The sequence below is a fragment of the Rutidosis leptorrhynchoides genome, chromosome 2, assembly GCF_046630445.1.
Source record: "Rutidosis leptorrhynchoides isolate AG116_Rl617_1_P2 chromosome 2, CSIRO_AGI_Rlap_v1, whole genome shotgun sequence".
Classification (NCBI taxonomy): Eukaryota; Viridiplantae; Streptophyta; class Magnoliopsida; order Asterales; family Asteraceae; genus Rutidosis; species Rutidosis leptorrhynchoides.
The window spans coordinates 80589982-80662070 of record NC_092334.1 but is presented as its reverse complement, the minus strand read 5'-3'; the positions used below and the strand labels follow the sequence as shown (position 1 = coordinate 80662070).

Sequence of the window (72089 nt, the reverse complement as noted above, 5' to 3'; positions counted from 1 at the left end):
TAATTGTGGCCTAGGGTGGTCCTTGTTATGACAACCCGGAAATTTCTGACCAAATTTAAACTTTAATCTTAATATATTCCCGACACGATAAGCAAAGTTGTAAGTTGAATCTCAAAGATTTTTAAATTGTGTTCATACATTCATTTAAACCGCGACCAAGTTTCTATGATTCACGAACCATTATATGAACGAACATGATTATATATGTGTATGTGTATATATTATAACTTGAAAACATTAACAAAGTATTAGACGTATAATACTTTATATAAACGTATTTGTTTCAAAATATATTCTAATAGTTATCAATGAAATTAAAAGATGATATCAAATGATTGAATTATTAGATACATTGAATTACGATTACGAGTCTCTGTAAGGAGGTCCACTTTATTTTGGAAAACATTTTTTTTAACGGTATTCGGAATAATTGGTAAAGTGATTTATTAGAAAGAACAAAAGTGTCAATTAACGGGAACTAGACAAGGGTTAGTGGAGATTCCCGTTTGATTTTCAATTTATGCTGTACAATAATTGTCTCGTGACTTTTGATAAGTTAAACTATTAAACTTATATATTAATTGACATGGAAGTAAAACTGTAGAATATAGATAACTTAGAAGATGGATTTTGACAAGTTAAATAGATCGACATTTTACATTAAGATGATTCCTTACGTTTGATTTTTCCTTTAGACTTAATCCTACGAGTCATGATTAAAATGAAAATTAAAACCTTGAAACCTGATATGATTCATATATGATTTTACTTTCTTAAACGAAAACGTCTTTTCGATATAATAGACTTTTATTATTAAAAACGTCTTATGACATAACAACTTCTACTATTATAACCTTTGTAATAAAATGATTTTTGAATATAAAATAATTTGGTTATTAAAATGTTTTATGAACGATTATATATAAATGAACTATATCAATTTTAAACTTTAAAATACAAATGTTACGAAATAGTAATTCTTAACATTTAAAAGATTTCTAAATATATAAGTTTTGAATGACATTAGTTTTGAAAAACTATATTAAGTAAATAGTTCAAATTTATATTCCGAAATGAAAATAAAAATATATATAACTTAGTCATAAAACGTCCTGATTTAAAATAATACATTTTGATAAACAACGAGTCACTGATTTATAGAAGCAAATGACCACGACGCTCAAATTTTATAAGATACATTTTCATAAATTAAATTTTTGATAAATAAGTCAAATTATTATTAAAGGTACACGTCGCGTAACGTAAAAGGCTAGTTTTCTAAACGTACGAAAGTGCGCTCGAAAAACCGAAAGTGGTATATGAGTCGAGTGACAACATACGAGTCATTTGAGTAAAAATTACATTTTTACGATGCACGTAAATATAATATAATATATAATTAATTATATAGATTAAATATTAATTTATATATAATATTAACTAATAATAAATACTACGTTGGAAAAACCATGTTCCAAAACCATGTTCCAGTATTTAATCATACGTACGCATAATATCTATAAAATCAACTCAATCGAGGTTCCAGTTTTCACTCTTTATCTCTCTCACGATATATACACATATATTTATATTATAAATATTATTATCAAGATTAATATTTTTATTAATCTAATTATTATCACTAGAAGTATTATTATTAGTATTAATATACATAAAATACTACGACGAGGTCATGAGCGGGTCATTTCAAGACAAGTTTTGCAAGTAGGATAGGGTTAAGGAAATTATGGGTTATAGCTATGGAGGTGATGAGTAATGTTCATGGGTAGGCTCGCGAGGTCAATCTAGTGATTTTCATATCCGTTGCGTTTACGTACCTTTCCTGCAATATTGAATCTCAATATTGATACGTGAGTACTCGTAAATAAATTTTTACATACTAATAGTGTATCCCTGACTAGTGCTCGAGAATATAGGATTGTGCATGCTTGTATTTTTTGATATTGCTCTTAGATAGGTTATGTTGAATCTTGAATTAGTTACACCTGCGATTGAGATAAGGTATAAGATATGAATGTCCTTGGAAAGCTAGCGAAAAATTAAGAACTTTTCCTTTAGAGGTCGAATGGATTCGATAAACAGATTAGAAGTTATAGTCAATTGAACTTTTGATATTATTATTGAAAATGATTATTATCATCGTCGTTATTATCCTCATTCTAGTTTTTATCAAATTATTATTATTATTATTATCAATAAAAAAAATACTATCATTAAAAATTGTTATTTTTATTATTATTACTATTGTTAAAGTTATAATTAGTATTATTATTATTATTATTATTAGTCATTACTATAGTTATTAGTAATATCATAACAATTAATATTATTAGTATTATAATATTAAGTAACACTTAATTATTATAACTACTATTATTATCATTAAAATGAACGCGATATAAAAGATGATTTAAAAGCTACTAACAAATCGATTAGGAAATAATGAGTATGAGTATCATGATGAAATTTAAAATATTGCAAGACATTGATTTAGATAAAATTATCGTTTTTCATTATTTTTATCACTATTATTATTAAAAGTATTATTAATATTAAAAATATTATTTTTACAAAAGTTATTATTTTTAATAGGAATGTCATTGTTAATATAAATTTCATTAATATCATGAATTAGGATTATCATTTTATCATAATATCATTTTTTTTAGTAAATACAAAAGTTAATATTTTTATTAATAGGATAATAATTATTACTACAAAATAATACAACTTTTACTTATTATTATTATCAATGTTATTTTATTAAATAAATATGTAACACAAATAAGATAATTACCTTAATAAAACCTATCATAATATTTTATGATATTAAATGAACTTTATAAATTTTATTAATTAAGATATATAAAAGTATATTTTTATTATAATAAATAAATTATATTATTTACTCTAATAAAATCTTTTAAAAATATTTAAAAATATAAAACGACGATATTTAAACTATATAATAATCATGTATAAAATTCGAAAATCATTTTTTTGAGTCAAATTGACTTTTGTTGACTTTTGTATATTAGTCTCGAGCATTAGGATTAGGGTACACTATGACTTAACCTAAATTGTTAGACAAATTTTGATCAACATATAAATATATATAATTAATATAGGTTCGTGAATCCGAGGCCAACCTTGCACTTGTTCAATGACGTTATATGTATTTTTACTACGAAATACAATAGGTGAGTTTCATTTGCCTTTTTATCCTTTATATTTTTGAGCTGAGAATACATGCGCAATTTTTATAAATGTTTTACGAAATAGACACAAGTAATTGAAACTGCATTATATGGGTGAATGATCGAAGTCGAATATGCCCCTTTTGCTTGGTAACCTAAGAATTAGTAAACCGATCTACTAATTGACGTGAATCCTAAAGATAGATCTATTGGGCCTAACGAACCCCATCCAAAGTACCGGATGCTTTAGTACTTCGAATTCGTTTATATCATGTCTGAAGGATTTCCCGGAATGATAGGGGATATTCTTATATGCATCTTGTTAATGTCGGTTACCAGGTGTTCACCATATGAATGTTTTTTGTCTCTATGCATGGGACGTATATTATGAGAACTGGAAATGAAATTCTTGTGGTCTATTAAAATGATGAAAATGAATGATTATGATAAACTAATGAACTCACCAACCTTTTGGTTGACACTTTAAAGCATGTTTATTATCAGGTGATAAAGAAATCTTCCGCTGTGCATTTTCTCATTTTAAAGATATTACTTGGAGTCATTCATGGCATATTTCAAAAGACATTGCATTCAAGTCGTTGAGTTCAATAGAGATTATTATTAAGTAAATGACAGACTAGGTCATTTATAGTTGGATATTATGAAATGGTATGCATGCCTGTAAATTTTCGATGTAAAGAAAGTTGTCTTTTAAAAACGAATGCAATGTTTATAAAATGTATCATATAGAGGTCAAATACCTCGCGATGTAATCAACTATTGAGAATCGTTTATAATGTATATGAACGGGTCCTTTCACTTGTTGCCTTATGGGAACCGCTTGTGGATTTCGAATGCCATGACTTAGATTCTGGTCAAGAATCCTGGCGCCTGGTAACAACAGATCATTCAAGTGACTTTCATGATAGCAACGAAGTTTGGGCAAGATTGTACAACATCTTTGTGAAGAATTATAACCCGAACTTCTTTAAACTAAGAGCTTACTATAAGTGGAAGCTTTCCATAAATAGTAGGTTTCCAAAAATAGAAACTTTTGAGAAATAGGAACTTTCCTCAAAAACCGTCACTGTTAATATAGTTTGCTATATTAATAAACAAACTTTATGTCTGTTAGACATTAACTAATCAAACGTTATATCTCTAGGTTGAGATCTCCGATTACATACTCCGTTCATACTACTTGCGTGGATTAACTTACTTGCTACTAAGGTGAACTTCATAGCTCCACTTTTTAACTTGCTTTATATACTTATTTTGAACTTTTAGGGTGAGACACATGCTTGCTTTCAAACTGTTTTACGCTTAGATACAAGTACCCGAAAACTGTTTAACTGTGCTGACATGCTTTGTTTCATGCTAAATCCCTGCCATGATATCGTTAATTGCTACGTATAAACGCAAACTTAGTTATTGTGAGTAGGCCTATTGAGAGCGACGTCTCTAACCAGTTAACCGTTGGTCTTTGGTTACATAATAATGATTAAACGACACTGACAGTTCAAGGTGTCATGGGGTAACTTTGTTTAGTTCGATATCATAACTTCAGCACTACTTTTGATAACTAAATCTTGTGGTCTAAAACAATTATAAACCTATGTTGTTCACTCAACCATTTTTGGTTGAGACTTTAAGCATGTTTTGTCTCAGGTGAAGGTTGCTAAAGATTGTTTGCTATTTGGACTTTGCTGCTTTTGGAGTCCGCATTTTACATTCATATTATTGCATTAAAACATTTAAGTTTACATTCACATTTTGGATTTACATTTGTAATGACTTATTACTTTCCGCTGCTTTAAATACATTGGTTTTTAATAAAAACATCTCATTTAGAGTCGTCTTCTCGCTTTACACTTGTGTTATGATATTGGTTAGTCACATATGACCCTCAGTACCATTTAGGGGGTGTGACATTAGGATCGTTATCAAGTCCCAACTAAGAGTTGCTCTTTCCCTGTACATGTGTTTGACATTAATGTATACTTATACATTAATCTTGCAATTGCCACTTTGCAAGTAAAACTTACATAGTCTTAGTTTAATGCTATGGTATCACTATATGTATAATCCTAGAATAATTAGTGATCTCTTGCTAGTCATTAAATGAATATTACTTGACTACTAGCTATTAATACATGAGTATTATTTGACTATGTGCTAAATGTAACTTGCTAAGTAGTTAATATGTATATGTATGAACCTTGTCTTGCTATGTGTTACAAGTTAGAAACCCATCAACTTGTATTTGGACTACTTCAATATATGCTTATGATACTTGGATAATACTTAATATGTCATAATCTAGTAATCTTAAAAGGATAAAGAATGATTAACACACATATGTTTGCTTAAGTCTAAAATCAAGTTTAAGATTGGTTTTGACTTGATTAACTTGATGTCTTATAACATGCTTAATTGATACTACTTGCTTAAATTGTTAAGACATCATGAACACATTAATTAATTCACAAACAACTTTGAAATTGAATACTAATGTGTTTTGTGATTAAAGTGGATTGTTGTCATCAATGACATGTAGACCAACCAATAGGGCTTTAGCAAATGTGTTAATTACAAACAAGAGAGATTATGACAAAACTGAGATTGCCTCAAATGATTATCATGACTTGTATCCAAGAATGTTAGACTTTCCACTTTGAACATGCAAAGTCACTATCAAGGCAATATATCAAAGGTAAATGAATACTTTATGCATATAGTACTTGTATAGGATGTTGGATATCAGAGGCGGTGCTTTGTTGGGACAAGGGAGGGTTGTCGCCATCCCATATTTTTACGTCATAAGTATAACTTTCATACTATTCTAAGTGTAAAAGATATATATAGTGTATTAGCCCTCCTAATCTTGTGTTTATTGGTACAACTCTTTGAAGTTGGACCAAAAAGACTTTAAAGTTGGACCCAAAGATAGAAATACAGAGTATAATAAGCCCAATAAAGTGGCAGCTTTTTTTTCCCTATCAATAAATTCAACCGTCGCTTTCATTCTTTCTTCACAAAAGGGTCTCTCGTTTGTTCCTTGTTTATTCTTTACATCAAAAAAGTGAAAAACAAGAGTGACATGCATAGAAGCACAGGTCTGTCAACATTTAACAAACCCCTAAATAGAAAAAGGTATGTTTATTATTTTATTTACTATTATTTTGTTTCTATTGGAATTTTGGATCTAATATTGCTTAAGGCATATTGTTTTAATCTTTTTGTTGGTTTTCTAGAAAACTTGTATTGTTAGATTTCTATGTTTAATCTTCTTAAGTACTTTTTTTCGCCCTCCTAACCATAAACTTCAAGTTCCACCACTGTTGGGTATCTTTTGCAGGTATTAAATGAAGTAAAGAGTTCAAAGATTAAAGTTCAAAACTGATTTAAACGGCTATACAACGGATAGAAGTTTTGGACTAGACCGCGTGCGATCGACCCACAGTCGACCATGGTCCCAGCCACAGCAACGACTACTTTTTATCTCTCTCCATATAAATAGCAAGACTTGGATAACTTTGAAGACTTGGACCTCTTGCATGCTACAACTTAAAATCATCAGATAATCATAAGAACATAACACATATACATATGTTTGTGATTAGTAAGAGAAGTTCTATAATCTCATAGATTATATAAGGGGTTGTAAACTTACTATCAGATTACTATCATTGTGAGTTTACATAGTGTTGTATTAATCATTAGAATTGTCTTAGGATTATCATCACTTGAAAGGGTGAGTCTTGTACTTTGTAACTAGAAGCATATGCTAGCTTAGCTATCATATTCCTTAAAGGGAACTAGGGAGTTAATTAATTTCATTGAGGATTAATATTTGTCCAAGGTGAAGACACGTTGATCTAAGTTAAAGGTAATTTTTTAAAGGGATAGAAGGATTATGTTTGTTGTCTAAGAAGAAGTACAAGGCTTGTAAATCGGATCTCCACGGGATTTGAAGAAAGGTGCCTAGTGAAGCAAAACTCCCGATTAGTGAATCGGGGAGTGGATTAAGGTGGATTAGTTAACATCCAACCGAACCACTATAAATTCTTGTGTTTATGTTCTTTACTTTACATTCCTCATTACTACAAACATAAATATGAAAAACATTAGTTTGAGTTGATTATGAAATGTCCCGTTCATATTGATTATAAACGTTCCATATTAATTGATTTCGTCGTGAGGTTTTGACCTCTATATGAGACGTTTTTCAAAGACTGCATTCATTTTTAAACAACCATAACCTTTATTTTATCGATAAAGGTTTAAAAGCATTACGTAGATTATCAAATAATGATAATCTAAAATATACCGTTTACACATGACCATTACATAATGGTTTACAATAAGAATATATTACATCAAAAATAAGTTTCTTGAATGCAGTTTTTACATAATATCATACAAGCATGGACTCCAAATCTTGTCCTTATTTTAGTATGCAACAGCGGAAGCTCTTAATAATCACCTGAGAATAAACATGCTTAAAACGTCAACAAAAATATTGGTGAGTTATAGGTTTAACCTATATCTATCAAATCGTAACAATAGACCACAAGATTTTATATTTCAATACACATCCCATACATAGAAATAAAAATCATTCATATGGTGAACACCTGGTAATCGACATTAACAAGATGCATATATAAGAATATCCCCATCATTCCGGGACACCCTTCGGATATGATATAAATTTCGAAGTACTAAAGCATCCGGTACTTTGGATGGGGTTTGTTAGGCCCAATAGATCTATCTTTAGGATTCGCGTCAATTAGGGTGTCTGTTCCCTAATTCTTAGATTACCAGACTTAATAAAAAGGGGCATATTCGATTTCGATAATTCAACCATAGAATGTAGTTTCACGTACTTGTGTCTATTTTGTAAATCATTTATAAAACCTGCATGTATTCTCATCCCAAAAATATTAGATTTTAAAAGTGGGACTATAACTCACTTTCACAGATATTTCCTTCCTCGGAAATAAGACTTGGCCACAGGTCGATTCATGAACCTATACAAATATGTACATATATATCAAAGTATGATCAAAATATAATTACAACCATTTTTATTATGTTTTAAAGATTTGAGTGTATTAAGTCAGCTGTCCTCGTTAGTAACCTACAACTAGTTGTCCACAGTTAGATGTACAGAAATAAATCGATATATATTATCTTGAATCAATCCACGACCCAGTGTATACACGTCTTAGGCTAGATCACAACTCAAAGTATATATATTTTTGGAATCAACATCAACCCTATATAGCTAACTCCAACATTACTGCATATAGAGTGTCTATGGTTGTTCCAAATAATATATATACATGGGTCGATATGATATGTCAAAACATTTGAATACGTGTGTATGGTATCCCAAGATTACATAATATATTAGAATACATGTATAATACAATATAAGTTAGCTAGGATATGATTTGTATAGATTTGTTAAACATTTCCCGTAGCTAAAAAGATCAAAAATATCCAATCTTGTTTTACCCATAACTTCTTCATTTTAAATCCGTTTTGAGTGAATCAAATTGCTATGATTTTATATTGAACTCTATTTTATGAATCTAAACAGAAAAAGTATAGGTTTATAGTCGGAAATATAAGTTACAAGTCATTTTTGTAAAGGTAGTCATTTCAGTCGAAAGAACGACGTCTAGATGCCCATTTTAGAAAACATACTTTCACTTTGAGTTTAACCTTGATTTTTGGATATAGTTTCATGTTCATATGAAAAATCATTTCCCAGAAGAACAACTTTTAAATCAAAGTTTATCATAGTTTTTAATTATCCAAACCAAAACAGCCCCCGATTTCACTACGACGGCGTATATCCGATTTTATGGTGTTCATCGTGTTTCCAGGTTTTAAATCATTAAGTTAGCATATCATATAGATATAGAACATGTGTTTAGTTGATTTTAAAAGTCAAGTTAGAAGAATTAACTTTTGTTTGCGAACAAGTTTAGAATTAACTAAACTATGTTCTAGTGATTACAAGTTTAAACCTTCGAATAAGATAGCTTTATATGTATGAATCGAATGATGTTATGAACATCATTACTACCTCAAGTTTTCTGGATAAAACTACTGGAAATGATAAAAATGGATCTAGCTTCAAAGGATCCTTAGATGGCTTGAAAGTTCTTGAAACAGAATCATGACACAAAAACAGTTCAAGTAAGATTTTCACTCGAAATAAGATTGTTATAGTTTTAGAAATTGAATCAAAGTTTGAATATGAATATTACCTTAAATTAGAAAGATAATCTACTGTAAATAACAAAGGTTCCTTGATCTTAGATGATTACTTGGAATGGATTAGAAAGCTTGGAAGTAGACTTGCAAACTTGGAAGTATTCTTGATTTTTATGAAACTATACTTATGGAATTTATGAAGAACACTTAGAACTTGAAGATGGAACTTGAGAGAGATCAATTAGATGAAGAAAATTTAAGAATGAAAGTTTTTTTAGGTGTTTTTGGTCGTTGGTATATGGATTAGATATAAAGGATATGTAATTTTGTTTTCATGTAAATAAGTCATGAATGATTACTCATATTTTTGTAATTTTATGAGATATTTCATGCTAGTTGCCAAATGATGGTTCCCATATGTGTTAGGTGACTCACATGGGCTGCTAAGAGCTGATCATTGGAGTGTATATACCAATAGTACATACATCTAAAAGCTGTGTATTGTACGAGTACGAATACGGGTGCATACTAGTAGAATTGTTGATGAAACTGAACGAGGATGTAATTGTAAGCATTTTTGTTAAGTAGAAGTATTTTGATAAGTGTCTTGAAGTCTTTCAAAAGTGTATGAATACATATTAAAACACTACATGTATATACATTTTAACTGAGTCGTTAAGTCATCGTTAGTCGTTACATGTAAATGTTGTTTTGAAACCTTTAGGTTAACGATCTTGTTAAATGTTGTTAACCCATTGTTTATTATATCAAATGAGATGTTAAATTGTTACATTATCATGATATTATGATATATAATATATCTTAGTATGATATATATACAGTTAAATGTCGTTACAACGATAATCGTTACATATATGTCTCGTTTCGAAATCATTAAGTTAGTAGTCTTATTTTTACATATGTAGTTCATTGTTAATACACTTAAAGATATATTTACTTATCATTTAACATAATTAACCAAGTGTATCAATATCTTAATATGATTCATATGTACCTAGTAAGACGTTGTTATAACGATAATCGTTATATATATCGTTTTCGAGTTTCTTAATTTAATAGTCTCATTTTTATGTATATAACTCATTGTTAAAATACCTAATGAGATACTTACTTATAATAAAATCATGCTAACTATATATATAACCATATATATGTCATCGTATAGTTTTTACAAGTTTTAACATTCGTGAATCACCGGTCAACTTGGGTGGTTAATTGTCTATATGAAACCTATTTCAATTAATCAAGTCTTAACAAGTTTGATTGCTTAACACATTGGAAACATTTAGTCATGTAAATATCAATCTCAATTAATATATATAAACATGGAAAAGTTCGGGTCACTACTGATTAAAGTTATCAATGATTGTTCAAATCTTGTTGATCATCGAAAAAGTATTAAGTAACTATTCACCCCCTCTAGTTACTTACAGCGTGTGATGTGAATTACCAGATAACTTATTATCTGGCTAATGAGATTTATCTTGCACGGACAGCTTTCATTAAAGAGTTTCTAAGTGTTGTTGATTGAAAGCGGGTGATTGTACAAGAGAAAAAGTTTTTGCTCACAAAAATGTTGAGAAGACTTTTAGTATCTGATATGATTATTAACATATACACAACATACCGGCAAAGAGTTTATAGTGTCAACGCTATAAGAAGAACCATGTGTGTGACTAAAATACCATCATGTGCGTGACGAATGATAAGAATTTAATAGAATTTTTTTAACGGCCATTTAATAAGCGACTAACTTATGCAAATCACAATAAAAATGTACAAGGATCACCTGCTAGTTTCTACTTTCTAAACATGTAATGACATTTTCACTTCATATTTTAATAAAGCTACAATTATGAATTAGTGTACAACTTATGATTTTAGTAGAACTTGCGGGCATAGTCCAACGGTTTCCCCTATGTACTTTGTGTCATGAGATACGAGCATTCCATCGAACCTTAACAATCGGTATCTTGTTTCGCTTTAGTCTCTTAACCTCACGATCAATTATTTCGATGGGTTCTTCAATGAACTGAAGTTTTTCATTGATTTGGATTTCGTCCAACGGAATAGTGAGATCTTCTTTAGCAAAATATTTCTTCAAATTCGAGACGTGGAAAGTGTTATGTACAGCCGCGAGTTGTTGAGGTAGCTCCAGTTGGTGAGCTACTTGTCCGACACGATCTATAATCTTGAATGATCCAATGTACCTTGGATTTAGTTTCCTCCGTTTACCAAATCGAACAACGCCTTTCCAAGGTGAAACCTTAAGCATGACCATTTCTCCAATTTCAAACTCTATATATTTTCTTTTACTGTCCGCGTAGCTCTTTTGTCGACTCTGGGCGGTTTTCAATCGTTGTTGAATTTGGATGATTTTCTCGGTAGTTTCTTGTATTATCTCCGGACCCGTAATCTGTCTATCCCCCACTTCATTCCAACAAATCGGAGACCTGCACTTTCTACCATAAAGTGCCTCAAATGGCGCCATCTCAATACTAGAATGATAACTGTTGTTGTAGGAAAATTCTGCTAACGGTAGGTGTCGATCCCAACTGTCTCCGAAATCAATAACACATGCTCGTAGCATGTCTTCAAGCGTTTGTATCGTCCTTTCTCTCTGCCCATCAGTTTGTGGATGATAGGCAGTACTCATGTCTAGACGAGTTCCTAATGCTTGCTGTAATGTCTGCCAGAATCTTGAAATAAATCTGCCATCCCTATCAGAGATAATAGAGATTGGTATTCCATGTCTGGAGACAACTTCCTTCAAATACAGTCGTGCTAACTTCTCCATCTTGTCATCTTCTCTTATTGACAGGAAGTGTGCTGATTTGGTGAGACGATCAACTATTACCCAAATAGTATCAAAACCACTTGCAGTCCTTGGCAATTTAGTGATGAAATCCATGGTAATGTTTTCCCATTTCCATTCCGGGATTTTGGGTTGTTGAAGTAGACCTGATGGTTTCTGATGCTCGCTTTGACCTTAGAACACGTCAAACATTCCCCTACGTATTTAGCAACATCGGCTTTCATACCTGGCCACCAAAAATGTTTCTTGAGATCCTTGTACATCTTCTCCGTTCCAGGATGTATTGAGTATCTGGTTTTATGAGCTTCTCTAAGTACCATTTCTCTCATATCTCCAAATTTTGGTACCCAAATTCTTTCAGCCCTATACCGGGTTTCGTCTTCCCGAATATTAAGATGCTTCTCTGATCCTTTGGGTATTTCATCCTTTAAATTTCCTTCTTTTAAAACTCCTTGTTGCGCCTCCTTTATTTGAGTAGTAAGGTTATTGTGAATCATTATATTCATAGATTTTACTCGAATGAGTTCTCTGTCCTTTCTGCTCAAGGCGTCGGCTACCACATTTGCCTTCCCGGGTGGTAACGAATCTCAAAGTCGTAATCATTCAACAATTCAATCCACCTACGCTGCCTCATATTCAGTTATTTCTGATTAAATATGTGTTGAAGACTTTTGTGGTCGGTATATATAATACTTTTGACCCCATATAAGTAGTGCCTCCAAGTCTTTAATGCAAAAACAACTGCGCCTAATTCCAAATCATGCGTCGTATAATTTTGTTCGTGAATCTTCAATTGTCTAGACGCATAAGCAATTACTTTCGTTCGTTGCATTAATACACAACCGAGACCTTGCTTTGAGGCATCACAATATATCACAAAATCATCATTCCCTTCGGGTAATGACAATATAGGTGCCGTAGTTAACTTTTTCTTTAACAATTGAAACGCTTTCTCTTGTTCATCTCTCCATTCAAATTTCTTCCCTTTATGCGTTAATGCAGTCAAGGGTTTAGCTATTCTGGAAAAGTCTTGGATGAACCTTCTGTAGTAACCAGCTAGTCCTAAAAACTGGCGTATGTGTTTCGGAGTTTTCGGGGTTTCCCACTTTTTAACGGTTTCGATCTTTGCCAGGTCCACCTGGATACCTTCTTTGTTCACTATGTGACTGAGGAGTTGAACTTCTTCCAACCAAAATGCACACTTTGAAAACTTAGCGTACAGTTTTTCTTTCCTCAATACTTCTAGCACTTTTCTCAAATGTTCTTCGTGCTCTTGATCATTCTTTGAGTAAATAAGTATGTCATCGATGAAAACAATGACAAACTTGTCAAGATATAGCCCACACACTCGGTTCATAAGGTCCATGAACACAGCTGGTGCGTTAGTCAATCCAAACGGCATAACCATAAACTCGTAATGACCATAACGCGTCCTAAAAGCAGTTTTTGGATTATCATCCTCCTTTACTCGCATTTGATGATATCCAGAACATAAACCGATTTTCGAATAAACCGACGAGCCTTGTAGTTGATCAAATAAGTCGTCAATTCTCGGCAGTGGATAACGGTTTTTGATGGTAAGTTTGTTCAACTCTCTGTAGTCAATACACAACCTAAATGTACCATCCTTCTTCTTGACAAACAAAACAGGAGCTCCCCATGATGATGTGCTTGGTTGAATGAAACCACGTTCTAATAGTTCTTGCAGTTGGCTTTGCAGTTCTTTCATCTCGCTGGATGCGAGTCTGTAAGAAGCACGAGCTATTGGTGCAGCTCCTGGTACAAGATCTATATGAAATTCAACAGATCGATGTGGAGGTAGTCCCAGTAATTCTTTCGGAAATACATCGGGAAATTCTTTTGCGACGGGAACATCATTGATGCTCTTTTCTTCAGTTTGTACTTTCTCGACGTGTGCTAGAACAGCATAGCAACCTTTTCTTATTAGTTTTTGTGCCTTCAAATTACTAATAAGATGTAGCTTCGTGTTGCCCTTTTCTCCGTACACCATTAAGGGTTCTCCTTCTTCTCGTACAATGCGAATTGTATTTTTGTAACATACGATCTCTGCTTTCATCTCCTTCAGCCAGTCCATGTCAACTATTACATCAAAACTCCCTAACTCTACTGGTATCAAATCAGTCTTAAATATTTCGTTACCCAGTTTAATTTCTCGATTCCAGCAAATATAATCTGCTGAAATTAATTTACCGTTTGCTAATTCGAGTAAAAATTTACTATCCAACGGCGTCAATGGACAACTTAATTTAGCACAAAAATCTCTACTCATATAGCTTCTATCTGCACCCGAATCAAATAAAACTTAAGCAGATTTATTGTCAATAAGAAACGTACCTGTAACAAGTTCCGGGTCTTCCTGTGCCTCTGCCGCATTAATATTGAAAACTCTTCCGCGGCCTTGTCCATTCGTGTTCTCCTGGTTGGGCAATTTCTAATAATGTGGCCCGGTTTTCCACATTTATAACAAACTACATTGGCATAACTTGCTCCGACACTACTTGCTCCGCCATTACTCGTTCCGACACCATTTGTTCCTTTCGTTCTGTTAACCCCTGGTCCGTAGACCTCACACTTCACCGCGCTATGACCATTTCTTTTACACTTGTTGCAAAATTTGGTGCAGAACCCCGAGTGATACTTTTCACACCTTTGGCATAGCTGCTTCTGATTGTTGTTGTTGTTGTGGTTGTTATTGTTGTTGGAATGATTGTTGTAGTTGTTGTTGTTGTTGTTGTTGTTGTTGTTGTTGTTGTGCCGTTTGTTGTTGTAGTGATTGATGTTGCGATTGTTGGGATAGTTGTTGTTGTTTTGGTGACTCTTATCACCGTTTTCCTCCCACTTTCTTTTAACTAACTTCACGTTGGCCTCTTCGGTATCCTGTTCTTTAATTCTTCCCTCAATCTGGTTCACTAGTTTGTGAGCCATTCTACATGCCTTTTGTATGGAGGCAGGCTCGTGTGAACTTATATCTTCTTGGATTCTCTCCGGTAACCCTTTCACAAACGCGTCGATCTTCTCTTCCTCATCTTCGAACGCTCTCGGATACAATAGGCACAATTCTGTGAATCGTATTTTGTACGAAGTAATATCGAATCCCTGTGTTCGTAACCCTCTAAGTTCTGACTTGAGCTTATTGACCTCGGTTCTGGGACGGTACTTCTCGTTCATCAAGTGCTTGAATGCTGACCACGGTAGTGCGTAAGCAACATCTTGTCCCACTTGCTCTAGATAGGTATTCCACCATGTAAACGCAATACCTGTGAAGGTATGCGTAGCGTACTTAACTTTGTCCTCTTCAGTATACTTACTTATGGCAAACACCGATTCGACTTTCTCGGTCCACCGTTTCAATCCAATTGGTCCTTCGGTTCCATCAAATTCCAAAGGTTTGCAGGCAGTGAATTATTTGTAGGAGCATCCTACACGATTTCTTTTGCCGTTAGCTGTATTGCTAGATTCCGAGTTATTGTTGATATGTAGCGCGGCCTGTACTGCGGCTATGTTTGAAGCAAGAAAGGCACAAAATTCCTCTTCGCTCATATTCAAGGTGTGTCGAGTAGTCGGTGCCATTTCCTTCAAAATAGTCAAATGAAACAATTTAATCATACAGAATATTAAGAGTAGTCAATAGTATCTCGTAGCATAATATGAACTCATTTATAAAAGCTTTTTCTTCATATTAGCGTTTTATAAGTTTAAATTCGGGTACTACCTACCTGTTAAGTTCATACTTAGTAGCTAATATACAATTCAACTACTACAATTTCATATGAAAAAACTGATTATAATAATATATCACATACAAATATTCTTCAAACTTACAACTTCGCTATATTACATATAACATGAAATATAGTACACTATGATACAGGACAGTTTTGAAGATAAATCTAGTTAATACGCAAGTTGTTCAGCAAAGAAAATAAAGACACGTAATTCATAAGTCCAGAAACAAGTCATGCATTCTGGTTTTACTAAGACGACTTCCCATCCTTGGTATTGTGGAAAATAACCGTATGACCATTAGCTAGGCAGCATGTTGTAATGTCGTCAAAAGGACAAGGGTTTCGTAATGTCCAACAGCCTCGTAATAATCTAAAAACCTTGTTTCTCACCCCAACTACTGAATCCGTCACTTGTGGGAAGGTTTTATTTAAAAGTTGCAATCCGATGTTCTTTTTCTCACTTTGGTAAGAAGTGAACATCACTAACTCGTAAGCATAACATGCTTCTTTATGTTGCATGTTAGAAGCTCTTTCTAATTCACGAAATCCTATGTTGGGATATGTTGAGGCAAAATAGGTTCTTAACCCGTAGCGTAAAATAGCATTTGGGTTCCCCGCATTTAACGCTTTAAAGAAAACACGGCGTAACTTACGATCTCCCCAATGTGATATACCCCACCTATCAAAGGAAAGCCTTTTATAAACTAAGGCATTTCTGGAAAGTCTTTCAAATATTTGACAAGTTAATTTCGCCATAACTAAATGTGCTGATGAATTCTGACCGACTCTAGACAAGATTTCCTCAATCATATCCTCTGGTAGGTCTTCTAAAATATTCGGTTGTCTACCCTTAACGTCCATTTTGTTTTTATACTGTAAAATAGACAAGGATTAGATTCGTAATAATAAACAATACAAGCAATTTTTACATAGAACATAAAAGTACAAGCACAATATAATACATTTATTACACAACATGCTCACACCCCTCTAATCTGAATCACTGGTTTCTTCTTCTTCGGACTTGGTTCTTTTTCCTAATCTTCTAGGGATATATGATGTTCCTCTAATACGAGTCATCGTTTTCCACATTGGTTTAGAAAAACCTGGTGGTTTAGAGGTTCCCGGGTTATTGTCACGATATTGAAAATACGGGTGTTGACGGTACATATAAAGTTCATCGGGGTCGAAATCAGATTTCTCAATTTTGATGCCTTTTACCTTATTATTTTCTTTTGCCTCATTAAATTGGGTCGGAGTAATTTCTATAACATCATCGGAATCCTCATCAGGATCCGATTCATCGGAAAATTGGTAATTTTCCCAATATTTTGCTTCCTTAGCGGAAACACCATTGACCATTATTAACTTTGGTCCATTAGTTGAGGATTTTCTTTTATTTGACCGGTTTTCTGTGGTTCCTACTATTCCCCCCTCCGGAACCTCTTCTTCTTCCGGTTCCTCTTCTTCTGGTTCCTCTTCTTCCGGTTCCGTTTCCTCTTCTTCCGGTTCTTCGGGAACTTGTGAATCTTGCCAATATATATTCGACTCTTCGTTATTATTAGGTGAGTCAATGGGATTTGTGCTAGAGGTAGACATCTATCACACAATATCAAACATGTTAAGAGATTAATATATCACATAATATTTACATGTTAATAATATATAGTTTCCAACAAAAATGTTAAGCAATCATTTTTAAAGAAAACACGGTCGAAGTCCAAACTCACTAATGCATCCTAACAAACTCGATAAGACACACTAATGCAAATTTTCTGGTTCTCTAAGACCAACGCTCGGATACCAACTGAAATGTCCCGTTCATATTGATTATAAACGTTCCATATTAATTGATTTCGTCGCGAGGTTTTGACCTCTATATGAGACGTTTTTCAAAGACTGCATTCATTTTTAAAACAACCATAACCTTTATTTTATCGATAAAGGTTTAAAAGCATTACGTAGATTATCAAATAATGATAATGTGATGCCCCGTACAAAACCATCGTGTACAAATCATCAACAACAGGATCATTACAAGGTTAAGTACTATATGCGTTTTCAAAAAGAGTTTGCATTCATTAATAAAGTGATGTCTAAACCAACATTGAATGTTTTACAATCCAAAAGCACGCTTCACTAAGTAGATGCAAATAATAAGCGTATGTGACCACAATGGTCGTTACAAGTCATAGTTCAAAAGTACTAAAGCTTGAATGCAAGGTAAAGTAGTTCATGCGATGACAACTCTAAGCAGCGGGTGTCTACAGCACGACTAGTACACAGCGGAAGCTAACCTCACGCACCTGAGAAAAACATGCTTAAAAACATCAACACAAAGGTTGGTGAGCTATAGTTTAAGTATAACAGTAAGTAAGGTAGGCCACGAGATTTCAGTGTTATAAAGAGCGTTTCAAAACAGTATGATAAAGTATATGTTAACCGTGGGCACTTGGTAACTAACTTAATGTTTATACCCCCTGAAAGTACACTTGGCAAGTGCGTATGTTTACGAAGTATTAAACATTCGTTAAATGCTAGCGCTACTAGCCCAAGTGGGGATGTCAAACCCTATGGATCCATATCTAAGATTCGCGTTCACCGGTTCAAAAACCAATGACTAAACGTTACCGAGCTAAAGGGAATGTTTCTGCCGTTATATAACCCACACATATATAAAGTTTAAGTACTCGTGCCTAGTATGTAAAACATAAAATCCGCATGTATTCTCAGTTCCCAAAATAAGTTAAAGTAAAAAGGGAATGCTATAACTCACAATGATAATGTAGTCGTAAAGTCGAGTCTGGAAAAGTGTGCAAGTAATCGGTCCAAAAGTCCTCAACCTTGGTTAAATAGTAATAAGTCAGTAAATCATCCGAAAAGGTTTAAAAGTATGTAAATAAGGTCTTAAAGGTCATCATCATTCATCATCAAACAAAAGGCATAAAGTAAGTTTCGTTTATGAAAGTAGTTTAAAACAAAGGCTGACTTCGATCAGTCACCACGGCCTCTACCCTTACTGAATTAAGGTGAGACCAGTGTCCATAGCTCCGTATATGAGTCCTTTAAGTGTGGTGAAATTTACAGAAGCAAACTCATCTTCGTTTGACCGTGGCAACGGTCTAAGTGCGAGTAGGTCAGAAATTTCTGCACAACGTTAAAGGACATAGTGACGATCGGAGGGCCATAATTCCTAAACCGTAACTCGGATTAAGACGAGTCCTATATGAAAAGTTATCTACTCGAAAAGAGCTATTTGAAAATGATAATCACAACAGTCCAGTTCTACTGGTCTGTTACAGAAACCAGAAAACAGTAGGTAGAAGACAGAAAGCAGAAAAATAATGGGTTCCGGTGAGTTTGGTGCTTGATGTTCATCATGGTTCTCATCCTTGATGCCTATAGCTTCAAGTGTACAACTCATTGATGTGTTTACATCATATTTACCATGGTTTGACCATCATAACCCAAGTTTAAGTCTAAGACATGAAGCACAACTCACTTAAGTGTTGCATGTGTTTTGATGAACCAAAATTACATCAAAGTCTTAGATCTAACACATACATGAACTTTAAGACTAATAATAAGTTACAAACTTGAAAATGAACTTATGAAATCAAGATCTTAAGTTGTAGAACATAGTTCTTAGTTTGATCTTGAAGATCCAAGACTCAAAAGTCTAGATCAAGCATAAGTATACAAAGTTATAATTAAAAAGTTTCATTTACATGTTCTTGAACTAGTAAAGTTAACTTTTAGTTCAAGAGAAATGAGATCAAGACTAACTTGTAGTACTTGACCAACAACAACCAAAATCACAAAATTAAAGTGCAAGTAAATGAAGAAATGGGTTAGATAAACAAGTAATTAGTTCATGGTTGTTCATACTTTAAAGATTCAAACCAAAGTTTGATCTTTAAGAAAGTAAACTTGAAGTTTACGTCATGAATCACCAGTATGATTTTTAATCAACACATGAACTTGCAATCTTTAAAGAAAGTACATGTAGAACATAACTAGTGAGTTATGTTCTTGAGTGTTCTTGTAAATACAAGATAAATGAAGAATCAAATTAAAGAGTTGATTCTTGAAACTAGTATGTAACAACAACAAGTAAGTAAATAATTATCAAACAAGTAATCAAACAACAAGTAACAAAAGATGATGATGATCTTGGTAGCCAAAGGCTACGGTTTTAAGAGAGAAGAAAGGGAAGAACTCAAGCTTTGTTACTTACAAAATGTAGAGAAAGATGAGAGAAAAAAATGAAGCAAGTTGAAGTGTGTGTTTTGAATGAGAGAAGTGGTGAAGGATACTAGGAGATATGATAGCAAAATTTGAAACAAAAACCCTCTCACTAGCCATAAAGGCCGACGGCCAAAACAAAGGGAATGGGAAGGAAATTACACTCTAGTCTCTTGCATGCATGTGGCATAAAAGTTGGTTAATAAGTGGCCTAGCATGGGGAAGATGTGTAACAGGATTCTATAAGTCTTTAACTAACTAGTTGTAACCTAAATGATACTTACATGCAAGCATGGGCTTAAGAGTCCATGAATGAAGTAGGGTGGGCTCTTTAAGTCCACTAACATTAATTAAAGCCCAAGTTTCAAGTAGTAACAAGTTAATCCAATTAAAAGTCCATTAACACTACTAAAGGCCCAAGTAATTAACTAATAACCATAGTTAATCAAAATGATTAATAAAATTAATCATGAATGTAAATAATACTTGAAAATATTATTCGTGCAAGTTTCGTGTGTCACAAAGACGTTTCGGGCAAATAAAGTCAAGTACGTTTAGTCATGGCAACATGTAAATGTAATAACATACATTTATTTAATCGTACGTGTTAATAATAATAATTATTAATAAATAAACGTTGGAAAATCCAGGGTCGTTACATTACCCACCTGTTAAAGAAAATTTAGTCCCAAAATTTAAGCTGAAGTAGATGGAGGAGTCGGGAAAAGGTGAGGATACTTTCGTATCATTTGATCCTCTCGTTCCCAAGTAAATTCAGGTCCTCGTTTGGCATTCCATCGTACTCGGACGATCGGGATTTTGTTGCGTTTCAAAGTTTTGATCTCACGATCCATAATTTCAACAGGTTCTTCCACAAAGTGAAGTTTGTCGTCAATCGTAAGTTCTTCCAGTGGTATGATAAGTTCCGGTGCCGCAAGGCACTTCTTCAAGTTTGACATGTGGAAGGTAGGATGAACTGAGCTCAATTGTGCTGGTAGATCCAAACGGTAAGCAACGGGTCCAACGCGTTCCAAGATTTCAAAAGGACCAATGTATCGTGGGTTCAACTTTTCACGTTTTCCAAAACGGATCACACATTTCCAAGGTGCAACCTTTAACATTACACGGTCACCAACATTAAATTCAAAGTCTTTACATTTAAGATCGGCATAACTCTTTTGGCGGTCACGAGCAGTCTTAAGTCTAGCTTGAATCTGAGCAATCTTCTCCGTGATTTCGTGGACTACCTCGGGTTCGGTGATTTGCTTTTCACCTACTTCGGCCCAGCAAATAGGAGATCAGCACTTACGGCCATACAATGCTTCGAAAGGTGCAGCATTAATGCTTGAGTGATAACTGTTGTTGTGCGAGAATTCGGCTAATGGTAAATGCCTTTCCCAGGCTTTTCCAAAGTCAATGACACATGCACGTAACATGTCCTCCAAGGTCTGAATCGTTCGTTCACTTTGCCCATTAGTCTGAGGGTGATAAGCAGTACTCATGTCGAGACGGGTTCCCATGGCTTCTTGCAAAGAACGCCAAAATCTAGAAGCAAAACGGGGATCGCGATCGGAGATGATCGATAAAGGTACACCATGACGAGATACAACCTCTTTGATGTATAATTGACAAAGTCTCTCCATCGTATCCGTTTCTTTCATCACTAAGAAATGTGCAGATTTGGTGAGGCGGTCAACAATAACCCAAATAGTATCGTGTCCGTCCACCGTCTTTGGTAGCTTGGTGATGAAATCCATCGTTATACTTTCCCACTTCCATTGTGGGATCTCCGGTTGTTGAAGTAAACCAGAAGGTCTCTGATGCTCTCCTTTAACCTTCGAGCAAGTTAAACACTTCCCAACATAAGTTGCAACGTCTTTATTAAGATTCGGCTACCAATACTGTTCTTTAAGGTCGTGGTACATTTTGCCCGCTCCAGGATGAATCGAATATCTCGACTTGTGGGCTTCATCAAGTATAAGGTTCCGTAGATCTCCATAATAAGGTACCCAAATTCTCCTGGCATAACATCAGAGTCCAGACTCCCTAACCTCGAATCGAGAGACAAGTATGTTCAAATGTTCGTGAGATATATTCTCCTCCTTGAGAGCCTCATCTTGGGCTACTCTGATCTGACTGTTGAGGTTCGAATGAATGGTGATGTTCAGAGCCCTAACACGAAGAGGTGCCGTCCTCTCCTTTCGGCTTAAAGCGTCAGCTACAACATTGGCCTTGCCAGGATGATAACGAAGTTCACAATCGTAGTCGTTGAGCGTCTCGATCCATCGACGCTGTCTCATATTCAGTTGCTTCTGATCGAAGATGTGCTGGAGACTCTTGTGATCGGTGAAGATAGTACTCTTAGTTCCATACAAATAGTGTCTCCACAATTTGAGCGCAAAGACAACGGCTCCAAGTTCAAGATCGTGAGTAGTGTAATTCCGATCGTGAATCTTCAGTTGTCGGGAGGCATAAGCAATAACTTTTGATCGTTGCATCAGTACACAACCAAAACCACTTTTCGATGCATCACAATAAACAACAAAGTCATCACTACCCTCAGGAAGTGATAGGATAAGTGCGGTGGTCAACTTCTTCTTTAAAGTTTGAAATGCTGATTCGTGTGTGGGTTCCCAAATGAACTTCTTACCCTTGTGAGTCAGTGCGGTAAAAGGACGCGCAATCATAGAAAATCCTTCAATGAACCTTTGGTAATAACCGGCGAGACCTAGGAATTGGCGAATATGCGTCGGAGTAGTGGGGATCTCCCACTTGCTGATGGCTTCAATCTTGGCGGGATCAACTTTGATACCCTGGTCGCTCACAACATGACCCAGAAATTGAACTTCCTTCAACCAAAATTCACACTTGGAGAATTTGGCGTAAAGTTACTCTTGTCTCAAGAGTTCAAGTACTAGTCGGAGGTGTTGTTCATGCTCGTCTTCGCTCTTAGAGTAGATGAGGATATCATCTATGAAGATGATAACAAACTTATCCAAGTACGGCTTGCAGACACGATTCATGAGGTCCATGAACATGGCAGGTGCATTTGTCAAACCGAATGGCATCACGAGAAACTCATAATGACCATAACGGGTCCTGAATGCAGTTTTCATCACGTCACTTTCCTTCACCCTCAACTGGTGATAACCGGATCTCAAATCGATCTTTAAGTAAATGCTCGATCCTTGTAGTTGATCAAAAAGATCGTCAATTCGTGGAAGAGGATACCGATTCTTGATTGTCAATTTGTTGAGTTCACGGTAGTCGATACACATACGGAAGGATCCATCCTTCTTCTTCACAAACAACACAGGTGTGCCCCAAGGCAAGAAACTTGGTTGGATAAATCCTCGGTCAAGTAGTTCTTGTAGTTGACTCTGTAATTCTTGCATCTCGGAAGGTGCGAGTCTATAAGGTGCGCGAGCTACTGGTGCAGCTCCTGGCACTAAATCAATCTGAAACTCTACTGCTCTCTGCGGCGGCAATCCAGGCAATTCCTCTGGGAAGACATCGGAAAATTCGTTCACAATTCGAACGTCGTTCACGCTTTTCACTTCAGTTTCTACTGCTTTCACATGTGCTAGGACAGCAAAACGTCCCTTCTTCATAATCTTTTGCGCTTTCACGCAACTAATGAGGTTCAACTTCGAGGTACATCTCTCTCCATAGATAACCAGTGGTTCGCCATCTCCTTGTGGTATGCGAAGTGCTTTATCTCCACAGATAATATCGGCCTTTATCTTGCTCAACCAATCCATACCAATGATCACGTCAAAGTTTCCCAGTTTGATAGGTATCAAATCAATTTCGAAATCTGCACCAGCTATGTTAATAATAGCTCCTCAACTAATATGGTCAACTTTCTCAAGTTTTCCATTGGCGACCTCGACAAGCATACTCTCTTTTAACGGGACTAATGACCAATTAATCTTATCGCAAAAATGTCTACATACATAACTTCTATCCGCACCAGTATCAAATAAGACAGAAGCTAAAAGATTGTTGATTTTGAATATACCTGTCACCAAGTCGGGGTTTTCGCGTGCGTCCCTTGCATTAACATTGAAAGCTCTAGCGCGGGGTGGTCCGCCATCTTTTCGCTTATTTGGACACGCATTTCTGAAATGGCCCGTCTGCCCGCATTCATAACATTTCTTCGGCCCGTTGGTGTTTGGCTTCCCATTCAAGGTGGTGACCTTGCAGTCCTTGCCAACATGCCCAGACCGTTGGCACTTCTCACAGACAACATTGCAATACCCAGTGTGGTGTTTGTAACACCTCTTGCATTGAGGTAGGGTTCCCTTGTAGTTTGGGTTGGAGTTGGTGTTGTTGTTAGGGTTGGGGTTTCCACTGTTGTTGTTTCCTCTAAAACCCTCATGTCGTTTCGCTGGGTTCTGTTCATAGTTCCTTCCCCTGTTGTTGTGGTTATCCCATTTGCGCTTCTCACTAGTACCCGCTTCAGACTTAGTTTTCTCCGGTTCATCGATGGTTATTTGATTCATTAAAGTATGCGCCATGCGCATCGCTTCGGGAACATTCGGTGACTTGGACAAGGTAACATTTCCCTTAATGCTCTTAGGGAGTCCCCAGAAGTATCTCTCCATTCGCTTGAATTCTGGGGTGACCATTGTCGGACACATCAGGGCTAGTTCCAAAAATCTCCTGTTGTAACCATCAAGGTCATTCCCAACAGCCTTTAACTGCATGAATTTCATTTCCATCTTTTGTATCTCGGTTCTCGGACAATACTCCTCAATCATGGCACACTTAAATTCTTCCCATAGCGTAGCATACGCCTCATCAATGCCTTGTGCCTGTGCCATTGTGTTCCACCATGTGAGCGCGCCGTTAGACAGCGTGCAAGAAGCAAATTTGGTTTTGTTGTCCTCCGAACAGTTGCTAACTCGGAATACTGATTCAAGTTTCTCGAACCATCTGGTGAGACCAACTGGTCCCTCAGTGCCGCTGAAGTTATGTGGTTTATAGCTCTGGAATTCCTTGTAAGTACACCCATTTCTAACAGATTGAATAACCGGTGGTGGTGGCGGTGGCGGTGGAGCTTGGGGTTACATTTTCGCAATGGCTGCGGCTACACGTTCTTGGATCATCTCTTCAATTTGAGCAGCAGTAGGTGTGGATCGACCGTTAGCCATGGTGTTCTATACAAACATATTGACTCAAGTCAAAATTCAGCATTCAATATATAATAATATAGTATATAACAACCAGCACAACACATGTTAATTAAGTAACGCAAGTTGATACAAGTACCGCAAAACACCATACAGTAACGTAAATAGAACACTTGTGCAAAAAGTAACATCTCAAAGTTTCCATTCATTAATAATAAGTTTCATACATCATGATAGATTCGTACAATACATAAGTGAAATATGAAACTACAACTAGATTACATAACGAAATCTAAATACAAGAGTCCTACGGTGAAGGTGGGTGTAGGATGTCTAAAACCTGAGCCAACTGCTCCTCGAGCTCAGTAACCCGAGCTCGGAGGATTCCCACCTCCCTTGTCAATTCCTCGACAGTGGGAGCTGGTGGGGCGGGCGGTGCTGGTGGTGCAGGTGGGGCCGGTGGGGCGGATGGTGCAGACCGCACGAAACGGGGTGCAGATGTCCCGGCTCCAGAAATAGTCAGTACGTAACGGGGTACCTTACGTATCTGTGGGTCGGCAGGGTACAGCACAAGCCATTTACGAGCAGTAACCCTACGACGCCGACCAAATGCGTCAGTGAAAGCACGACCTCCATTCACCCCTGGAATGACGGTGCCATCAGGACGGTACCGCTTCTTCGGCGGGGTGGAGGGTGCCTGTATAGGTACGTCATCAAGGTTCTCTTCGTCGGAGTCACTGGAGTCATCTGTAGAGGAGTCATCGGATGAAGGATCATCAGAACCATGTGGTGGTGACACGGGTGGCTGAACTGGTCGTCCATGAGCGGCCATCATCTGTCTGTATCTGAATGGCGGAATCGACACTAAACGTCCATCTGGAGCGCGTCGGCACGGCATGCGCATATGGTTACGGAATGGCCCTTCCCCGAACTCCGCGGGAATCACAACACCACCGATGCGGGGCTGTGACCCTGAGGGTCGGGGAGCAGACGGAGCTGGAATCTCCGTAGGGTCTACGTGTCCGTCAATAGTAGCCACTGGTGCCGGCGCACTACTACTGGCTCCGAAAGACGAAGCGCCGGGGTCACTGGTGCGTATCGGGATCGGTGTGTAGGCAGCAGCAGCAGGTGGGGTGGCTGACGAGTCTAAACTGCCCAAAACGATAGCAGGTGGAACATCTGACATCTGAACAAGGAAAAATAAATTTTCCATGTCAGTAAGTCATAAAGCAAGCACGTATTAGGCCAACAGTTTAAATCATGTATAACAATAAGTAGCATGGCAATAATAACGAATCGTACAGAAGTAGCATGCAATCGAAAGCAAGTAATATCATACAGTAGTGAAATCATATAGTAGCATATGGCATATAGCAGCAAAAGCAAGCAGCAGCATGCAGTAAGTTCAGCGGAAACAAGTAAACTAGCAAGTTGTAGATTAGTCTTATTAGTGAATCCTACTCGGGTCGGTCTTAGACTCACTAATGCAACCTAATTCCCTACAACCAATGCTCTGATACCAAATGTGATGCCCCGTACAAAACCATCGTGTACAAATCATCAACAACAGGATCATTACAAGGTTAAGTACTATATGCGTTTTCAAAAAGAGTTTGCATTCATTAATAAAGTGATGTCTAAACCAACATCGAATGTTTTACAATCCAAAAGCACGCTTCACTAAGTAGATGCAAATAATAAGTGTATGTGACCACAATGGTCGTTACAAGTCACAGTTCAAAAGTACTAAATTTTGAATGCAAGGTAAAGTAGTTCATGCGATGACAACTCTAAGCAGCGGGTGTCTACAGCACGACTAGTACACAGCGGAAGCTAACCTCAAGCACCTGAGAAAAACATGCTTAAAAACGTCAACACAAAGGTTGGTAAGCTATAGTTTAAGTATAACAGTAAGTAAGGTAGGCCACGAGATTTCAGTGCTACAAAGAGCATTTCAAAACAGTATGATAAAGTATATGTTAACCGTGGGCACTTGGTAACTAACTTAACGTTTATACCCCCTGAAAGTACACTTGGCAAGTGCGTATGTTTACGAAGTATTAAACACTCGTTAAATGCTAGCACTACTAGCCCGAGTGGGGATATCAAACCCTATGGATCCATATCTAAGATTCGCGTTCACCGGTTCAAAAACCAATGACTAAACGTTACCGAGCTAAAGGGAATGTTTCTGCCGTTATATAACCCACACATATATAAAGTTTAAGTACTCGTTCCTAGTATGTAAAACATAAAATCCGCATGTATTCTCAGTTCCCAAAATAAGTTAAAGTAAAAAGGGAATGCTATAACTCACAATGATAATGTAGTCGTAAAGTCGAGTCGGGAAAAGTGTGCAAGTAATCGGTCCGAAAGTCCTCAACCTAAGTCAAATAGTACTAAGTCAGTAAATCGTCCGAAAATGTTTAAAAGTATGTAAATAAGGTCTTAAAGGTCATCATCATTCATCATCAAACAAAAGGCATAAAGTAAGTTTCGTTTATGAAAGTAGTTTAAAACAAAGGCTGAATTCGATTAGTCACCACGGCCTCTACCCTTACTGAATTAAGGTGAGACCAGTGGCCATGGCTCCATATATGAGTCCTTTAAGTGTGATAAAATTTATAGAAGCAAACTCATCTTCGTTTGACCGTGGCGACGATCTAAGTGCGAGTAGGTCAGAAATTTCTGCACAACGTTAAAAGACATAGTGACGATCGGAGGGCCATAATTCCTAAACCGTAACTCGGATTAAGACGAGTCCTATATGAAAAGTTATCTACTCGAACAGAGATATTTGAAAATCATAATCACAACAGTCCAGGTCTACTGGTCTGTTACAGAAACCAGAAAACAGTAGGTAGAAGACAGAAAGCAGAAAAATAATGGGTTCCGGTGAGTTTGGTGCTTGATGTTCATCATGGTTCTCATCCTTGATGCCTATAGCTTCAAGTGTACAACTCATTGATGTGTTTACATAATCTTTACCATGGTTTGACCATCATAACCCAAGTGTAAGTCTAAGACATGAAGCACAACTCACTTAAGTGTTACAAGTGTTTTGATGAACCAAAGTTACATCAAAGTCTTAGATCTAACACATACATGAACTTTAAGACTAATAATAAGTTACAAATTTGAAAATGAACTTATGAAATCAAGATCTTAAGTTGTAGAACATAGTTCTTAGTTTGATCTTGAAGATCCAAGACTCAAAAGTCTAGATCAAGCATAAGTATACAAAGTTATAATTAAAAAGTTTCATTTACATGTTCTTGAACTAGAAAAGTTAACTTTTAGTTCAAGAGAAATGAGATCAAGACTAACTTGTAGTACTTGACCAACAACAACCAAAATCACAAAATTAAAGTGCAAGTAAATGAAGAAATAAGTTAGATAAACAAGTAATTAGTTTATGGTTGTTCATACTTTAAAGATTCAAACCAAAGTTTGATCTTTAAGAAAGTAAACTTGAAGTTTACTTCATGAATCACAAGTATGATTTTTAATCAACACATGAACTTGCAATCTTTAAAGAAAGTACATGTAGAACATAACTAGTGAGTTATGTTCTTGAGTGTTCTTGTAAATACAAGATAAATGAAGAATCAAACTAAAGAGTTGATTCTTGAAACTAGTATGTAACAACAACAAGTAAGTAAATAATTATCAAACAAGTAATCAAACAACAAGTAACAAAAGATGATGATGATCTTGGTAGCCAAAGGCTACGGTTTTAAGAGAGAAGAAAGGGAAGAACTCAAGCTTTGTTACTTACAAAATGTAGAGAAAGATGAGAGAAAAAAATGAAGCAAGTTGAAGCGTGTGTTTTGAATGAGAGAAGTGGTGAAGGATACTAGGAGATATGATAGCAAAATTTGAGACAAAAACCCTCTCACTAGCCATAAAGGCTGATGGCCAAAACAAAGGGAAGGGGAAGGAAATTACACTCTAGTCTCTTGCATGCATGTGGCATAAAAGTTGGTTAATAAGTGGCCTAGCATGGGGAAGATGTGTAACAAGATTCTATAAGTCTTTAACTAACTAGTTGTAACCTAAATGATACTTACATGCAAGTATGGGCTTAAGAGTCCATGAATGAAGTAGGGTGGGCTCTTTAAGTCCACTAACATTAATTAAAGCCCAAGTTTCAAGTAGTAACAAGTTAATCCAATTGAAAGTCCATTAACACTACTAAAGGCCCAAGTAATTAACTAATAACCATAGTTAATCAAAATGATTAATAAAATTAATCATGAATGTAAATAATACTTGAAAATATTATTCGTGCAAGTTTCGTGTGTCACAAAGACGTTTCGGGCAATTAAAGTCAAGTACGTTTAGTCATGGCAACATGTAAATGTAATAACATACATTCGTTTAATCGTACGTGTTAATAATAATAATTATTAATAAATAAACGTTGGAAAATCCAGGGTCGTTACAGATAATCTAAAATATACCGTTTACACACGACCATTACATAATGGTTTACAATAAGAATATATTACATCAAAAATAAGTTTCTTGAATGCAGTTTTTACATAATATCATACAAGCATGGACTCCAAATCTTGTCCTTATTTTAGTATGCAACAGCGGAAGCTCTTAATAATCACCTGAGAATAAACATGCTTAAAGCGTCAACAAAAATGTTGGTGAGTTATAGGTATAACCTATATATATCAAATCGTAACAATAGACCACAAGATTTCATATTTCAATACACATCCCATACATAGAGATAAAAATTATTCATATGGTGAACACTTGGTAATCGACATTAACAAGATGCATATATAAGAATATCCCCATCATTCCGGGACACCCTTCGGATATGATATAAATTTCGAAGTACTAAAGCATCCGGTACTTTGGATGGGGTTTGTTAGGCCCAATAGATCTATCTTTAGGATTCGCGTCAATTAGGGTGTCTGTTCCCTAATTCTTAGATTACCAGACTTAATAAAAAGGGGCATATTCGATTTCGATAATTCAACCATAGAATGTAGTTTCACGTACTTGTGTCTATTTTGTAAATCATTTATAAAACCTGCATGTATTCTCATCCCAAAAATATTAGATTTTAAAAGTGGGACTATAACTCACTTTCACAGATATTTCCTTCCTCAGAAATAAGACTTGGCCACGGATCGATTCACGAACCTATACAAATATGTACATATATATCAAAGTATGATCAAAATATAATTACAACCATTTTTATTATGTTTTAAAGATTTGAGTGTATTAAGTCAGCTGTCCTCGTTAGTAACCTACAACTAGTTGTCCACAGTTAGATGTACAGAAATAAATCAATATATATTATCTTGAATCAATCCATGACCCAGTTATACACGTCTCAGGCTAGATCACAACTCAAAGTATATATATTTTTGGAATCAACCTCAACCCTGTATAGCTAACTCCAACATTACTGCATATAGAGTGTCTATGGTTGTTCCAAATAATATATATACATGGGTCGATATGATATGTCAAAACATTTGCATACGTGTCTATGGTATCCCAAGATTACATAATATATTAGAATACATGTATAATACAATATAAGTTAGCTAGGATATGATTTGTATAGATTTGTTAAACATTTCCCGTAGCTAAAAAGATAAAAAATATCCAATCTTGTTTTACCCATAACTTCTTCATTTTAAATCCGTTTTGAGTGAATCAAATTGCTATGATTTCATATTGAACTCTATTTTATGAATCTAAACAGAAAAAGTATAGGTTTATAGTCGAAAATATAAGTTACAAGTCATTTTTATAAAGGTAGTCATTTCAGTCGAAAGAACGACGTCTAGATGACCATTTTAGAAAACATACTTCCACTTTGAGTTTAAACTTGATTTTTGAATATAGTTTCATGTTCATATGAAAAATCATTTTTTCAGAAGAACAATTTTTAAATCAAATTTTATCATAGTTTTTAATTATCCAAACCAAAACAGCCCCCGATTTCACTACGACTGCGTATATCCGATTTTATGGTGTTCATCGTGTTTCCAGGTTTTAAATCATTAAGTTAGCATATCATATAGATATAGAACATGTGTTTAGTTGATTTTAAAAGTCAAGTTAGAAGGATTAACTTTTGTTTGTGAACAAGTTTAGAATTAACTAAACTATGTTCTAGTGATTACAAGTTTAAACCTTCGAATAAGATAGCTTTATATGTATGAATCGAATGATGTTATGAACATCATTACTACCTCAAGTTTTCTGGATAAAACTACTGGAAATGTGAAAAATGGATCTAGCTTCAAAGGATCCTTGGATGGCTTGAAAGTTCTTGAAACATAATCATGACACGAAAACAGTTCAAGTAAGATTTTCACTCGAAATAAGATTGTTATAATTGTAGAAATTGAATCAAAGTTTGAATATGAATATTACTTTGAATTACAAAGATAACCTACTATAAATAACAAAGGTTCCTTGATCTTAGATGATTACTTGGAATGGATTAGAAAGCTTGGAAGTAGACTTGCAAACTTGGAAGTATTCTTGATTTTTATGAAACTATACTTATGGAATTTATGAAGAACACTTAGAACTTGAAGATGGAACTTGAGAGAGATCCATTAGATGAAGAAAATTGAAGAATGAAAGTGTTTGTAGGTGTTTTTGGTCGTTGGTATATGGATTAGATATAAAGGATATGTAATTTTGTTTTCATGTAAATAAGTCATGAATGATTACTCATATTTTTGTAATTTTATGAGATATTTAATGCTAGTTGTCAAATGATGGTTCCCACATGTGTTAGGTGACTCACATGGGCTGCTAAGAGCTGATCATTGGAGTGTATATACCAATAGTACATACATCTAAAAGTTGTGTATTGTACGAGTACGAATACGGGTGCATACGAGTAGAATTGTTGATGAAACTGAACGAGGATGTAATTGTAAGCATTTTTGTTAAGTAGAAGTATTTTGATAAGTGTCTTGAAGTCTTTCAAAAGTGTATGAATACATATTAAAACACTACATGTATATACATTTTAACTGAGTCGTTAAGTCATCGTTAGTCGTTACATGTAAATGTTGTTTTGAAACCTTTAGGTTAACGATCTTGTTAAATGTTGTTAACCCATTGTTTATTATATCAAATGAGATGTTAAATTGTTACATTATCATGATATTATGATATATAATATATCTTAGTATGATATATATACAGTTAAATGTCGTTACAACGATAATCGTTACATATATGTCTCGTTTCGAAATCATTAAGTTAGTAGTCTTATTTTTACATATGTAGTTCATTGTTAATACACTTAAAGATATATTTACTTATCATTTAACATAATTAACCAAGTGTATCAATATCTTAATATGATTCATATGTACCTAGTAAGACGTTGTTATAACGATAATCGTTATATATATCGTTTTCGAGTTTCTTAATTTAATAGTCTCATTTTTATGTATATAACTCATTGTTAAAATACCTAATGAGATACTTACTTATAATAAAATCATGTTAACTATATATATAACCATATATATGTCATCGTATAGTTTTTACAAGTTTTAACGTTCGTGAATCACCGGTCAACTTGGGTGGTCAATTGTCTATATGAAACCTATTTCAATTAATCAAGTCTTAACAAGTTTGATTGCTTAACACGTTGGAAACATTTAGTCATGTAAATATCAATCTCAATTAATATATATAAACATGGAAAAGTTCGGGTCACTACAGATTAAAGTGATCAATGATTGTTCAAATCTTGTTGATCATCGAAAAAGTATTAAGTAACTATTCACCCCCTCTAGTTACTTACAGCGTGTGATGTGAATTACCAGATAAGTTATTATCTGGCTAATGAGATTTATCTTGCACGGACAGCTTTCATTAAAGAGTTTCTAAGTGTTGTTGATTGAAAGCGGGTGATTTTACAAGAGAACAAGTTTTTGCTCACAAAAATGTTGAGAAGACTTTTAGTATCTGATATGATTATTAACATATACACAACATACCGGCAAAGAGTTTATAGTGTCAACGCTATAAGAAGAACCATGTGTGTGACTAAAATACCATCATGTGCGTGACGAATGATAAGAATTTAATAGAATTTTTTTAACGGCCATTTAATAAGTGACTAACTTATGCAAATCACAATAAAAAATGTACAAGGATCACATGCTAGTTTCTACTTTCTAAACATGTAATGACATTTTCACTTCATATTTTAATAAAGCAACAATTATGAATTAGTGTACGACTTATGATTTTAGTAGAACTTGCGGGCATAGTCCAACGGTTTTTCCTATGTACTTTGTGTCATGAGATAGGGAGAGGTCATGGGTTCGATTATTAGGAATGACATGATTTTCTTTAAATCAATTGAACACTAATAATGGTGGTATATATTGACCATATAGGGAGGTTTTACCGAATTTGTTCACAGATCTCTACCCGGACCACTGCCCGAATTGATGTGTTCCCGGATGCTATCGATCGGATTCGGTTCTCGCCCGAACGTGTGTGTTATGTGCAAATGATGATGGTCGTTGAAATAAATGATCTACTGATGTCAAAAAATCGCAGATAAAAAAAAAACTTATGATTTTAGTAAAAACTCAAGAATGCTGCTCATACTTTTTGTATTTTTTAATTAATTTTGCTTCTTTTCCATTCCATGTCCTCCCTTGAAAACCCTAATTTTGATATCCATTTCTGATGGATCCATATCTGGAACAAAAATTAAGAGACGAAGTGCTTTACCTCCATTCCCTATGGCACCATTCCCCTGTTTCAACCTCACAACAACCAACCATCAATTTACAACCTTTCAATTCCACCCATTTCAAAAAACCCAGGAAAAAGAAGCCCAAAAAGAAACACCCCAAAAAAGTCGGCAACTTTTCCGGCAAAGAATGGCCGGTAAAACCTCCTTCGGCCGACCCTCCGTTAACCCAATCCGGTTGGCCGGAATTGAAACTTAAACCTAACCCACAACCAAGTCGTGTACTCACAGCACAAGAATTAGAAAAATACAATTGGAAACAAGTTCAAATTAAGGCACTGAATGCTGCTAAAGACTTCTTTTCAGCCAATTGTGAAGAAAGTGACGATGATGATGATGATGCTATGGATGATAATGAAAATGGGGATACAAAGTTTGAATTTTTTTGGAATTTGTTTAATGGGGATGAAGATTTTAAGGGTTATTATGTGAAACATTGTGGTGGTGGAGGTGAATTTACATGTTTGGTATGTGGTGGAGCTGAGAAAAAGCAGAAAATGTTTAAAGATTGCATTGCATTGGTTCAACATTGCGTTTCGATAATGAAAACGAAGAAAAAGTGGTCTCATAGAGCTTATGGAACAGTTATTTGTAAAGTTCTTGAGTGGGATATTGATAGGCTTCCTTCTTCCATTGTTGCAGAACATAAAGCTACTGATTTACAGGTGCAATATGATAAATTTTAAATTTTTATGACCAAGTTCTACAATTGATTAATAAAGTTATGGCATGTTTTTAGGGAAGTGATGTTAATGGTGATAAAGATGTTGACATTGAAGCTTGCAATGAGGCTATAAACAAGAATTTGGATAATGAGGATTTGAATGGTAAAGTTAATGATGCTACAGAAACGGTTGATGGTGATTCTATGGTTTGCGAGGTTAGTGATATTGGTAAAATGCTAAATCATAACAATCAGGGATTCATATATTTTGAATTGTTCTTATGAATTAATCGTGTTAGTAAGCTTTTATGGTGGAAAAATTACATTAAATTATGTCTGATTATTGATATTGTGGATTTGGATGCATTTGAATGTGTTAATTTTGATCTGTCCATGGTTCTATCATGGTTATATGTCCTTAGTGATGTTCAAATATCTACAGGACGGTTAAGTTTCAGTGATGTTAACAGTGATAGGATTAGGATGATCCAAATGCATCTAAATCTCTACATGATGAAATCTTTAAGTATGTGATTTTATAACTATAACATAACTAGACAATCTGTATGCGTCTAAAATGGATAATACCTTGGCGTGTTGTTGATTGTTTGTTTGATTTAGTGATTATGGTTGTTAGTGTGGGAAGTCATATACATGGTCTATCATGTATATGTACCTAATCTTTCGTGTTCCTGTAGAGCATATATGGCTTCTTAAGGGTCATTTTTGCTTGTCAAAATTTTCTGTAATTGCAAATAGGGTGATTTTCACTTGTTCATAATTAGTTGTGTTTAGTTTCTTCTATTATGTCATCTAGATGCGGCATAAGCAACATATCATCAAGAAAATGTCATGTAACATGCAACATCTATGCCTAAGTCATATGGACGCCATAAGGCAGACTTGCAGATACTTTGAATCAAAATGCCAAATTTAATACTTAAGTTCAATTCAAACATTGATGATCTCAACAATGTTTGGAAGTTTCAAACGATACAAATATAAATATAATCTTGTGTGTGTATATAACTATATATGGTCCGTTTCAAGTTTCAACTAAAAAGACACTTAGTCTAAAAATGGTAAAACATCTTATATTGAATTTTGATCTTACAAAAAATGTATCAACTTTATAGTATGAATAAAAAAGTTGTTAATTGTTAGATTAAGTTTATGTCGTATATACCCATTTACCCATACCGGACCGTTTGCATAGGCCAGCTGAAATTAACAGATCCTCATGTTTTCAGAAGCAACTATTGCTACAAGAACTGGAAATGATCCCGTTTTTCGCCTGTCACTGTTATGTCATTAAATGCTTATTGATTGAACCATATAAATCTTCGTGTTTTGTTTATGATCGTTCGTCTTGTGCTTGCCATCTACAATACGTACAGACAAATTTGTCCCATCGTCTCATGGTAATGAACTCATTGTTTTTTTTTTTTTTGCAGGAGGTGGTTTCAGTAGTAGCAAATGTAGAAGAAGAAAGTAGCGGGAATCAAGTCTTGAATGAAGCTGAAGGGAACACAAGGGGTGCTGTCATAAATCTTGTGAGGATTTTATCAACTTTTATCAGAATGATAAATTTTTATTCAAATATCTTTCATCCTTTTTACTTTGTTACATAATTTCATGTTTCGGGTGTGGCAAGGTCGACCTAGTTACTTGTTGATGGTCGATTAGCTTCACGTTATAGCTCTAATGGGTCAAATGGAAAGTGATTTGTGCACCACCAATATATATTCATTCACCAATCACCACCAAACATGCTTTGTATTGGTATGATATACAACGCCATAAAACATGTTTGGTGGTGAATGGACAAAATGCGGGTGTTGTACAGATTATCACAAAAGAAAAAAAATAATAAACAACTTTGATGGTTTGAAAGTTAAAAGTGTAAAACCAATGGTTGTAAAAGCCGCGAGTCGGGGACGAGTTTGTTGGGACCTTGGAGGGATGCCGGTCTGGACAGGCGTTGATAAACGTTGATTTTTAGTAATAAATATATTATAGAATAGATTAAACATATATATAGTACACATAAATATATAAATGCAAATATATATATTACAAACATAGATGTATGGTATAAAATCTAATTATAAAAAATATAAAAATTTTAATCTAACTTTGACTTTCACCGACTTTGGCCGACTCAAACCCGACTCGGCCGACTATGCCCGACTTTGACCCGACTTTTTTTTAGCGTTGACCAACTTTTAATGCGTTTTTGGGCGAGTCGGGACGTGCTATTTCCAAAACCGATGCGTCGGTCGAATTTTACACAGGTAAAATCATATTTGATATTTTGGATTAAAAAATATAATCAGTTAAGAAATTTTTGACGAATGATAATTTTGTATACATTTAACTCGGCTCAGCCCATATAAAGAAAGTACCCATTTGACCCGTCACCCAACATGCTTGACTACACATTGAGTCGTCTATAATACTTTAGGTTGCTTAACTAGTTTTTTTTTAAAGATATAAACGTATAATGTTTATACCTATTTCCAGCTAGTGGTGACAAGTACAAGTACAAGTTGTAAAGTCCTAGCAGTGTCTATTTTTCGATTGATTGTTTTCCCTCCGAACAGTCTCCGTGCAAACCCGCATCACGATCGAAGAATCGTCGGGTGGCTTAAGTCAATCTACGGATCCATACTGTGAGTTGGTCTGTCTAGCGTGTTGCTGCTATGATCTTGAGTTATATAGAGAAAGTACTATGTGAGAGAGAAGTTGTGTTATCTGACACTAGTCAGAGTGTCTAAAAAGTGATGGCCCGGGTGTCTTATCTATAGGTGTTGAGAGCTTCCAAGAAGCATCTAGAAGGTTCTTCTACATGTCGTACCGTCATTGGTTGATTTATCTTTAAAATGTGTAACCGAATTTCCACTTTATGTTGACGTGACACATGTGTCGCTGACGTGTTTTATGCTTTAATATATAGGGCTTATGCATAAAAAGCGGCATGCGGGGCTTACGCTATGCGATGACGGCCCGATTTATCCTTTATATATTATCTTGCCGGAAGGCGCTAGACGTCTTTATAATAATAATGCCTATAACCCAGTTTCTTGTAACTTTCGAGCATGCCTTTCGTCTTCTAAGAGTTATTTCGTCTTCCTTTATGCGTGTAGACTCTAGGGTGCACCATTATATAATGTTTTCTGGTTCAGGCTCCTTCCTATTGTAGTATTGCGCAAAAGGGTCTTTGACAAGAAGTTTTGTTTATATAGTGCAGGAACTTGTCATCAACAATGGTTTTGGAAGCAGCAGCAGCGTTTAGGAAATTAGATGATGTCGAGGAACCAATGTAGTTTCGGATTAACTGATGAGAACCAAGATTCATGACCAATTATGTGTAAATATGTGGTTTTCGAATGAATCAATAAGTTACTGTTGAGAATTTAATTATGCATCGAGGGGCTGCTTAGCGTTAGATTTCGGATATACAGTCACTCAATTGCCATTCTACAAGTGATCATTTAAGTTTAAAGTGAACGTGTTTGTGATCTCTTTATGTTGATTGCAATTCATATGAATTGGGAAAGCATAATTGACTAAATGAATGAATGACTAATTGTTGTGCGCGTGAGGAATTTGTTTTAAGTGAACTTGTTTAATTTGATCTTTTTAAGTTTTACAGTTAGCTACTGTCTTATTTGCAGAATTATGTGTAATTGTTTTTAGCTGAAGGTAACACAAATTGCTGAGTTGGCCACTGGCTGTAGTGATACACGTGCAACATTAGGCTTATGCCATGTGCTTTCTTGCATGTGTGCCACTTGTTTTATGCATGCGTGCCACATGAAATAATTATGTCCATGTTTTTTACGGTTCAATTTCCCATTTTTCCATCGTTATAGTTGTAGGTTGGTTGCATTACTATTTTAGGCTCTGTGCATTACTATTTTAGTCTTTTAGCTAACAAAACACGACATAACATATATAAGATGTATGTAATTTAAGCAAACGAATCTTGGGGTGAGACTCATATTGCGTTATCGTTCTTCACCTTTTATTTTATTGATATTTCTTATTCTTATTATGAACAATCATATCATATTTACATTTATTTATTAACTTTCTCCTTCTTGTAATTGAGGTTTCTAATCAATTTCAATTTTTAGCCTTAATTCGGTTCCTTTTTTTTTTACCAAGTCATACAGTATTATTTATTTTTCAAATACACGCGTATTATAAAACGCAACTTTTCTTATGTTTTATCATAAGTTCTAGTAATGGTAATAACCTTTCTTAAAAGTGTTTATTTATATAGTTAATTGTTCCTTGTTAGTTTTTTAAAAGCTTGTATGGATCATTTATGGTCTCGGTTGCTTTATTTTGTTATAACTTTATTTGGTGGACGTTTAGGATGTGGCTCGGTTAGAGTTAACGTCGACATGTGACGTTTTTTAGTTTCGAGCCCGTCCAATTCTTCCTTTGTTTGTTTCGGTTTGGATCTTCATCTTTCGATGGAGGTCCCGTTTAATATAGTTATCTATTTTTTTCCAAAAAAAAAAAAAAAAAAATCGTAAGTTCTAGTAAGTTCGAACATTAGTGTGACGTATGACTTCTAGTTAATAGGTAGATAGATATCAAAATCTTGAGTATCATATCATCACTTAAAATAATAACATAACGTATAACGTATATTTAAAAGCTTGTGCTCCTCGATGTATATTAGTATATGTACATGTAGGTCCAAAATAGTTATAGCTGGAGAGCAGCTAAATCTGCAATTAGTTACGGAGGTACACTGAATCTTGTATCTCAACTTTTAATTGGACTCTTCCATAAAATATTTTTTATTCTCGTGCTCGTGTTTGTCTTATTTGATTTTCTTTAGAAAAAATATAAATAAAATAAAATTTGAAATATCTAATAATTTTATAAGCGAGAAGTTGTGATGGCCTGTGTTCTTTGGGAGATGTCAGGAGTTCGATAACCCGTTGGCTACATTTTAAAAAAATACAATTTCATCTCTGCCATGAAGTATCCACCCATGACACCTTTCCCATATTGTTTGGGGGTAAAGGGGAGGGGATTTTTACTTGGCCGTGCCTTTGGATCGGTTTCAAGGTTTTCTCCCGGGCAGTGATGAGGGCGGAGTTATTATCGCTGCATCGGCATAGTCGAAATGTGAGATGATCGCAACAGGTGGTTTAGTCCCCCTCAGGTGATCCAATCGCTATCCAAAAAATAATTTTATAAGTGATGTAGATCTTGTGATCTGCTTTAATTGATCCAATGATATTCTTGCTTGCACAACCTATGGTGCTTATCAACTAATATGAATACATACAACCCTATTACAACAAAGAACAATGCACATTGATCCAACGGTCTACTTGCTTGCACGACCTACATTGTCTATCAACTAATACGAATCCATACAACCCTATTACAACATAGAACAATGCACAAATAAACTAATGCATGTTTTTTTTTGGATACCCAGTTAGTTGAAGGTTGTGGGACTTAACCATCCACGCGATCATCTTCTGCAGGTGTTATACCCGCCCCCAACTAAGTGTCTAGGAGGAAACCCGCACAATCTCATACGGGCCATGGACGGTAAAACCCCATCCCCTTTACTCTCCTAACGTGATGTGAAAAATGTATCATGGGTACGTGGTACTTCATAACAGGATGAAATCGTGAGTTATCCTAATGCATGTACCTCTTTTAACCATTATCAAGATGATATACAAGACTCGTATATTTTTTATAAGTCTCAAGTTCAAACTTCGTTATATAAATATTTTGAGGTTAACGTAAAAAAAATGTCAGAAAACAGTTATATGATCTTTTAAGACAAATAGACAAATATTACCGATTGAGTGAATGTTCAAGTTAACCATTCTATCTCTAATCAAGTCCCTTCATTTTGTCCATACCCGTACGATATCACGATATCTTGTCGTTTTTAAAACTTCCAAAAGCTCTTGTTACTTATTTTTTAGGTTTTATCCGACATACACCTTGTTTGGGGACCAATAACTTGTTATCTTTTATCCCCTCAGCCGTGACAATGACATGCAGTTAAATTTTGCACATTTTAAAGATAACGTATTTTTTGAATGTGATGTTGACAATAACAAATTTTAAAGGTAAATAATGGCGATTGTTAGATTTGAGTGTTCGATTTCATCGTTAAAGTTAAGTGAAAAAGTATTGAGTGCTAATTTTTCATATTATAACGTACTATTCATACATAAATTGAGAGTCTAAATAATTCATGAAAGCGCTAAGCTTTAAATGAAAAATATTTATAAATTTAGAAGGCTTAACCACTTCCTTAAAGGTTATGGTCAAGGTTGCAAAATTCGCTATTCGGGGATTAATCGGTCGGGACTTTAGAAAGATTAATCGACAATTCGGGGATTAATCGGAGATTAATCGGAGATTAATCGGAGATTAATCGGATTGTACTGTATACAATTAAATATTAAATTTTAAAAATTATATGTGTAACTATAGAAAAAAATCATAAATATAAAGAAAATTTTTAACATAATTGTCTAAAATTGTTCATTTTGCTTCAAAACTATAAAATTCAAATTTAAATTCATCTTAAAATGTTAATCATTTTTTACTTTGACTGACTTTGATTACCAAATTTGATTTTGGTCTATCAATTGACGTTGACCGTTTAATTAAACGGATTTTTGAAAATCAGAACGGATTGTTCCTAAAAATGATTAATCGGGGATTAATCGGCGAGTAATCGGGTGTTTTACAACACTGGTTATGGTTATCATTCTCAGATTTTTTTTTAAATGGTAATAATTTTGATCCCACTTTCAAAAATGGAAAAAAAGGAAATTTCGTTGCAAAAATGGTAAAACCGAAGTTTGGAACTTCGGTTTTGCCATTACCGAAGTTTCAAACTTCGGTTTTGGGTGGTCCGTCAGCAGAAACCCTAATCTGAAGTTTGAAACTTCGGTTTTGACCAAATCTGAAGTTCCAAACTTCGGTTTTGGTTATTATTATTTTTTTAAACACTAATTTTACAAATAACTTGGTTTTGATAGTTAATTTACAGTTTCATACGCTAATATTACTTTAAAAATATATAATAACATTACAAACAATAAAATATTACTATTAGTAAGATGCAAATACAAATTTTTTGAACAACACTTTTATTAATATCAGAATCACGGTTACATTTTTTTGAAAATAAAAATACATAATTTAAAACAACACATAGAAATTTAACACATAATTAAATTAGATGCAATGGAAGAGGTTGGTTTTTCACAATTGCTTCGTTTTTTTATCATAATCCATTCATCTTCCTCACAAAGATGCTCGAATTTTCCTTTACCTTCATTCCAAAACATCACGCCCAAATGTTCAACCGTAATGTTTTCTTTGAGCCACTCAAACACCTTCGAAATTGTTGTCATCTGACTAACATCCACATTTTGAAAGTACTTATATTTGTACCCATAGTAAAACTTTTTTTGTGTTGAAAACTGTCCATTCCAATAGACATTAATTTGAACAGGAATTGGTGACATGTTTACAAAATTAATATTTATGTTTGGAGAAGGGAGAATAGAGTGATACATCCGTTTGTTGTAATAGATGTCGGTTTATATAGTGTAGTTAAAATTGAAAAACCGACATTTTAAAGTTCGGTTTCAGAAAAAGCTGCCGAACAGTAAAAGGTAACAGTAAAAGGTAACAGTAACATTTCTTTAATTGCTTTTTATGACATGCCTAGTACCTGACAAACCGAAGTTTCAAACATCGGTTTTGCATGTTTTTTTCTGATAGGTGTGAAACCGAACTTTAAAACTTCGGTTATTTGTAGATTCGGGCTTATAAAAGTGATTTGTGATTGTTTCATAAATACATAACAAAAAATGAATCCGAAATGCGTATCAATTGACGTGTATCATGGTTGTGATTTTGAATGAAATGATGGTAAAACGGAACTCTCTAAAGGGCCTAAAATGACGTCTGATAACGTAGATGTTTGGGGCTTTAATATGGAGAAGTTGAATGAGTTTCTTCGAGAAAAGCTACCAAAGAATCCATGTTCAATGGACATATACTACTACAAACCAGGAGCAAGTGAAGCCGAAGCAATGTGCTATGATGAAAAATGGTATACATTAGTAGGGAAAGCGTGTATACTTTCAGAAAATATCGAGTTGTATGTTTTATTTGGAGTTTTTGAAGATGCACTAGAGTTCGATACGATGTATGATAGTCATGGTGAATACTATTATGCACCTAGACCTTTTATAAATTAAAGTTACTTGTAATAGATTAGTAACTTGAATAAGATTAGTAACATGGCAATTTTATTATTTCAACAACACTTTTTTATTCATAAACAGAATTAGCGATTACAAGAAACAAACTACAAGAAACAAAGTACAACAAACTAAATACAACAAATTACTAATGAAAACCTATGGCATTCTAGTAGTTGGACAAGTGTTCCTGTTGTGACCTTCAGTCCTGCATATACCACACTTTGGTTTTTGCTTTTCACGTTCATCCATCTGGTTCTTCATACGTTTTGATTACTTCCGCCCCCTGTGCTTAATCAATCTTGATGGATCGGCCATAATTTTCCATTCTATATGTGTCCAGTAGCTCGCATCTCTTAATGGATTAAAATGATCGCTATATTGCTCTCTCCATGTAGGAGTTGTATACTTTTTACTGATTTGTTTATTTATATCCTCGTTTAGATGGCTACATACGGAAATGGCATGAGAGCAAGGTAATCTTTGGTGTTGCCAAATACCACATGAACACCTTTTCTTTTTAAACTCCACTGTGTAATCGGTGCCACCTTCATCACTTCTTTGATAAGTTGAATGAACCTTGTAGATACCTTGTTCTTCGTGATAACATGTTGTTTTGTAACGTTGAGCTCTTTTTGCCCGTTCGTTAAAGATGTTAAACATGTTCTTCGAAAGTGGTGAATTACATAGCCTTGCTTCTCGACTTTGATCGTAGAAGTGTTGTCTGGTGTAATCAAATGTATATTCAATACACGCTTTGATCGGCATCATACGGGCATGAAGGAACACATTGTTGAGGGACTCAGCAATATTTGTCGTTGTGTTACCCCAACGACTCCTCTGACTGTCCCTATACATAGTCCATTTGCCTACATCAGCATCTTGCAAATATTTCCAAGCCTCAACACTAGCTTGTTTGATGGCTCTGAAAGCATTCTTGTACAATATTTGATTTGTTGTTGAACCGACTGTCCAACACAAGTGTTTGAGCGATTTCACTTTAGTGTATTTTCCCAACAAGTTGCTACGAATGTGGCACAAGCAGTACCTATGTTCCCTGTAACGACCCACCAAAATCGCCATTGACGGAGCCGTTAACTTAGGTCTCGTTACGTGGTCATAGTCCCTATATGAGACGCGTTTGACCAAAATTATGTCGCATTCATTTGAAACGTGTATGAATTGCAAAGTTTAGTTTACTAAACGGATCGACAACGAGTTTAAGTTTAGAAAAGTTATAAAGTATAAATGAAATAACTTGCGACATAATTAGTTTAAAATCACGGTTACTATAAATAGCGTAAGTATGTATGCTTTAAGTTTGAATCCAAAGGTGCTATCACTAGCGTATGCATGTATGCTTGATCCCAAGCAAGTATTCAAAGTATGCAGAAGCATGTATCAAGTAGCCAAGTATGAACCTGAGAAAACATATAGAAAACTCTCAACGAAAAACGTTGGTGAAATCATAGGTGTATTTGTAAAAGAATGTTTTTGAACCACAAGATTTAGTATAAACCGATTATCAAGCGTATACATCTCAAAAGATGTGTTTGTATCACGAGCATCCAATTATCAAAGCTTAACTGAATCTTACCTCTGCATATAGTGTTAGAACCTACACTATTTCCCGAAAATACGTTTCATTCATCCGAATGAGGGTTCGTCAAACCCGTATGGCCACACAACATAAGTTCACGCTTACACCCTACAAGTGTAAATGATGATCATTGGACTTGAGAATTTTTGTTCTAAATCGTACGTATCTTTGCTTTCGTATTTGTGTTCAAAGTATAAGAGTATAAACCGTATAAAATGTATACAAAGTATATGTTTCTCAGCCCACGATTTAAAAGTATAAAAGTTATTGAAAAGGTGGGACTATGATCTCACCTCGAGTGCACGAGTATAAAAGTACTTCACAAAGTAAACGTGTGCATGAAAGTTGCTTAGTCTTGACCTAAACAAGTAAGTTATATCAATTAACCAGTTACGACACAAGGTCGGGCGAAATGTGTTCAATTTGTCCTATGGCTCGTTACGACTCGATTATATAGCATGTGAATCACGTTGTCAAGTTTCATGCAAGAATCAAGTATAAAATGTAACGACCCGAATAAATGTTGATTGACGGCGCCGTTAACTTAGGTCCCGTTGCGTGGTCATAGTCCCTATATGAGACGCGTTTGACCAAAATTATGTCACATTCATTTGAAACGTACAAGACTTACAAAGTTTAGTTTACCAAATGGTTCGACAACCAGTTTAAGTTTACAAAAGTTGTAAAGTATAAATGAAATAACTTGCGATATAATAAGTTGAAAATCACGGTTGTTATAAATAGCGTAAGTATGTATGCTATAAGTTTGAATCCAAAGTTCCTATCACTAGCGTATGCATGTATGCTTGACCCCAAACAAGTAATCAAAGTGTGCGGAAGCATGTATCAAGTAGCCAAGTATGAACCTGAGAAACATATAGAAAACTGTCAACAAAAAACGTTGGTGAAATCATAGGTGTATTTGTAAACGTTGTTTTTGAACCACAAGAATTTGTATTTCCATAACGTTGATTATCTAAATCGTTTGCATTCCAAAAGTATGTTCGCGAGCACCCAATTATCAAGACTTAACGTTTCCTTCCATAGAACCCCATTACAATAGTGTTAGAACATACACTGTTTCTCGAAAATATATTTCATCCTCATAACGGTAGCGAACCGTCCGAATGAGGGTTTGTCAAACCCGTATGGCCACACAATATAAGTTCTCGCTTACACCCTGCAAGTTTAACTAATGATAATCGAATTGAGGATTTTTGTTCTAACTCGCTGTGGAATGTTTGTTTCCGTACTTGTGTTCAAAGTATAAAAGTATGTAGTATAAAACTGTATATGTTTCTCATCCTATGATTTAAAAGTATAAAAGTTGTTGAAAGATGGGACTATGATCTCACCTTGAGTGCACGAGTATAATGTACTTCACAAAGTAAACGTGTGCATGAAAGTTGTTTAGCCTTGACCTAAATAAGTAAGTTGTATCAATTAACCGGTTACGATACAAGGTCGGGCGAAATGTGTTCAATTAGTCCTATGGCTCGTTACGACTCGAATATATAGCATGTGAATCATGTTGTCAAGTTTCATGCAAGAAACAAGTATAAAAGCATGTTAGAACGATCGCCTAATCGTTTGGTTAAGTTTTACTAAAATTCAAACTTGGTCAAAGTCAAAGTCAACAAAAAAGTCAACACGTTCGGGTCGGGTCCCGAACTATTTTCCTAAGCTTAAAAATCATATATGAGCATGTTGGCCAAGTTTCATGTCAATCGGGGGTGCGTAGCATAGCTTGAATTAAACGAAAACGGACATTTTTGGGCAGTATTCCTCAGAAGCGCCGCATCCAAGGCAGATGCGCCGCATCTGTGTCTGGTTCAGCAATTCTGGGCAGTTTTAAACACTTAAACGATTTCAACTTCAAACAACCATAACTTATGAACCGTAAACATTCAAAACACGTATCTTATATCGTTGGAAATGTATTTTGACGAGGAATACAACTAAACACATTTCATCAAACAAAAACATCATTTACAAAAACAAAAACCTTGTCGAATGATCGTTAAACGTTCAAAATCAAAGTTTCAAGTTCATAAAATGCATTTCTTGACTCGGGAATCCAATCTACACATACGATATGTAACGACCCGTCAAAATCATCATTGACGGCGCCGTTAACTTAGGTCCCGTTGCGTGGTCATAGTCCCTATATGAGACGCATTTGACCAAAATTATGTCGCATTCATTTGAAACGTATGACTTACAAAGTTTAGTTTACCAAACAGATCGACAACAAGTTTAAGTTTACAAAAGTAGTGATGTATAAATGAAATAACTTGCGACATAATAAGTTTAAAATCACAGTTGCTATAAATAGCGTATGCATATAAACAATATGTTTAAGTTTGAATCCAAAAGTGCTATCGCTAGCGTATGCATGTATGCTTGACTCCAAGCAAGTAATCAAAGTGTGCGGAAGCATGTATCAAGTAACCAAGTATGAACCTGAGAAACATATAGAAAACTGTCAACGAAAAACGTTGGTGAAATCATAGATGTGGTAATAAACATTATTTTTGAATCACAAGATTTAGTATTTCCATAAAATTGATCATCCAAAAGTTACATTCCAAAAGTTTGTTCGCGAGCACCCAATTATCAATGCTTAACATTCCTCCCATAGAACCCCATCACAATAGTGTTAGAACATACACTGTTTCTCGAAAATATATTTCATTCGTAAACGGTAGCGAACCGTTTGAATGAGGGTTTGTCAAACCCATATGGATCCATACAACATAAGTTCTCGCTTACACCCGGCAAGTGTAACTAATGATAATCGAATTGAGGATTTTGTTCTAAACTCGCTGTAGAATGTTTGTTTCATCGGACTAATGTTCAAAACATAAAAGTAAGTAGTACAAGATGTAAAAAAAAAGTATATGCTTCTCAACCCATGATTTAAAAGTATAAAAGTTGTTGAAAAGGTGGGACTATGATCTCACCTTGAGTGCACGAGTATAAATGTACTTCACAAAGTAAACGTGTGCATGATAGTTGCTTAGCCTTGACCTAAACAAGTAAGTTGTATCAATTAACCGGTTACGACACAAGGTCGAGCGAAATGTGTTCAATTAGTCCTATGGCTCGTTACGACTCGATTAAATATAGCATGTGAATCACGTTGTCAAGTTTTATGCAAGAATCAAGTATAAAATAAGATTTGAACTATTGCATAAGTGTTTGGTTAAGTTTGACTAAAAGTCAAACTCGGTCAAGTCAAAGTCAATGAAAAAGTCAACACATTCGGGCCTGGTGCCTGGTCTGTTTCAAAAGTTCAAGTCTCAACCAAACCTCAATTTAGCACAAATCACAAATCGTAAACACTTAGAATACGTATCTTATATCGTTGAAAAGCTCTTTTGACAAGGGATACAACTAAACACGTTTCATCAATCGAAAACATTATTTGAAATAACCGAATTCTCGTCAAGTGATCATTAAAGGTTCGTTATCAAGGTTTCGAGTTCATAAAACGTATTTTATGATTCGGGAATCCAATTTACACATACGATATGCCGTTTCGAAGGTAATTAAACATACATTGCATCTAAACACTTACTAACAACATTAACGAGCATTCAATGCATCAAAAGTTCATTTTAAAGTCTATCAAACCCTAACCAAAATTCACAAAAATCAATAATCATGTGTTTGAAGTTTTCTTAATCAACCTACGCATCAAAAAGAAGCTAGTGGTACTAGTAACACAATTAAAACATGAACTTAAACAATTTAACAACATTAACTCATCCAAAATCAAAGATGAAGCACACCCATTTTCAAGTTCATGCTAGTTACTCCAAAACAACAAATCGAGCAAACAAAACATATATTCATGTTATACTTGAGCCATAGACACTAACTAACACCATTTCAAGTATATAAAACGAATTTAGAGAAATCTAGTATTTTAGAAATGTTACCCAAACGAGATGAAATTGGTATCAAATTGTAGAGGATGAAGAGAGGATTTCAAATATGTAATTTGTTTTGTTGTAAGCCTCCTAGATCGAATTTAGATGATGAATGAATGACTTGGGTGGTTGAGATCAAAAATGGAAGAGAGAAAAGAGAGAAAGAGATGAGGGAAGAATGAGTGGTGGTAGTGGTGGGTTGACTAGTTGACCTAGTCAACTAGTTTTCCCACTTGACGCCAATAGTCCCTCGAGTTTAAAAGCGGGTGCGTGAATTTACCAAACGAATTATTTTAAAATGCTAGATTAAACGAGAGATGTTATAATTAAATAACGGAAATATTATGAACATTAGTCAACGAAAGGTACGAATTTAGATAACGGAAGATATTATCTAAATAAAAAAAAAGACGGTGTTAAAATAAACTTAACGGAAAAATGCGGGATGTTACATTACCTACACCTTAAAAGAAATTTCGTCCCGAAATTTAGTTGGAAGTAGTAGTCGTTGTTTCTTCCTCGAGATCTTGCGTTGCAAATTCTACGAATAAGTGAAAGTTCTTCCTTGGTTATTCCAATGAACTTGACGGTCGGGAGTTTACGTTGTTCCAGAGTTTGGTTTCACGATCCATAATTTCAATCGGTTCTCCTATGAAGTAGAGTTTGTCATCGATAGTAAGTTCATCAAAAGAAATAACAAGTTCTTGCTCGGCAAGACACTTCTTTAAGTTTGATACGTGGATTGAAGGATGAACGGAGACTCAAACGAGTCGGAGAATCTAAACGGCTAGCAACGGGTCCAAAACGCCCCAAGATTTTATAAGGATCAAAATATCGCGGATTTAGCTTTCTACGTTTCTCGAAACGGATTACACCTCCTCAAGGTGCGACTTTTAATGTTACGCGGTTTCCCACTTGGAATTCGAGAGGTTTACGTCTAACATTTGCATGACTCTTTTGGGCCTCTCTTGAATTTGAATAATTTTTCGGTTGTTTCATGAATGAGTTCGGGTCCGGTGGTTTGCTTGTCACCTACTTCGGGTCAACAATTTGCAAAATGATAATTGCGGACATATAAAGTTTCGAAAAGGTGCGGCGTTAATACACGAAAGAAAATTTTGTAGTAAGAGAATTTGACTTAAGGCAAGTACTTTTTCTCAAGTAAATTTGAAGTCGATAACACGAACTCATATTATGGTTTCCAAAGTTTGAATCGTATGTTTGTTTGGTCCTTCGGGATGTGGTTGATGTGTTGTACTCATGTTTAAACGTGGTCCCAAGACTTTTTGTAAGGCACTTCAAAATCTAGAAGTGAAACGAGGATCTCGATCCGAAACGAGGTACATCTCTTTAAGGTATATTGAACAAGTTCGTTGGGACTTGCAAAAGTTAGTTAGAACAAATTTCTCAAGAAATTCGCGCCGCGAAAGATTTATCGGTTTTCGAAAACGTTCGTTAGGAATATTCTCCCTCGTGGCGAATACTAGTATAATGTGAAGAGTCTCTCTCTCCATTGAGAATTTAGATAGAAGATTTCCTTATACGGAAGTACGAGTGTAAAGCGAGAGAAGTTTCCGCCTTGATGTGAGCATATCAATCATGTTGTAGTTCGTCGATATAACTGTGCGATAACGAGATAGTATACACGTGTAACATACATCTGATGTTGAAAGAATTTTCCATTCATTTGGAAGCATAAATATTGTTCGACAATAATCGAAGATGTGTCCCGGGTATGGGTGTTATCAGTATTCTCGGAGTTTTCGGATGTTCAAACAAGAAAAATGATGTCATGTACATGGCACATGGCACATGGCACATGGTGGTGATTAGGTTGATCGAGTCCAATCACCATCACGAGTCATTAGAACTTTGGTATGACTTACCGTAATATAACCACGTTGATCGAGTGTCGTTATATTACGCTAACTCATACCTCCATTCCCACATCACTCCATAGATTCAAGTTCGTATAATAGTGAAGTTTTAAAATGAACAAAGTGTAACGACGTCTCTAATGTGACTCGTATTGAATCGAAAGAATTAGTGCAACTCTAAAGAAGCGTTCCCCGAGGGAAGTGTATAAATGATTGTTCACGTCAATGCGGTTCAAGTCAAACAATAATATATTTCGGTACGAGAAGTGTAACGAATCATGATAACGAATAGTATGCAACCGTAGTGATAAATGATGATGACGATACTCACCTCGAGTAGTGATGGTAGTAACAAGAAGTGGTAGATAGTAAGGAACAGCGGTGTAACACCGATAGTAAGTTGAAACGGTGGCGAATCATAAACTGGGAGACAGGGTTCCCGAACAAGTGTGACTAATGAAGTCGTCGTCATCCTTACGCGTATGAATCGTGAATTTACGTGTATTACCAGAAAGTGGCAGAATACGGATTCGTATGATGAAAACTTGGTACCATTAAGAAGTTTGCCTAAGAATTAAGTAGTCAAATAAGTGCTATCAATAGCAAATGTATGTCAGAATGCAATGGCTAACTATCCGGTTGTAGTCTAGATTCACTAATGCGTCCTAACGACTCTGTCAGACACACTAACGCATATCCTAGTTCCCTACAGCCAACGCTCTGATACCATCTGTAACGACCCGTCAAAATCGTCATTGACGGCGCCGTTAACTTAGGTCCCGTTGCGTGGTCATAGTCCCTATATGAGACGCGTTTGACCAAAATTATGTCGCATTCATTTGAAACGTATGACTTGCAAAGTTTAGTTTACCGAACAGATCGACAACAAGTTTAAGTTTACAAAAGTAGTGATGTATAAATGAAATAACTTGCGAAATAATAAGTTTAAAATTACAGTTGCTATAAATAGCGTATGCATATAAACAATATGTTTAAGTTTGAATCCAAAAGTGCTATCGCTAGCGTATGCATGTATGCTTGACTCCAAGCAAGTAATCAAAGTGTGCGGAAGCATGTATCAAGTAGCCAAGTATAAACCTGAGAAACATATAGAAAACTGTCAACGAAAAAAGTTGGTGAAATCATAGATGTGGTAATAAACGTTATTTTTGAATCACAAGATTTAGTATTTCCATAAAATTGATCATCCAAAAGTTACTTTCCAAAAGTTTGTTCGCGAGCACCCAATTATCAATGCTTAACATTCCTCCCATAGAACTCCATCACAATAGTATTAGAACATACACTGTTTCTCGAAAATATATTTCATTCGTAAACGGTAGTGAACTGTTTGAATGAGGGTTTGTCAAACCCATATGGATCCATACAACATAAGTTCTCGCTTACACCCGGCAAGTGTAACTAATGATAATCGAATTGAGGATTTTGTTCTAAAATCGCTGTAGAATGTTTGTTTCATCGGACTTGTGTTCAAAACATAAAAGTAAGTAGTACAAGATGTAACAAAGTATATGTTTCTCAGCCCACGATTTAAAAGTATAAAAGTTGTTGAAAAGGTGGGACTATGATCTCACCTCGAGTGCACGAGTATAAATGTACTTCACAAAGTAAACGTGTGCATGATAGTTGCTTAGCCTTGACCTAAACAAGTAAGTTGTATCAATTAACCGGTTACGACACAAGGTCGGGCAAAATGTGTTCAATTAGTCCTATGGCTCGTTACTACTCGATTAAATATAGCATGTGAATCACGTTGTCAAGTTTCATGCAAGAATCAAGTATAAAATAAGATTTGAATGATTGCATAAGTGTTTGGTTAAGTTTGACTAAAAGTCAAACTCGGTCAAGTCAAAGTCAATGAAAAAGTCAACACGTTCGGGTCGGGTCCCGAATTATTTTTCTGAGGTTTTTAATCATATATAAGCATGTTAGAACAAGTTACATGTGAATCGAAGGTGTGTAGCATAGCAAACATTTTTCGAAATTTGACAAAGTAGGTCAGAAGCCAAACACGGCAAATGCCGCGCCGCGGCCCCTGGTGTCGCGCCGCGCCAAAAGGCGTGGCCTAGTGCCTGGTCTGTTTCAAAAGTTCAAGTCTCAACCAAATCTCAATTTAGCACAAATCACAAACCGTAAACACTTAGAATACGTATCTTATATCGTTGGAAAGCTCTTTTGATAAGGGATACAACTAAACACGTTTCATCAATCGAAAACATTATTTGAAATAACCGAATTCTCATCAAGTGATCATTAAAGGTTCGTTATCAAGGTTTCGAGTTCGTAAAACGTATTTTATGATTCGGGAATCCAATTTACACATACGATATGCCGTTTCGAAGGTAATTAAACATACATTGCATCTAAATACTTACTAACAACATTAACAAGCATTCAATGCATCAAAAGTTCATTTTAAAGTCTATCAAACCCTAACCAAAATTCACAAAAATCAATAATCATGTGTTTGAAGTTTTCTTAATCAACCTACGCATCAAAACGAAGCTAGTGGTACTAGTAACACAATTAAAACATGAACTTAAACAATTTAACAACATTAACTCATCCAAAATCAAAGATGAAGCACACCCATTTTCAAGTTCATGCTAGTTACTCCAAAACAACAAATCGAGAAATCTAGTGTTTTAGAAACGTTACCCAAACGAGATGAAATTGGTATCAAATTGTAGAGGATGAAGAGAGGATTCCAAATATGTAATTTGTTTTGTTGTAAGCCTCCTAGATCGAATTTAGATGATGAATGAATGATTTGGGTGGTTGAGATCAAAAATGGAAGAGAGAAAAGAGAGAAAGAGATGAGGGAAGAATGAGTGGTGGTAGTGGTGGGTTGACTAGTTGACCTAGTCAACTAGTTTGCCCACTTGACGCCAATAGTCCCTCGAGTTTAAAAGCGGGTGCGTGAATTTACCAAACGAATTATTTTAAAATGCTAGATTAAACGAGAGATGTTATAATTAAATAACGGGAATATTATGAACGTTAGTCAACGAAATGTGCGAATTTAGATAACGGAAGATATTATCTAAATAAAAAAAAAAGATGGTGTTAAAATAAACTTAACGAAAAAATGCGGGATGTTATACGATATGCCGTTTCAAAGGTAATTAAACATAACATACAATTAAACACTTACTAACCACATTTCATAGCATTCAACGCATCAAAAGTTCATTTCAAAGTTCATCAAACCCTAACCAAAATCATGAATTCAATCATTTTGTAAATGGAGCTTTTCTAAATCAACCTACACATCAAAATGAAGCTAATGATGCTAGTAACACATTTAATACATGAACTTTAACATTTAAACAACATTTAATCACCCAAAATTCAAGATTAAGCACACCCATTTCAAGTGTTCATGCTAGTTACTCAAAACAACAAATCGAGCAAACAAAACACATATTCATGTTAGACTTGAGCCATAGACACTAACTAACACCATTTCAAGTCAAAAACACGAATTTGAGAAATCTAGAGTTTTAGAAATGTTACCCAAACGAGATGAAATTGGTACCAAAATGTAGAGGATGATGAGAGGATCACGAATATGTAATTTGTTTTGATGTTTGCTTGCTTGAATTGATTTAGATGATGATTCTTTGAAGATGTTAAAAATGGGTTCTTGAGTTAGAGAGAAAAAAGAAGGAGGGAGGTGGAAGTATGAATGAATGGATGAGATGGGGTTGACTAGTTGACCTAGTCAACTAGTTTGGCCCCTTGGCAACTTCGGTCCCTCGAGTTTGAAAGCGGGTGCGTGAATTAACCGAACGAATATTTTAAAAACGCTAGAGTAACCGGGAGATGTTATAACCAAATAATGTAAATATTTAGAACGTTAGTCAACGAAAGGTACGAATTTAGATAACAGAAGATATTATCTAAAAAAAAAAAAAGACGGGCGTTAAAATAATTTAACGGAAAAATGCGGGATGTTACATAAAATAAGATTAGAACGATTGCATAAGTGTTTTGTTAAGTTTGACTAAAATTCAAACTTGGTCAAAGTCAACGAAAAAGTCAACACGTTCGGGTCGGGTCTCGGACAATTTTTCTGAGGTTTTTAATCATATATAAGCATGTTGGCCAAGTTTCATGTTGATCGGGGGTGCGTGGCATGATTAGAATTAAACGAAAATGCGTATTTTTGGACAGCCGAGGCCCGAAGCGGACCTCCAGGACCTTGAGCGGCGCTCAGTATGGCTGTTCAGCAAGTCTGGCAGTTTTTGAACACTCAAGCATGAATCCAACTTCAAACAACCATAACTTATGAACCGTAAATATTCAAAACACGTATCTTATATCGTTGAAAAGGTATTTTGAAGAGGAATACAACTAAACATATTTCATCAATGAAGTTCATCATTTAAAACAACAAAAACCTCGTCGAATGATCGTTAAGTGTTCAAAATTAAAGTTTCAAGCTCATAAAACGCATTTCTTGACTCGGGAATCCAATTTACACATACGATATGCCGTTTTGAAGGTAATGAAACATACAATACAACTAAATACTTACTAACAACATTTCATAGCATTCAATGCGTCAAAAGTTTGTTTTAAAGTTCATTAAACCCTAACCAAAATCATAAATTCAACCATTTTGCAATTGAAACTTTTCTAAATCAACCATCACATCAAATTGAAGCTAATGATGCTAGTAACACATTTAATACATGAACTTTAACATAACAACAACATTTAATCAACCAAAATCAAGGATTCAACAAACCCATTTCAAGTTCATGCTAGTTTATGCAAAATAACAAGATCGAGCGAATAAATCACATATTCATGTTAGACTCGAGCCATAGACACTAACTAACACCATTTCAACTCTATAAATCAAATTTAGAGAAATCTAGAGTTTTTAGAAACCTTACCCCAAGTAGTGAAATTGGTACCAAATTGAAGAGGATGATGCAAGGATCACAAATATGTAATTTGTTTTGATGTTTGCTTGCTTGAATCGAAATAGATGATGAATGAATGATGTTGTGAATTAGAGAGAAAAGATGGAAGTATGAAAAATGGATGGGAGGTGAGAAATGAATGAGTGGTGGTGGTGGTGGGTGACTAGTTACCACAATTTGGCCAAGTGCCAAGATTAGTCCCTCAAGTTTAAAGCGGGTGCGAGAATTAACCGAACGAATTAATTTAAATACGCGAGAATAAACGGGAGATGTTATAATCGAATAACGGAAATATTGAGAACGTTAGTTAACGAAAGATACGAATTTAGATAACGAAAGATATTATCTAAAAAAAAAGACGGGCGTTAAAATAATTTAACGAAAAAATGCGGGATGTTACATTCCCAACCATATGTTTGAGCACCCATTGCATGTAAGATACCTAGGTGTCGATCAGAGATGACACACAAATTTTCATTTCCAATAACATTTTCTTGGAGCATTTTCAAAAACCAAACTCAACTTTCGTTACTTTCTTCATCAACTAGGGCAAAGGCAATGGGTAAAATTTGATTGTTAGCATTTTTGGCAACCGCTGTTAACAATTTACCCTTATAACTACCTTTAAAATGGGTGCCATCGATGCAAATCATTGGAATACACATTTTAAACGCTTTAATGGCTGGACCTAATGCCCAAAACACAAATTTAAAGGAAACCTTCTTCAATTTCAGGTCCATTTTCAAACGCAACAATTGTGTCTGGATTGGTAGTAACTAATTCATTTATATAATTTGGTAAATGAATAAAGTTACTTTCCCAAGTTCCAAACAATCGTTCGATTGCAATACGCCTAGCATTCCATGCTTTGCCGTAACGGACATCCACATGCCATGTATTTTTTATTTGGGCTTGGATGTTGCAACAGGATAAGCAACGTTTAAACATATTTGATGTTCAATTTCAGTAGCAGCAATTAAGCTAGAGGTTAAACAACGATTGTTGTTTTCTGATACGTGTCCATAACACGTGTGTTCATCTTTCCATTTTGTTATTTTCCATACCTTCGATCGATTGTGAGACGAACCACTAACACTCCAGCCACAATGGTATCTTTCTTGTGGACCCTTATAACTTGAGCTAGTTGTTCTACAATGTGCTTGCCAATAACCCGGCTTGCTTTATGTAACAACTATTTCTCTATTATGGTGTATATTCCATTTTCGAACAGCATATATAAGTTCGGCTTTGTTCTGGAACACCATTCATTTGAAAATAATATCGATCTCCTTATCATAAAAAACCCATGAAGCTTCTTGGTCATCATCGAATGGAAAACTACTACTACCCTCACCTTCATTAACAAACCCGAAACGTGAACATGGGGCAGGCTCCATTTGTGGTTCCACTTGCTCCTCTCTACCTTCGTCACCGGAAACATTATCTTCAACGCTATAATCAGAAACAGTATTGTCGGTTGCAGTAGACATACCATCATCTGGGTCTACTACATTTTCTACTTCATCTCTTCGTTCTTGTTCATCTTCAACAACTGTTGAATGGTAGTTTGATGTTGATGGACCACCCTCCAAAGTTTGAATAAGATCCATATAACCCGAACCTTGGGTGGTTGAAAAAACTTCCTCAAACTGAATTTCAATTTGAGCCTCGTAATTTGGATCATTCTGAGAATAAAAATATATTGTTTCCAAAGTGTTATCATCAGTAAGTTCACTTTTCAATTCATTTCCATTGAAAAGAACCCACAAGAACATTTTTAATGTGTGTTATCTTTGACTCACACCTACATAATTATACGCCATTTGGTTTAACTACATACAGTTAGCCTTGGTGTTCAACACAAAACTCCTTCTAATCGTTGTGTTATCACCAATAAGCCAACCATTTTGGAATGAAATTTGGCCTCCCCAAAGAAAATAAACCATGAATGGACGAATTATAGACATTTTGTAATTGTTGATGTATGAAACTGATTAAGATTAGTTTTAATTGTGTTGTTGGTGTTTGAAACTGACTTTGAAATGCTTGAATTGTGTTCTTGGTGATGTTTGTGTTTGAGTCCATGATAAGGGTGATATAAATAAATGAAAAAAGATGATAAATCAGTTTTTGACATGACAGGTTAGCAGGTTTCAGTCCATAATTGAGACTAGGGTTGCATGTTTCAGTCCATAATTGAGACTGATGATGCAGACTGCAAAACCGAAGTTTGAAACTTCGGTTTTGCTGTTTACCTGCAAATCCGAAGTTCCAAACTTCGGATTAGGGTTTCTGCTGACAGGCCACCCAAAACCGAAGTTTGAAACTTCGGAAATGGCAAAACCGAAGTTCCAAACTTCGGTTTTACCATTTTTGCAACGAAATTTCCTTTTTTTCCATTTTTGAAAGTTGGATCAAAATTATTACCATTTTAAAAAAAAATCATCATTCTCATATATATTATATTTAATGTATGTGTGAGTGTTAAATTTTGATTGAGATAAAACAAAATCAAACGCTGCGTTTTTATCGTCATAAATGTGACTGACGCCTACAAGCATCAGATTCAAACGCCCCATTATGGGCTTCACAAGGCGTTAAAAAATTGCTGACTAAATTTTTTTGGGTGTCACGTTTGTGGAGTAACGTCGCGCTGAGGCAGGTCATATTGTATTGGGTTGCCATTTACACCTTCAATGGTATTAGAACCGCCTCCTGTTTTTGCATCACAATTATAGGACAAAAGTTGTACAACCGCGCTGAGGCAGGATGAGAAGATCATCTATTACTTCAATTTTCATGTTTGTAGAATGTGTTCTATAGTATTTTTGTATCTAATAGTAATGGCTTTAGCATTTGGGTATTTATCATGTAAGCCCAGTTTGCAAGTATGTTAGCTTCATGTATTCTCCAATTTTCACATTTACGTGAAAATTGATTTTTAATTTAATTCCCGTTTTTTGCCCAAAAAAAAAAAAAAAAAAAAAAGTTGTACAACCAACCAATACTATATCATTGTCTATGGGCCCCACAAATGTAATTCCCTTTCAGAGATTCTTGTTTGCCATTTCCTGTTCAATATATATCCACTTTTCTTCATTAGCTGACCGTTGTGTGTGTGGAGTGCTTAAAATCGTTCCTAATTGCCCATGTGAATTAAATTAACCTACAATATCAATCAAAAGCGTACATGCTTAATAAACATGGCAAAACAAATGCACCATCAACAGTCCCAATGCTGTTTTCTGGATGGCTCAACAACAGCTCGATCTCGATGAATTACTCCAAGCACTCACCAACTACCCAACCGATATCGAATACCTTCAACTTATAATTAATAAAAACATCAATCACTTTGAAAGCTACAACACTGCTCGAGCCCAACTGGCTAAACATGATGGGCCATCCTTCTTGGCTCCAACTTGGGGGTCTACCTTTGAAAACTCGTTTCTTTGGATCGGTGGATGCAGGCCTTCGTTGAGCATTCGGCTTGTTTACGCTCTATGTGGGTCCCAACTCAGTGCACACTTTGCTGAGTTTCTTGAAGGTGTTAGACATGGAAACTTGGGAGAAATATCGGGCTCTCAACTTAAGAGCATTGATGATCTCCATGCCAAAACTGTTAAAGATGAAGATAAGATGACCTCTTCTATGGCAACCTTACAGGTATATATAGTACTATTCCATATTTTGACCAATAACAAATATCTTCATATTTCAATTAAAAACTGATAGAAGATAAGATACTCTCTCCGTCCTAATTTAATAGTCCATATACAAAAGGGCATACAGTTTAATAAATGTCATTATTACACTTTATTTTTTATTCAATTTACACTTTTACCCTTTACTTACCATTTTGTTTTACATGCATAAAGTAAATGTATATATAAAAGAACTTTACCCCATTATTTTTATTTATTTATGAAAGTAGATTATTAATTTGGGACTTAAAAAAAAAGGACTATTAAATTGACACGGGGGAGTATTAGTTAGTCGCAACTTTAAGTTTACATGAAGAGACTCATACCTTTTTTTTTTTTAAATAAAATTTTAAACTGATGTAGGACGGGGTGTTACAATAGTAGTAGAACATTTGTAAATATATATACGAGTTTGCTTAATATTTTTACTTTAAAAAAAAAAATTACTAAACTTGATTATGAAAGTGTCTTTGCAGGAAAGGGTTGCAGATGAGCCACTAGTATTGCTAGCAAACGACTGCACACAAGTAGGGGAATCAAGCCCAAGTGAGGTTGTTGAGAAAGTAATGGACACTCATGCCCTTGATCTGTATAATGTCCTGATAGAAGCAGACTTGTTGAGGTTGAATGTCCTCAAGGGCATTTTAGACATTTTGACACCATTACAGGGGGTGGAGCTGTTACTTGCATCTAAGAAATTGCATCTTTCTTTACATGAGTGGGGCAAGAGGAGAGATATCCAAATGGGAGTAACTCATCTTTTAAATATGAATATTCCGTCAAACTCCAATGACCCACCACCAGAGCCATAAAATAGCTCCGACAGTGGGTCATGGTTAGAACGACTTATGTGCAAGTTTTTTTTTTTTTTTTTTTTTTTTCCTTGTTTAGCTTGCATCAACTGCTGACACAATGTTGGCTGACGAGTTAGTTAAGAGTGGTTTGTTTGAATAAGTGGCGGTGCATGCAGACATGTGTTAGAATATTTGTTTTTGGTTTTTGTATATGTTTTGGAGCAGCTGTAAGGTTAGTTATTAGCTTATAACAGCTTGCGCTAATGTTTGTTTTGATGTAATTTATGTTTACGCCTCGCTGTTGAATGTTTTAAGTACAAATTTTCAGCCGGCCAGTTTGTAATAAGTTTCTGTAAACACTCAAGCACTGTTTGATCACTAACCATTTACAGTAACAACTTTCTCTTTCTTTCATATACAAACAAGCTAACATTTGCCGGTCTTAATGGAGTCATCCCATGTCCCTGAACGGGTCATTAGTCTGGTAAGTATTAGGAAAGGGGAGGGGAGATTTAAGACTTTAGGAGGGGTCATTAGTCTTGTACTTTTTTAAAATTATGAACATTTAGACTTCTAAATCAACTACATTAGAGTGTATGAAAATAATATGTTCAAAATGGTGAACAATCTCAATTTCAAAATTCATTAGTAGTCTATTGTATGGTGTTAGGGAAAAGCGTTAGATACAGTCATGAAAATGACCCGGATAAGCCAATTACATATAACTAGGAATTTCCCCTTCTAATAGTCTCAACAATAAAAAGTTATTCATTCAGTTGTTTATCTGTTTACATTCTACATGCCCGGCCCGTTAGGGGTGCAACATGAACATGTGCAGGGCCCAATAATTTTAGGGGCCCAACATCTTTAGAATTTTGTAAGCAGTTTTTATAAAAATGCAAAGAGAAATCAAGCCAAACTAAGGCACATCTTTAATTCATTTTGCTTACAAATCGCGGCTATTATATTTATACAATATATTTTCAGCATAGCACACCGATGTGGGACAATATAGCTTTTTGTTGTCTATGAAATTCATTAAACTTGATCAAACTGCTTGTCACTAATTAATGCTTCATGAATACGAGTACTTCAGGAAATTGATATAATTTGCTTTATGTTGTTTTTTTAATGTATATATAAAATATAAAATATATAAATAAAAGTATTATCACAAGTTACTAATCGTAAAGATAAATAAATTTACTTTAAACGAATTCTTGATAAAATTTTAGAACATTTATTCACATGCTATTTTTTTACAGTATTTGTTCACTTTAACATGGGTTTTAATAGTATATGTGATTTAGTAGTATAGTTTTTGCAGGTGATTGAATTATTTCATGAAGTAATGAAATAATAAATTAAAATGGATATATATATATATATATATATATATATATATATATATATATATATATATATATATATATATATATATATATATATATATATAGGGGAAGTAACCAATCAGGGGGAAGCGGGGGGAAGCAAATTTTTTTTTTCGTTTTTTTTTTTAATTTTTTTTTCCGGCATCAAGATCACACGAAAATATGAACATTTAGAAGAGACACTTCGTGATGAATGTTATTATTTAGGCGGGAAAACGATCGACAAAAATAACATTCAAGATAATATTGTTCGTGAAGAATATGAACGTTTTTTTTTCCATGTTTTGTGAAGTAAAATTTAGCCCGATTTAGAGTTTAGGGTTTAGGGTTTGGTGTTTTGGGTTTATGGAATAAACCCAAAACACCAAACCCTAAACCCTAAACCGTTCGTGTTAAAAACTCAATCTAAATCCTAAATCTAAACCCTAACCCCTAAATTTCTAAACCCTAATATCTAAACCCTATAAACCCTAATATCTAAACCCTAATATCTAAACCCCAATAGCTAAAACCTCAAAATACGCTCGAAAAACACGATAATTGTTATATATTACTTCTTATAGCGTTTTTCCGCCAAAATAAAAACATTTATCACAAAGTGTCTCTACTAAATGTTCATATTTTCATCTCATCTATAATGTTCGTGAACAAAGTTTTTTCAAAAAACGAAAAAAAAAAAAAAGTTTTTGCTTCCCCCCGAATGGTTACTTCCCTCTTGATCCTACCAATATATATATATATATATATATATATATATATATATATATATATATATATATATATATATATATATATATATATATATATATATATAGTGATTCAATCCATTGATAAGCACTAAATGGGGTACAAACTGGATAAGAAAATATGGACCTCACATTTCATATTTTTACAATTTTACATTAAAAAACTCAGAAGGGTAGTATGGTCTTTTAATAAAAGTCCTCAAACAACTTCCCATTCATCACTTGAGCACGCATCTGATACCATCGTCTATATCGTCTCCTTCATCTTCTAGATCAATTCCACCTCTGATGACTCCGACGAAAACTGCAATCATCAAACAATCACTGCTCGATGGCTCCTATGATTTGTTGACGGTAATTTCTGCAGCATCGACTCTCGACGTTGACAAGAGAACTAATACGAAGAAAACCTTAATTTAATTTTGTTTCTTACAGCCGACGATCGTGTTTTATCGCGGTATATGAGATCTTAATGTATTAATTATGGTTATACGTATGAATCTCCGCTTCCTGTTGGACGTTTAGTTGTTCAACTCGCCGATAAAGCTCGGGTTATTTTTAATTTTGTTTCTTACATGATGAATTTGCAGAATATGTTTATTTCCCCTTCTAATTGCTTCAATAATTGTATATATTTTGTGTATTTGTATGTATGTTAGGTTATATAGGTGGTAGGGTTTACTTGATAAAATTGAAATTGAGAAATATTTATGTAGTTTAAGCCTTACTTTAATTATATATGTTTCTGTTGTTTCAATTAAATCAATTAGGTCACTAACTGAATCTAATATATGCTTTTGAGGAGATTAATGATATGCTTCTGAGGAGAATAATGATATGTTCATTTGATCGGAATCTAGGGCTGATATACTCTAGTAATCCCTGATTGTTTCAGATTCTAATTGAGTTTTGAATCTATAAGAGAGATCATTTGTCTCATATAACTCATATGGAATGGATATTGACTATTTGACTTATTAGATCGTGAGTTTGTGTGCGATCATAGACTAAAATATACCAATCACTTGCACCCAAAATAGGCATATAATTCATGAACTTGAGCTGGTAGAAGTAGAGAACTTGAAATAAACATCAGTAAAGATAACGAGAGGTTCGACTTAGCCAGGCTAGAAGGCATCTTTCTAATGTGGCTTGAAGTTCCCAGTCGTTATAGGTTGGCGGCGGCTGGCGCTTGCTGAGGAAGATTACTACAATGATACCACTTAGGGTAAGACTCATATCAATTAAATGAATACATAGGGGTGACATACCCTTTATGCCATAAAATTTAACATTAAGTAACTATTGTTCTATTTTGGTGGCGATAGATTATGTGTTTTTGTTATTATATTGATTGATAATTTATATTGTTACTGAAGCATCGACGTCACTGATTTAATTTTTATATGCTATGCGTTAAGGTTTTGAGGGGGGACATCCCATGGGAGACCTACATGATGAAATGTTCCGTTCTTATTGATTAAAAATGTTCCATATTAATTGATTTCGTTACGAGGTTTTGACCTCTATATGAGACGTTTTTCAAAGACTGCATTCATTTTTAAAACAACCATAACCTTTATTTTATCTATAAAGGTTTAAAAAGCATTACATAGATTATCAAATAATGATAATCTAAAATATACCGTTTACACACGACCATTACATAATGGTTTACAATAAGAATATATTACATCAAAAATAAGTTTCTTGAATGCAGTTTTTACATAATATCATACAAGCATGGACTCCAAATCTTGTCCTTATTTTAGTATGCAACAGCGAAAGCTCTTAATAATCACCTGAGAATAAACATGCTTAAAACGTCAACAAAAATGTTGGTGAGTTATAGGTTTAACCTATATATTATCAAATCATAATAATAGACCACAAGATTTCATATTTCAATACACATCCCATACATAGAGATAAAAATCATTCATATGATGAACACCTGGTAACCGACATTAACAAGATGCATATATAAGAATATCCCCATCATTCCGGGACACCCTTCGGATATGATATAAATTTCAAAGTACTAAAGCATCCGGTACTTTGGATGGAGTTTGTTAGGCCCAATAGATCTATCTTTAGGATTCGCGTCAATTAGGGTGTCTGTTCCCTAATTCTTAGATTACCAGACTTAATAAAAAGGGGCATATTCGATTTCGATAATTCAACCATAGAATGTAGCTTCACGTACTTGTGTCTGTTTTGTAAATCATTTATAAAACCTGCATGTATTCTCATCCCAAAAATATTAGATTTTAAAAGTGGGACTATAACTCACTTTCACAGTACTTCGTCGGGAAGTAAGACTTGGCCACTGGTCGATTCACGAACCTATAACAAATATGTACATATATATCAAAGTATGTTCAAAATATATTTACAACACTTTTAATACATTTTGATGTTTTAAGTTTATTAAGTCAGCTGTCCTCGTTAGTAACCTACAACTAGTTGTCCACAGTTAGATGTACAGAAAATAAATCGATATATATTATCTTGAATCAATTCACGACCCAGTGTATACATATCTCAGTATTGATCACAACTCAAACTATATATATTTTGGAATCAACCTTAACCCTGTATAGCTAACTCCAACATTCACATATAGAGTGTCTATGGTTGTTCCGAAATATATATAGATGTGTCGACATGATAGGTCGAAACATTGTATACGTGTCTATGGTATCTCAAGATTACATAATATACAATACAAGTTGATTAAGTTATGGTTGGAATAGATTTGTTACCAATTTTCACGTAGCTAAAATGAGTAGTTTTTACCAATTTTGTTTTGCTCGCCATTTCTTCGTTTCTAATCCGTTTTGAGTGATTTAAGCGGCCACGGTTTCGTATTGAACTTGACTTTATGAAACTAAACAGAAAAGGTATAGGTTTATAGTCGGAAATACAAGTTATAAGTCATTTTTGAAAGAGGTAGTCATTTCCGTCGAAAGAACGACATCTTGATGACTGTTTTGAAAAACATACTTTCACTTTGAGTTTAACCATGATTTTTGGATATGGTTTCATGTTCATAAGAAAAATCATTTTCCCAGAAGTATAGCTTTTAAATCAAAGTTTTTCATATTTTTAATTATCCAAACCAAAACAGCCCCCCGGTTGTAACTACGACGGCGTAAATCCGGTTTTATGGTGTTTATCGTGTTTTCGGGTTTTAAATCATTAAGTTAGCATATCATATAGATATATATCATGTGTATAGTTGATTTTAAAAGTGTAGTTAGAAGGATTAACTTTATTTGCGAACAAGTTTAGAATTAACTAAACTGTGTTCTAGTGATTACAAGTTTACCACTTCGAATATGATAGCTTTTTATGTATTAATCGAATGAGGTTATGAAAATCATTACTACCTTAAGTTCCTTGGATAAACCTACTGGAAAATAGAAAAATGGATCTAGCTTCAACGGATCCTTGGATGGCTCAAAGTTCTTGAAGCAGAATCATGACACGAAAACAAGTTCAAGTAAGATCATCACTTGAAATAAGATTGTTATAGTTATAGAAATTGAACCAAAGTTTGAATATGATTATTACCTTGTATTAGAATGATAACCTACTGTAAGAAACAAAGATTTCTTGAGGTTGGATGATCACCTTACAAGATTGGAAGTGAGCTAGCAAACTTGAAAGTATTCTAGATTTTATGAAACTAGAACTTGTAGAATTTATGAAGAACACTTAGAACTTGAAGATAGAACTTGAGAGAGATCAGTTAGATGAATAAAATTGAAGAATGAAAGTGTTTGTAGGTGTTTTTGGTCGTTGGTGTATGGATTAGATATAAAGGATATGTAATTTTGTTTTCATGTAAATAAGTCATGAATGATTACTCATATTTTTGTAATTTTATGAGATATTTCATGCTAGTTGCCAAATGATGGTTCCCACATCTTTTAGGTGACTCACATGGGCTTCTAAGAGCTTATCATTGGAGTGTATATACCAATAGTACATACATCTAAAAGCTGTGTATTGTACGAGTACGAATACGGGTGCATACGAATAGAATTATTGATGAAACTGAACGAGGATGTAACTGTAAACATTTTTGTTAAGTAGAAGTATTTTGATAAGTGTCTTGAAATCTTTCAAAAGTTTATGAATACAAATTAAAACACTACATGTATATACATTTTAACTGAGTCGTTAAGTCATCGTTAGTCGTTACATGTAAGTGTTGTTTTGAAACCTTTAGGTTAACGATCTTGTTAAATGTTGTTAACCCATTGTTTATTAAATCAAATGAGATGTTAAATTATTACATTATCATGATATCATGATGTATTAATATATCTTAATATGATATATATACATTAAATGTCGTTACAATGATAATCGTTACATATATGTCTCGTTTCAAAATCATTAAGTTAGTAGTCTTGTTTTTACATATGTAGTTCATTGTTAATATACTTAATGATATGTTTACTTATCATAATATCATGTTAACTATATATATATCTATATATATGTCATCATATAGTTTTTACAAGTTTTAACGTTCGTGAATCACCGGTCAACTTGGGTGGTCAATTGTCTATATGAAACCTATTTCAATTAATCAAGTCTTAACAAGTTTGATTGCTTAACATGTTGGAAACAATTAATCATATAAATATCAATTTCATTTAATATATATATAAACATGGAAAAGTTCGGGTCACTACAGTACCTACCCGTTAAATAAATTTCGTCCCGAAATTTTAAGCAGTTGGAGGTGTTGACGTATCTTCTGGAAATAAGTGCGGGTATTTCTTCTTCATCTGATCTTCTCGTTCCCAGGTGAACTCGGGTCCTCTACGAGCATTCCATCGAACCTTAACAATTGGTATCTTGTTTTGTTTAAGTCTTTTAACCTCACGATCCATTATTTCGACGGGTTCTTCGATGAATTGAAGTTTTTCATTGATTTGGATTTCGTCTAACGGAATAGTGAGATCTTCTTTAGCAAAAAATTTCTTCAAATTCGAGACGTGGAAAGTGTTATGTACAGCCACGAGTTATTGAAGTAACTCAAGTCGGTAAGCTACTGGTCCGACACGATCTATAATCTTGAATGGTCCAATATACCTTGGATTTAATTTCCCTCGTTTACCAAATCGAACAACACCTTTCCAAGGTGCAACCTTAAGCATGACCATCTCTCCAATTTCAAATTCTATATCTTTTCTTTTAATGTCGGCGTAGCTCTTTTGTCGACTTTGGGCGGTTTTCAACCGTTGTTGAATTTGGATGATCTTCTCGGTAGTTTCTTGTATTATCTCCAGACCCGTAATCTGTCTATCTCCCACTTCACTCTAACAAATCGGAGACCTGCACTTTCTACCATAAAGTGCTTCAAACGGAGCCATCTCAATGCTGGAATGGTAGCTATTGTTGTAGGAAAATTCTGCTAACGGTAGATATCGATCCCAACTGTTTCCGAAATCAATAACACATGCTCGTAGCATGTCTTCAAGCGTTTGTATCGACCTTTCGCTCTGCCCATCAGTTTGTGGATGATAGGCAGTACTCATGTCTAGACGAGTTCCTAATGCTTGCTATAATGTCTGCCAGAATCTTGAAATAAATCTGCCATCCCTATCAGAGATAATAGAGATTGGTATTCCATGTCTGGAGACGACTTCCTTCAAATACAGTCGTGCTAACTTTTCCATCTTGTCATCTTCTCTTATTGGCAGGAAGTGTGCTGATTTGGTGAGACGATCAACTATTACCCAAATAGTATCAAAACCACTGGCAGTCCTTGACAATTTAGTGATGAAATCCATGGTAATGTTTCCCCATTTCCATTCCGGGATTTCGGGTTGTTGAAGTAGACCTGATGGTTTCTGATGCTCCGCTTTGACCTTAGAACACGTCAAACATTCCCCTACGTATTTAGCAACATTGGCTTTCATACCTGGCCACCAAAAATGTTTCTTGAGATCCTTGTACATCTTCCCCGTTCCAGGATGTATTGAGTATCTAGTTTTATGAGCTTCTCTAAGTACCATTTCTCTCATATCTCCAAATTTTGGTACCCAAATTCTTTCAGCCCTATACCGGGTTCCGTCTTCCCGAATATTAAGATGCTTCTCCGATCCTTTGGGTATTTCCTCCTTTAAATTTCCCTCTTTTAAAACTCCTTGTTGTGCCTCCTTTATTTGAGTAGTAAGGTTATTGTGAATCATTATATTCATAGATTTTACTCGAATGGGTTCTCTGTCCTTCCTACTCAAGGCGTCGGCTACCACATTTGCCTTCCCCGGGTGGTAACGAATCTCAAAGTCGTAATCATTCAACAATTCAATCCACCTACACTGCCTCATATTCAGTTGCTTCTGATTAAATATATGTTGGAGACTTTTGTGGTCGGTATATATAATACTTTTGACCCCATATAAATAATGCTTCCAAGTCTTTAATGCAAAAACAACAGCACCCAATTCCAAATCGTGAGTCGTATAATTTTGCTCGTGAATCTTCAATTGTCTAGACGCATAAGCAATCACCTTCGTTCGTTCCATTAATACACAACTGAGACCTTGGTTTGATGCGTCACAATAAATCACAAAATCATCATTCCCTTCAGGCAATGACAATATAGGTGCCGTAGTTAGCTTTTTCTTCAATAACTGAAACGCCTTCTCTTGTTCATCCTTCCATTCAAATTTCTTCCCTTTATGTGTTAATGCAGTCAAGGGTTTTGCTATTTTGGAGAAATCTTGGATGAATCTTCTGTAGTAACCAGCCAATCCTAAAAATTGACGTATATGCTTCGGAGTTTTTGGGATTTCCCACTTTTCAACGGTTTCGATCTTTGCCGGGTCCACCTGGATACCTTCTTTGTTCACTATGTGACCGAGGAATTGAGCTTCTTCCAACCAAAATGCAAACTTTGAAAACTTAGCGTACAGTTTTTCTTTCCTCAATACTTCTAGCACTTTTCTCAAATGTTCTTCGTGCTCTTGATCATTCTTTGAGTAAATAAGTATGTCATCGATGAAAACAATGACAAACTTGTCAAGATATGGCCCGCACACTCGGTTCATAAGGTCCATGAACACAGCTGGTGCGTTAGTCAATCCAAACGGCATAACCATAAACTCGTAATGACCATAACGCGTCCTAAAAGCAGTTTTTGGAATATCATCCTCCTTTACTCGCATTTGATGATATCCAGAACGTAAATCGATCTTCGAATAAACCGATGAGCCATGTAGTTGATCAAATAAGTCGTCGATTCTCGGTAGTGGGTAGCGGTTCTTGATGGTATGTTTGTTCAACTCTCGGTAGTCGATACAAAACCTGAATGTACCATCTTTCTTCTTGACAAACAAAATAGGAGCTCCCCACGGTGATGTGCTTGGTCGAATGAAACCACGCTCTAAAAGTTCTTGTAATTGGCTCTGAAGTTCCTTCATTTCGCTAGGTGCAAGTCTGTATGGAGCACGAGCTATTGGTGCAGCTCCCAGTACAAGGTCTATTTGAAATTCAACAGATCGGTATGGAGGTAGTCCCGGTAATTCTTTCGGAAATACATTGAGAAATTCTTTTGCGACGGGAATATCATTGACGTTCTTTTCTTCAGAATTGACTTTCTCGACGTGTGCTAGTACAGCATAGCAACCTTTTCTTATTAGTTTTTGTGCCTTCAAATTACTAATAAGATGTAGCTTCGTGTTGCCCTTTTCTCCGTACACCATTAAGGGTTCTTCTTCTTCTCGTACAATGCTAATTTCATTTTTGTAACATACAATCTCTGCTTTCATCTTCTTCAGCCAGTCCATGCCAACTATTACATCAAAACTCCCTAACTCTACTGGTATCAAATCAATCTTAAATATTTCGCTACTCAGTTTAATTTCTCGATTCCGGCATATATTATCTGCTGAAATTAATTTACCGTTTGCTAATTCGAGTAAAAATTTACTATCCAACGGCATCAATGGACAACTTAATTTAGCACAAAAATCTCTACTCATATAGCTTCTATCCGCACCCGAATCAAATAAAACGTAAGCAGATTTATTGTCAATAAGAAACGTACCCGTAACAAGCTCCGGGTCTTCCTGTGCCTCTGCCGCATTAATATTGAAAACTCTTCCGCGGCCTTGTCCATTCGTGTTCTCTTGGTTTGGGCAATTTCTAATAATGTGGCCCGATTTTCCACATTTATAACAAACTACATTGGCATAACTTGTTTCGACACTACTTGCTCCGCCATTACTCGTTCCGACACCATTTGTTCCTTTCGTTTTGTTAACCCCTGGTTCGTAGACCTCACACTTCGCCGCGCTATGACCATTTCTTTTACACTTGTTGCAAAATTTGGTGCAGAACCCCGAGTGATATTTTTCACACCTTTGGCATAGCTGCTTCTGATTGTTGTTGTTGTTGTTGCGGTTGTTATTGTTGTTGAGATGATTGTTGTTGTTGTTGTTGTTGTTGTTGTTGTTGTTGTTGTTGTTGTTGTTGTTGTTGTTGTTGTTGTTGTTGTTGTTGTTGTTGTTGTTGTTGTTGTTGTTGTTGTTGTTGTTGTTGTTGTTGTTGTTGTTGTTGTTGTTGTTGTTGTTGTTGTTGTTGTTGTTGTTGTTGTTGTTGTTGTTGTTGTTGTTGTTGTTGCTGCTGCTGTTGGGATAGTTGTTGCGATTATTGTTGTAATTGCTGTTGTTGTATTGGTGATTCTTATCACCGTTTTCCTCCCACTTTCTTTTGACTTGCTTCACATTGGCCTCTTCAGCCGTCTGTTCTTTAATTCTTTCCTCTATCTGGTTCACTAGTTTGTGAGCCATTCTACATGCCTGTTGTATGGAGGCGGGCTCGTGTGAACTTATATCTTCTTGGATTCTTTCCGGTAATCCTTTCACAAACGCGTCGATCTTCTCTTCCTCATCCTCGAACGCTCCCGGACACAATAGGCACAATTCTGTGAATCGTCTTTCATACGTGGTAATATCAAATCCTTGGGTTCGTAACCCTCTAAGTTCTGTCTTGAGCTTATTGACCTCGGTTCTGGGACGGTACTTCTCGTTCATCAAGTGCTTGAATGCTGACCACGGTAGTGCGTAAGCATCATCTTATCCCACTTGCTCTAGATAGGTATTCCACCATGTTAACGCAGTACCTGTGAAGGTATGCGTAGCGTACTTCACTTTGTCCTCTTCAGTACACTTACTTATGGCAAACACTGATTCGAACTTCTCGGTCCACCGTTTCAATCCGATCGGTCCTTCGGTTCCATCAAATTCCAAAGGTTTGCAGGCAGTGAATTCTTTGTAGGTGCATCCTACACGATTTCCTGTACTGCTAGATCCAAGGTTATTGTTGGTATGTAGCGCAGCCTGTACTGCGGCTATGTTTGAAGCAAGAAAGGCACGAAATTCCTCTTCGCTCATATTCAAGGTGTGTCGAGTAGTTAGTGCCAATTCCTTCAAAATAGTCAAATGAAACAAGTTAATCATACAGAATATTAAGAGTAGTCAATAGTATCTCGTACTATAATATGAACTCATTTATAAAAGCTTTTTCTTCATATTAGCGTTTTATAAGTTTAAATTCGGGTAGTACATACCCGTTAAGTTCATACTTAGTAGCTAATATACAATTCAACTACTACAATTCTATATGAAAAACTGATTATAATAATATTTCGCGTTCAAACTTTTTCACAATATTTTACAAACTTACAATACCGCTTATTTTACATATAATATGAAATATAGCACACAATAACTTTGATACAAGATAGTTGTGAAGATAATTCTAGCTAGTATATAAGTCGTTCAGCAAAGGCAATAAAGACACGTAATTCATACGTCCTGAAACAAGTCATGCATTCTGGTTTTACTAGGACTACTTCCCATCCTTGGTCTTGTGGAACATAACCGTTATGGCCGTTGATAAGACAGCGTGTTGTAACGT

At 35.0% G+C, this 72089-nt stretch overlaps 3 protein-coding genes across 4 annotated transcripts; 2 read left to right on the top strand and 1 right to left on the bottom strand.

Annotated features, from left to right (window-relative positions):
- Window positions 1-34067: 34067 nt before the first annotated feature.
- Window positions 34068-38796, top strand: LOC139891080 (uncharacterized). Of its 2 annotated transcripts, XR_011773527.1 has the most exons (5): window positions 34068-34858; window positions 34933-35073; window positions 36312-36410; window positions 38108-38642; window positions 38733-38796. XR_011773527.1 is itself a non-coding variant. In XM_071874007.1 (4 exons), the coding sequence occupies exons 1-4, from the start codon at window positions 34127-34129 to the stop codon at window positions 38181-38183; spliced, it is 1053 nt and encodes a 350-aa protein (XP_071730108.1). In that variant the 5' UTR covers window positions 34068-34126; the 3' UTR covers window positions 38184-38481. The 2 variants fall into 2 exon arrangements, 1 of the variants encoding a protein (XP_071730108.1); XM_071874007.1 differs by lacking the exon at window positions 38733-38796 and having other exon boundaries at window positions 38103-38481.
- A 4616-nt stretch (window positions 38797-43412) lies between these two features.
- On the bottom strand, window positions 43413-44222 carry LOC139888018 (uncharacterized). The gene has a single exon (XM_071871054.1). The coding sequence runs from the start codon at window positions 44220-44222 to the stop codon at window positions 43413-43415; it is 810 nt and encodes a 269-aa protein (XP_071727155.1).
- A 14487-nt stretch (window positions 44223-58709) lies between these two features.
- Window positions 58710-60022, top strand: LOC139888017 (protein DOG1-like 3). Its single transcript, XM_071871053.1, is given in 3 exon segments — window positions 58710-58750; window positions 58752-59172; window positions 59687-60022. Coding segments are annotated over 3 exon segments (798 nt in total).
- Window positions 60023-72089: the final 12067 nt, after the last annotated feature.

Bases quoted from the DNA above. Each gene is read 5' to 3' on its own strand.
- LOC139888018 (XM_071871054.1), bottom strand. From the start codon at position 44,222: ATGGCGATTTTGGTGGGTCGTTACAGGGAACATAGGTACTGCTTGTGC.
- LOC139891080 (XM_071874007.1), top strand. From the start codon at position 34,127: ATGGATCCATATCTGGAACAAAAATTAAGAGACGAAGTGCTTTACCTC. The intron at 34,859-34,932 runs GTGCAATATGAT...GCATGTTTTTAG, and splicing joins ATAAAGCTACTGATTTACAG to GGAAGTGATGTTAATGGTGA. The intron at 36,411-38,102 runs GTGAGGATTTTA...TTGTTTATATAG, and splicing joins GGGGTGCTGTCATAAATCTT to TGCAGGAACTTGTCATCAAC.